The sequence below is a fragment of the Leptonotus elevatus genome, chromosome 9 (assembly GCF_054856555.1).
Source record: "Leptonotus elevatus isolate MCC_2025b chromosome 9, RoL_Lele_1.0, whole genome shotgun sequence".
NCBI lineage: Eukaryota > Metazoa > Chordata > Actinopteri > Syngnathiformes > Syngnathidae > Leptonotus > Leptonotus elevatus.
This window is the reverse complement of record NC_141247.1, coordinates 12,597,715-12,657,307: the sequence shown is the minus strand read 5'-3', so window position 1 is coordinate 12,657,307 and position 59,593 is coordinate 12,597,715. Positions and strand designations below refer to the sequence as shown.

At 39.0% G+C, this 59,593-nt stretch overlaps 4 protein-coding genes across 5 annotated transcripts; 3 read left to right on the top strand and 1 right to left on the bottom strand.

The window, feature by feature from the left end:
- The first annotated feature begins 2,143 nt into the window (after positions 1-2,143).
- LOC147168393 (neuronal acetylcholine receptor subunit alpha-7-like) lies at positions 2,144-31,554 on the top strand. The gene is made up of 9 exons (XM_086084258.1): positions 2,144-2,291; positions 12,907-13,046; positions 15,663-15,707; positions 16,719-16,828; positions 22,815-23,062; positions 25,493-25,687; positions 26,964-27,050; positions 28,435-28,544; positions 29,797-31,554. Exons 1-9 carry the CDS (start codon positions 2,222-2,224, stop codon positions 30,403-30,405), a joined length of 1,614 nt encoding a protein of 537 aa, XP_085940384.1. The 5' UTR covers positions 2,144-2,221; the 3' UTR covers positions 30,406-31,554.
- Positions 31,555-38,995: 7,441 nt separating this feature from the next.
- Positions 38,996-41,913, bottom strand: LOC147168392 (uncharacterized). 2 transcript variants are annotated; one of them, XM_086085631.1, is made up of 6 exons: positions 41,687-41,913; positions 41,430-41,454; positions 41,183-41,353; positions 40,980-41,079; positions 39,921-40,051; positions 38,996-39,548 (listed from the first exon to the last, which is right to left on the bottom strand). In XM_086085631.1, the coding sequence occupies exons 1-6, from the start codon at positions 41,737-41,739 to the stop codon at positions 39,258-39,260; spliced, it is 771 nt and encodes a 256-aa protein (XP_085941757.1). In that variant the 5' UTR covers positions 41,740-41,913; the 3' UTR covers positions 38,996-39,257. The 2 variants fall into 2 exon arrangements, with proteins under 2 accessions (XP_085941757.1, XP_085941758.1); XM_086085632.1 differs by having other exon boundaries at positions 41,430-41,904.
- A 72-nt stretch (positions 41,914-41,985) lies between these two features.
- On the top strand, positions 41,986-46,148 carry polr2g (RNA polymerase II subunit G). Its single transcript, XM_086085633.1, has 8 exons — positions 41,986-42,338; positions 42,556-42,665; positions 44,244-44,403; positions 44,842-44,892; positions 44,977-45,042; positions 45,395-45,466; positions 45,562-45,595; positions 45,728-46,148. Exons 1-8 carry the CDS (start codon positions 42,327-42,329, stop codon positions 45,739-45,741), a joined length of 519 nt encoding a protein of 172 aa, XP_085941759.1. The 5' UTR covers positions 41,986-42,326; the 3' UTR covers positions 45,742-46,148.
- Positions 46,149-46,827: 679 nt separating this feature from the next.
- On the top strand, positions 46,828-54,367 carry eef1g (eukaryotic translation elongation factor 1 gamma). The gene is made up of 10 exons (XM_086084986.1): positions 46,828-46,922; positions 47,676-47,834; positions 47,972-48,035; positions 48,709-48,851; positions 49,345-49,488; positions 49,621-49,750; positions 51,508-51,709; positions 52,462-52,634; positions 53,126-53,250; positions 54,037-54,367. Exons 1-10 carry the CDS (start codon positions 46,911-46,913, stop codon positions 54,193-54,195), a joined length of 1,311 nt encoding a protein of 436 aa, XP_085941112.1. The 5' UTR covers positions 46,828-46,910; the 3' UTR covers positions 54,196-54,367.
- Positions 54,368-59,593: the final 5,226 nt, after the last annotated feature.

The window sequence follows — 59,593 nt, the reverse complement described above, 5'->3', positions numbered from 1 at the left end:
GGAGTAAACCTAACTGTCATCGATAGACCAGTTGGTGTGTACTTTTCTTGTATTTCTTTTTAAAACCAAGTTGTAAGTTTGACCCAGTTTGTCAACTCTGCTTCCTTCCAGGCAGCAAATCAGATCATCAGCTCACCAGCTCTTCTACAGCCCTAGTGTGCCACCCAACTCTCATTAAAAGTGAAAAAAAAAAACCACAACTTGCAGTCACCGATTGCTTATCAATAAACTCATCCACCTACGACATGCTCAGTCACTTTAAACCAACAATAAGAAAATCATTCAAGAAGCCTTACAGCAAATAAAATCTAATAACATGATTGTCTTTCAAAAGAGTGCATCGATATGTAAACGTGTCAGCAGCACTGCTTTTTGAATGAACCAAAACAGGGAAAAGAGTGAGTCAGTCAGTAAGAACATTTGCGAAGAACGAGTTTTTCCACCTCATTTCCTCTCGGATTCTATTTCTGCCGGGAATTATCTGTGGAGCTCATCTGCTTCTGAGCCACACTGACCTAGAATAATGAGAAAAACAACAAACACTGCGAGTGCTGGAAATGCTGGAAGTGTAAACGTAACAAAATAACAATTTACTGCAACGACAATTCAATGCACCTTCAAAATATACTCGTACAATTTTCACACTACTATACCCACAGGTGGGTAGCGTAGCAAATTTTTTTAAAAAAAGTATGTGTAGTGTTATTTTATAATAATATAACTCAAGTGGAAAATAGATGGATGGATAAAAGTAATAAGTAGTCCAAATAATTACTTGAGTAAGAGAAAAAAATACTCAGAGAAAAAATTACTCAGTGAAAAAATACTGGTGAGTATATGGTGAGTAACTTCTGGTTATTTATTTATTTATTCTAAAAATAACAAAATAAAATATGAATCTGCAAATTCAGATGCTGCTGAACAATATCACTTAATATACTGTAAAACAATAATAAATACAATCTTTAACAAATAAAATAAAATAAATAAAATAAAAAATTCAGCTAGTATAAGAAATGATCTTATACTATTTTGTTTCCACTTGTTGAAGAGCATAATATATGGCTATAAAAAGTCTACACACCCCTGTTCAAATGTACAATTTATCCAAAACAGTTACATGAGTAACTTTAAAGGAATAACTATCCACATCTGCAAACTGAAACCACAATCTTAACATACCGCTCTGAAAGTGAAAATTAAAACTGAGCATTATTAGCCTTGGAAAAGGGAGAATTTCTGATATAAATTCAATTAATCAACAAGTCTGCAGTGTTGAGGAAATGAGCCTGTGTGTGCGGCTGCGTGTGCTTGGCATATTTGACTATAATTGACTTTTGAAATAACCATGAGCTGACAAATGAAGATTCTGCACCCAACCCTAGAGCGTCCAATCACTTCAGAAAGAGAGGAAAGCCGCAGGAAACAAAACAACAAAGTGGGAACATCTGCAAACCCGACTTTACTTTTGGGAATAGGCTTGTGGACTTGTGATCTGCAACTATTGTGACTGTGTCTCATCATATAGGCTTTTATGTTTCCCCTCATATGTGTATTTTATTTTACATGTAATACAGAGTAAAGATGAATTAGTGAAAATGAATGTACAATATCAATTCATATATACTCACTACGCAGCATTCATTCAGCGCTGATTAAAAGCTTTGTCATGTCATTTGGACGATTTCAAATATCGTATTTTTCGCACTATAAGGCGCACTTAAAAAAAAAAGGAAAAAAATGGCCTATTTAAAAACGTTTTCCATAAATAAGGCGCACCGCATTATAAGGAGCACAGAATAGAAGCTACTTTAGTGGCTGGGGTTGCGTTAAGCGTCCACGAGATGAAGCTTACTTAACCAATATTGATCCACATATAAGGCGCATAGAATTATAAGGTGCACTGTCTGTTTTTCAGAAAATTAAAGGTTTTTAGGTGCGCCTTATAGTGCGGAAAATACGGTATACATTTTCTGGCTAAACAAGTTTCAATCGTACCTCGAGCACTACAAGTGTGCGCCAGCGTGCAGTCTGGTGAACGCGCTTATCTCCACTTGTTCTGGATTGTCAATAGTGGGCACGTTGCCCCCTCCCTCCCCTTTCCTCCCTCGCTGCCTCTCCTCCTCTCTTCTCTTTCCCCCGCCTCTCTCCTGCCTCTTGTTCGCGCCACCCTCCAAAGACGAAGAGCATCAGCAGCAGAGAGCCCGCAGCCAGGGCCAGGATGCGGTGCCACAAGTTTTGGGCCGCATGTTCGGTTGGATTTTACGTGTGGACAGCCTTCCTTTTCAAAGGTATGTAATAGGAACACATTATTTACAGTACATTCTCAAGGTCTGTTCAGTAAGGGCATAGGTTGGAGCAAATAAGGGGGGTGGGTGTGCTGATTATTTGTGGATTGTTCTAAGTTGTGTTAAAAGTTGAAAAACAACTGCACTTGCAGTACAACCAATACAATGAATTTTTTTTTAGAGATACTTTTCACCTCAAATCATTTTAGAAAATATTTATAATAATTTGACACTTTAGATTACCTTTCAGGCTGTTCATTATTCACTTGCATTACACCTCTCCACTGTGAGATAAACAATTACGGATACTGTGATATTATGTTATACATATTAGATATAAATTATGCATATTGACATACACTGTTTATTGTCTTTCAATATGCAATATTTTGCATACATATGCATTAAGTTTCATACACTTTACATACAGCATTATATCACTTTCAATAATATTATACTTACTACTACTACTACTACTAAATACTAAATTTGTCTATAGATGTTAATTTGAGTGTGAATGGTCATCCCTCTACATGGGCCCTGAGATTGTTTGGCGACCAGTCCAGGGTTTGCCTTGCCAAAGTGAGTTGAGATAGGCTCCGGCTCACCCACAACCCTAATGATGCAGTACAGACAATGGACAGAAGATGCATACCGGTGAATCATTTCATAAAGTGCCCCTCTCGTCATCATATTGAACGTGTCAATGCAGACGATTACATGTGACCTGCACATCTGTGTGCATATGTGCATAAATGCGCACTATAAATAACATATGCACAACATCCATCCCATCATATGAGTATCTTGTTTAGCATCTAGGTAAATTAAAAGTGTGCTTTTTATGTTTTTTTTTTCAAAATATATATATATTTTTTTTAACTTTCACTCACTAAATCCTGCAGAAGCATGGTGACCTAATGGTTTGCTTGGTCTGAGGTTCGGGGTTAAAATCTTGGATCAGGTGATTCTGTGTGGAGTTTACAGTGTTTGTGTAGGTTACTCTCTGAGTACAAAAACATGCATGTAAGTTAATTAAAGACACCATTTTTGACTAGTGTGAATTTGAGTTTGAATATTTTTTATCTACAAGTACCCAACAATTTGTTGGCAACCAGTTCTGTGTGTACCAAAAGTAAGATAGATTTGATAGGCTGCATCTTACACTCTAAAAACAGTTGGGTCAATAGTAACCCAATTATGGATCAAAAATGGACCGTTCCACTTTCTGGGTGAATTTGACCCTACTTTCTGCATTGTTTTATACAAAATGATCACATTTTTTGACCCAAGTAAAGGATCTTACCAATATTTATGAGTTGTTTTACGCTAACCCATTTCTTGACTCATAGTTGGGTCAAATTGACCAAAGTAGAAGATCAGTCCATTTTTGACCCATAGTTATGTTTTAGAGTGACCCTAAAAATGACCTGTGACCCTAAAGAGGATATGCGGAATAGACAGTTGATTGTTTTGACTGTTAGAATTACATGAAATGAAAATCAAATTGCTCTGATATTTTCTCCATTTATTGATAAAACAGATTTTATGTAGAACAGCTATTAGATGGATAAAACGTAAATATAAATAGCATGTGGAAAAACAACATTTGAAATATTTGGTCGTACAATCAGTTTTCACGGAATGTGCAATGCTGTGAACATTTTAATGTAGTGTAATGTACAATGCTATTGTTTACATCAATGCTCCTCTCACGGTTCCATAAACAAATGTTTGCGGACGATGTCAGCCTTCTTTCATGAAATGACCAACGAAACACAACAGTTGCCTCATTAGCATGTGCTCACTCTCCAGGCATGACCAATCAACCCGCGCCTAATCACACTGCTACATTAGCGTTACAGTTGAATTGATCACAAATTGATTGGTCATTCATGGAGAGTGTGGCACAAATATGACACATCATCACACATCAATATTACAATATAAACTGTAGCGTTATATCGTACAGTAAATGACACTCTAATTCCCAGAGTGCATTAAATGGCTGTGTTTAATCAAATTAAAGCTTTGCAAGTGTAGCCTCGGTTATGGTATCATCTTTTCACATAAAATATAGGCAAACTTTAGAATGCTTCTGCCTCCACACCATGATGTAAAAGTTTAGTAACAGAATACACTTTTATCCTGCGACACCTTCACTCAACTGCCACGTAAATGAAATCGACAAGATGAATCAACAGACGAGCAAACAAACCCTCAAAGAAAGCTACTTTTCGATTCTTATCCCCATTCACCGCTGAGTTTTTGCTAACTTTGAAGACAACCTGTACAGAAAAGTCAAAGTAACTTTCAAAGTCACATGCATCAAAACAACATTCATACTCTGTCTGGGTGGGAATATGATTCAAACGACCGCTAGCCTGGTGTTGTGTATCAAGCTTACTCACATTGTCCAACTTATTGGAATGATCTTTTATTTTTGACCCTCACAAAGGTTCAAACGCTCGTAAACCCGAGTGTGCCCGGCCCAGATGATGCAATATTAACTGCATCATTTCCATTCAACGCTTCATCTCTCTCTTGGTGTCTTTCCCTGTTTTTTATTCTGTACTGCAGACTTTAATACTTCCCCCCCAGTCAGCAATAAGTGACTCTTCCCGTCACTTTGCTCTTTAATCATGACCTATCTGTAGATTAGACTATTTAATGACTTGTTCCGAGTGTTACCCATGGCATAAGGTGGTTTATGTGGCAAGCTTCAGTCACTGATGACACCCCAAAGCAATGAAAAAAAATCTTGTGACCTTCATCTTTCAGTGTCAAACATGTCAAACATCTCAATAGTGAAGTTGATGCTCCACTGGTTTTATTGCCGTGGCAACACTAAGTCACCTACTTTAATGAACTGTAATACTGCTGGACTGGGTTGGCAACTATCATGTTGGGTTAGTGCTAGCGTCGGTTTTGACATAGGAGTTCAGTACTCGTACAAACTTTGCTAACTCACATAATCACACACGTGTTAAACTTCACAATAGTAAACAAAACACTTATTGTTGCTTTGTCTTTTTTGTACAGTTTCAGCTTTAGAAGGATTTGCGCTGGTCAAGAAAGGGTTCAATGAGCATGAAAGTTGTAGACACATTGGAGGTCTTTGCTCACGGATTAGGATTAAACATCAAGTGGTTTTAGGGCTGTGATCGCTTACCATAGATTATAAAACTCTCCTATATGATTCAGTCCAGCCAGAGAGCCATTAAGACACTTGTCCATATGTTCTGCTCGTCACGTCACTCTTTTGAAAGCAGGAAGTTCTCAGTGATTTAAAAGTCCTTAAATAATAATAGAACGCTACAATAAATCGGGGAGACCGGGGCTAGTTGTATCACGGGTAAGTTGTCACATTGCAATTTTCTTTTTCAATGAAAAAGTGGAATACTAGTTTTCTTCGTATAAATGGTCAGGGGTTGTGTACTGTCTGAGAAGAGAATAGCACATTGTGAGCTGATATGAGTGCCAGTTATCTGTTTTGCACAGCCCAAAGTAAAAATGTTCAACTTCATATATTTTGAAACAGGCGTCGTACATTCTAAATTCTAGCAGCAGAAAATCATGTGGACTCGTTAGAGGAGAGATCTTGTCATCAGATCGGATCTTGCATCTTGTCATGCCTGAGTCACTGCTCTGTTTTAAGCTAACTTTAAACTAGCAAGTATTAGCCAACATGGTAGTTTGGGGCAACTTTTCTAAGTGATTTGGGGGTTTGTTGTCACATATACAAAGACTGGGGCAATGAAAAATGCACCTCTGTTTACGTATGCCAGATTGTTCTTCAGATGATGAGTCTGAAGAGTGAGGAAATTAGTTTGCCAGGTTTTGTTTCATTGTTTAAAATTGACTTTCCAGTTGTTGGAACTGCAGTATGCCCACATTTAAGGACTGGTTTAAGTTTCTTGATGAACCATTCTTCCATTAACCAAAATGTTTTGTTTTGTTTTAAATTCAATTTAAACTCAAATTTCCAGTTTAAGGGAAGCAAAACAGGCATTTTAGGCTGAGAGCTATGACCTATATGCCAGGAGTTCCTCAGGACTTTATTCTATTTTATGTTAAAGCTTGCTCAATGACTATGGTCAATTTTCAAGACCAATGATAAACAATTTCTCTGGCTGTAAAAATAAACAAACAAACAAAACAAAAACAGGAGAACAAGGATAATTTTACCATTGTTTTATAAGTTGAAAAATCCAATGTGACATCTTACCCCATATAGTGTGACAACCTACCCAGTGGTGGGGCAACATGTCACGTTGGATTTTGCAACAAATAAAACAATGGCAAAATTATCCTTGTTCTGGCTTATAAGTGCACTGACACAAAGTATGAAAACGACATGAATAAAAAAATATATATACCTAAGACTTTGGTCTTTCATCTGGTATTCATTTTGTTTATATATGATGTATTGATTCCAAGACATATATAAAAGTATAAAAAGTGATACAACTAGCCCCGGTCTCCCCTACCTTAAAATTCCAAATGTTATGATTGTAGTTAATAATCACATGTGTAATTATGATTTAGTAGGCAGCATCATCATTTAGCAGGAATCTGAAGCTTTTGATTTGGCGACATCTTCACAGAATGTTGCTTTCCAGTGTGCTGATACGCTGCCTATTGCTCAACTTTGACTTCTTTTGAAATTATTTTCCAATGAACTTGTGCCCAGCTCACCTCCGCTCGCAGATTATTTAATAGGATGATTTCCTGGGTTTTAGATCGCAGCTTCTGAACACCTGGGAGCTTCACCGCAGAACTCCCCTGATCTTCTTTTGTTGACCTCATTTTTGCGTAATTGTTGCTAATAAAGGGTCCAGTGAGTGTATTTTACCTCAATTGATCGAGAGTCAGATGTATTTTAGTTTCCTTTCTCTTTCTGAAACAAAAGTGTGTCACTATTATTTATTAAACAACAAAGGCTGCTTTGGGAGTTTATTTTTCAGCCGGTTTTCACACGGGGTTTCATTATTTGCATTACTTTTATACACACGTATACACAAGCCAACACATATTCGCACCAAAATAGCTGGAGATGTGCAGAGTTGTCATTTGGTTGACTCACCACAGCCCCTGAGGGAGAGGTGGGCTGTCAGAACATTTGCTGTGCAGAACTCGTCCCCCCTTGCCAGGTCTAGATTACTGCCCCAAAACACTGAGGGATCAAAGCTCCATTTTAATTCTCAAATGTGACATCATGTTTTGTGTTGATCCGATCAAGTCTGTTTCCTGTCTGTGTCCCATTTGTTAGAATTTGTGTCCTAAGAATGGTCCCCTTTAAATGTCTTTAATCAAAATTGATTTAATCTAATGCAACTAATTAGATAACCTTTTTTGGTCTTTTTCTTGCGGATCGTTTGGCATTTTGTTTATCCTCATGATTCATATAACCATTGTGACGCTCATGACGCTATTCTGTGGCAAAGCCTGAATTGACCATGTGGGCATACAAAGACTAGTTGTAATTAGTAGATAGAGGCAAAGACTTATATTTTTGTGACGGCATAATACCTTTGCACGTTGGATCAGTAATGCTACTTTTAGAACGTAATTCGGAGTATTTTTTTTCCGCACAATGTTGCATTTAATTCCTGAACAATACGCTTAAATTGCTGTCTCGGATCATTTAGATCAGCTCATTTACAATCAGCAAATAAATGTGTGCGTCAGATGCTGCAGCCTGAGCGGGTTTAGCGCGACTAAGCGCAGACACAAAAACATCAGACATTGCTGTGCGTTTGAGTGTATGCTCATGAGTGTGTGAGAGCCTGTGAAAGGGAGAATGGGTCCCTGTGGCAGTCTGTTTTTGGATAGACCGCCTCTGATGAGTGTGTCTCAAAGTCAGGCGCGACGTTATCGCCGGGCTGTTTGACAGCAGCAGAGAACAATAGACTGATTAACCCCAAACAAATGCATTTACATTCAAGAAGGCACACGGCCCACATGAAGAGAGATCCGACGAAATTCCTTCCTTCCATTTTTAGGTGACACCAACTAATTGGAAACGGTGCCAATCATGTTTTTCTTGGCTTGTTTATTTCAATCCAAAACCCAATTGGCTGTGGAATGTGTTCATTTATTGCACACACAAAAAGCAAGTGGATTCAGGACAGCCAAAAGACTGTGAGAGAAGAGAAGGAGATCAAAAGAGAGGATGCTCATACAAAATATACTAAAAATGAGGTTGCATAAATTAGAGCTTGATGCGCAACACTGATGGTGCATAAAGCATCGAGTAGGGAGAAAAACAGATGGAGAGATTAAGGAAGATAAGAACAAGTTTCAGATTTTTTCCAATTTAAATTTGCATGTGACATTTAAAACCCTTACAATTCCAATGATTTTTATCATAGGCAATATGGGTGGTCTGTCACCTGCTGCATTCAAGAAAACTGGGAAGCACAACGGAATGATATTTAAAGTCATAGTGCACTAAAACACTGTCTTCATTTATCACTTATTCTATTAATGAGTACACATGGGGTCATGTCATTCAGCATCGAGCTTCTCAAACTTCTACATCCATGACCATTCAGGTTCTCATTGTGAATGAATTGGTTATTTTGAGTCCATATGCAGCCAAAATGCATCCTGGGTTCAACCAAAATTGACCAACAAATTGAATGGAGTTACAGACACGAGTAGCGTATCATGATTTTTATCTTCCATAACGATTAGTTGATTATTGTGTCTTGTGTGTCACAGTGTGGACTCACTGAAAGTAATATGCAAAGCATGGTTTCATCACTGTAATCCACACATTTTCATTTTCTCCATATCTCCATAGTCATAAAAAAAGTCCAATATTCTTTCCAGACGAAATCCATGTAGAGAAGATTGCATTAAAGGAGCAAGAAAAGCGTGTTAGTTTTTGTGCTGTGCTACAAAAATAAAAGTCCCACGCCTCACAGCCCCCCTGTGGTGCTGACACCCTTGGGCTTGCTTTAGTACCCAGAGGTGTTCTGGCTCTGCTTATTAAGTCAGAACTAATTCTATGTGCAGACATGCAAAGTTTTGTGCCATTTCCAGTACACACTTCTTGACCTTTATGTAGCATATTCTGCACATTCGACCCACATTTCTCCATGAGAATAATTGCGGTATCATTCCCATTAAGTTCAAAGTTTACACATCTACACTGCTCGTTTAGTGTGTTGTCTCCTTTGCTGTTTTGAATAGAGTATATCATGTAGGGTAGCTGATCCAAAACGGCAGTGGTACATGTTCTTTTTAATTTATTTGTTACATCGCCTTTTAACAACACTCAATAAGTGTTTGTTCTTGCTTGATGTACAACTTCAGTTGCTTAAAGGAACAGTAACGTGAAAAATCAACTTTTTGGAGCATTTAGCCATGCTAAAATGCTAATTCCTCGCCAAATACATCACCAAAGTGGAGTTTTCTTCCATTGGGTGCGCATTCTGTCCAAATGAATTCAAAGCAATCAATTATATTATTTTTATTTATTTTTTATTTATTTTTTATTTTTCTTTTTTATTTTTCTTTTTCTTTTTATTTTTTTTTCTTTAAGAGCTCAGTATTGTTCATTCGGAAATTGTTCATTCGGAAATGTCATCGTCATTGCTCCAATCAATTATATTATATTCACATGATACATTATGCATACATTATATTCATATTATATTCACATTTGCAATGCCAATTGTCCGTTTTAAATCCCCCGTTCCTTGGCTGACACTTGCGAAACTATAAGTACAATTTCTGTGCTGTTGAACCTAACTGAATGAATGGTGTAGTGGTTGACATGCTCACCCTGTAAGGATAAGGACCTGGGATCATGTCCCATGCAGGATTTTTTTTTGCAGGATTTTTTCTCTCTCTCTCTGGTTTTGGGCCCTGCCATTTATCCAGATTCTCTGAATCTTTTGATGGACTTCAGATGATGAAATCCCTAAATTCCTTGCAATTATACGTTGAGTAATGTTCTTCTCAAACGGTTGGGCTTTTTGCTCATGGAGTTGTGAACTTCGCCCCATCCTTGCTTGTGAACAACTGAGAGAGTTTCAAGGATGCTCGTTTTATACCCAATTATAACACTCGCCTGTTTCCAATTAACCTGTTCACCTGCGGAATGTACCAACCATGTGTTTTTTTAGCATTCCTCAACTTTCCCAGTTTTTTCTTGCCCCTAGCCCAGCTTTTTTGGAATACAATTCCTAATTAGAGAATACTTGCAAAACACAATATCATTTGAACTTTTGCATCCATTTGAACATTAAATATCTTGCCTTTGTTGTGCATTTGATTGAATATACGTTGAAAAGGATTTGCAAATCATTGTTTTATTTACATAATGCACCAACTTCATTGGTATTGGGTTTGTACGTCAATTTGAGAAAAAAAGCCTTATAAGAGATAGACTGTGGTGACTCAACGTGCATGGTGAGAAAACGAAAAGGAAACAGAATGAAGGATCAAATAATTACAAATATCTATGCTTCCTTCTGCTACCGGAATTTCTGTATTACTCCTCTCTCTGGGATGCCTCTCTTCATGCCTGGTGGGAGCCACACATGGTTTGTTTGTGCATTGAAGACAGTCATTATTTTTTTCCCTGTGAGCACAATTTCATGAGACAGGCAGCAGCAGAGGCACCAACCCCCCTCACTACTGACTGTATTATTTTGTTCATGTTTGTGAAACGACGGTTGTGGTTGCTAATGTGTCTGAATACACTGTGCAAAAGCAAAAAACTTTTTATGCACTGCTTGTTTCTTCAGAGTCTTTCTGCAGCCATTAAATAACCTGTGGTTTATATTGTCTTTCATCAACAATGTAACATGATGACAGACATGGTTGGTGCAAATAAGTGTTCGCAACTTATGAGCTGTTTCTCAGGAGGATCCTGGACACAAAAGCAGAATGTCAGGTGGGTGTTATTGTTTGCTGTGAGGATTAGTTGCCTTGTTGTTTGGCAACAGATGTGATAATCTGAGATGCGATGATTGGCATGACAAATTGATTGATCTTTTTTTTTTTGACAATTAAGAATTTTGACATCTAGAATTTAGGCAGTATAGGAGAGTTGACGTCTGCATCTCAGCCAAGAGATTATAGGTTTGAATCTTGGCACAGGTCTGTGGTTTGCATGTTTTCCTCCTGCTTTCACCCATCTAGTTCACTGTCCAAGCAGACTGGTGTAGAAATGTAAATGGCAAGTAAACCTGTACAAAGTTGAGTTTGGCGCGGACCCTTATTGAGGGGGAAAAAATCTAATTGTAAATGCTGAAATACTGTGTATAAATACTGCTCAGATTGGCAGAAAGTGAAGGCTAATTTCACCAAGCTGTTAGTTAGTTAGTTGGCTCCAGCTATTATGATCTTTGGAGGAGGTGTTTTTATCATGAGGCTGTCATGCTCCTATATTTTGAAATTCCTTTATTATTTTTATTTTATTTTATTTAGTTATTCCATTTATTAACTCTGAATCCAGCTCTTTTCACAGTTCCACTTTTATTCTTTGAGAATAATGCCTAATTGTTAACAATTGGGTTGTATGAACATTTCTTCCTGAAGTCAGATTTAAATCTCCTTTTTAATCATTTCTGCCACCCAAAAATGTATATTCAAACACATTTTTCCTTGATCAGTGTAAGAAAACGATCCTTATGTTTTCCACGTGTTCGTAAAATCAGACTGGAGGTCGGTGAAACGGGTCCTTCGAAGGATTTATTTTACAGAAATTTTTGGACACAGACAAGTTACAGTCAAATCACTGACGTTCCTCCCACTTGTAGTCGTTCTTATAGTTTCCGCATAGCAGCCCCCAAAAAAACCTCCCCTTCCTCTTCCTCTTTTGTTGCCCTTAAGCCCCGCCCCTCTCCAGTGCCGCTCCTAAGTCCCAAGACAGACAGTACTCAATACACATGGACAGATGGCCGATTGATGTGGAAATATAGTAGGTTCAGACAACCTGGCACCCCGACAGATGACCAACCGGGCGGAAACACAGTAGGCCAGACAACCTGGCACCTTTGTAGTAAATACAACTTTACAAAAGAATAGATTATAACACATTTTCTCCCCCCGAAATAGATGGCTAATTACGTGGGAAAAGGAAGGAAGAATCTTCAAACGTTCCGTCACATTATTACACTCATCAAGCTTTACTGAGGAAATTAAAACAGTTATGACTAAATCTAAACAGTTGTAACTAAAATCAAAACAGTTATAATTAAATTGAAACAGTAAAATGTCAACATCAGTAATATAAAACGTTTTCTGAAATGCCAATCTCCATTATGGTGCACCTTATAGCTTGCTTTGCTTTGTCTGACCTCAAACGCTAACCTGCCATAACGCTCCCCATTTTGGCATTAATGGGCCGATCAACACCCTGCCAGGCTGAAGGCACGCTTCTTTACTCTTCGCAAAGCTGGGATTGACTTGATCTCATTGTGATCCAGCTGTGGATAAGTGCCATGTGGATGACGGCTGGATGGAAGAATTGATGGATGGCCTACCTGAACTGGACCGTGCTGCTGTCTAAATGTTGCTATAAAAAAAAAGAAGGCTTTACTGTATGATGGAAATTAGCCACTTCGCGTAACTTTCCTCTTGCTATGTTGGTCCCCAGGATCTCTGCAAGGAGAGCACCAGAGGAGACTTTACAAGGAGCTGCTTGCTAACTACAACCGACTGGAAAGACCGGTGGTCAACGACTCAGCTGCCATCCTGGTGGAGCTGGGATTCACGCTTCTGCAGATAATAGATGTGGTGAGCAGCATGTACCGTATTTAGTATAAGTATTTGGTATTGAAAGATGTGCCGTTGAATGGTAAACTGTTGTTGACAAGTTTTTTTAGGGCGGTCATTTCCTAATTCTCATTTAAAGTCTTTAAAAAAAAATGCAATTAATTGACTCCATCCTCATATACACATGATGTCAAAGAGAAAATAAACAAATGTACCGTAGATGATCATAAAGCAGCAACAACATTGTCCTGTTCATAAAATGGCTACAAGTGCATCTTGAGTGTTAGCTCCTTATTTGTTTTTCCTTGAACTGAATTGAAGCGGTGGCTCATCTAAAGCTTGTACCAATAATCCAAAATTTGGAAAACTCAGAAGTTGAGGTAGCCTACCTGTAAATTAAAGTTCCACTGTAATCCATATCTTAAAGATTTGTTCTTTATTAGGAAGGACTTTATCTTCTGTGGCCGTTTTTTAGTCTAATGTGGTAAATGACTGTACTGTTAAACACTGGCGGAAGTAATGCACTTCGACTGTTCAACTTGCTGATGTATGTTCATACATATGTTCTTGAAAGTAGTTAGCTAGATTGAATCGGACAGCCACAACAGTGACCAGATGCCCTGGAATACTTTGTAAGGTTAATTTTCGATTTGCCATTGGGAGCTCCTCACAAAAGAACAGCAGTTCTGTTTGTTCTTGTTGGTTAAAATAGACAGAAACTGTCAGTTTATCCACAAAAAGTGCAGTGCTTGTGCTTTTGTGACCTTCCAAACCTTCCACAAGACATTTATTTCACTATAATGAAATTGCATTGGTGTCACACCATTATTTTGAACAATGTGAAAATTAGGGCAATATAGCGCGTTATTACAGTACGCAATTCTCAAATCAATTCAATATGCGGCCAAATTTATGTTTAAACATCAATTTTTGATGGAAATATTCAACAAGTATATTATTGGAACATTAAGCCTTCATATTCTTATTTATTTGCTGTTCAAACATGAAACAGACTGCAACCAATTTGTTAAATACAGTGGCTCAGTTATAAGCATGACGTTTCAGATAAAAACATTTTCATACAAATCTTACAGTGAACATGTACAAATTTACTGATTGGTATTTTCTGAATTTGAGTTAAAAAAAAATCCCAAAAATCTATGTATAGATTGGTATCGGAATTAATCGGCATCGAATCGAATCGTGACCTATGAATCGTGATACGGATTGAATCGCCAGTTACTAGGCAATTCACACCCCTAGTGGATACCCCCCCCCCCCCATTAGTTCATTAGTTAGAAAAAAACTATAAATTGACAGCTATATGCTGCTTTCCCACTGCACACGTGCTTAAGTCTACTCTGCTTGCCTTTGTTAGGAGTGCTCAGCTTTTTATTAGTCACTAGGAGAATTGTGAGAGCCAGACTAAGAAACAACAACATCTGACAAAAAGGAGATAGCTGCTATTACTGAAGAGTCACTACAAGTTAGGCTACTGCTAAGCAGAGATGTCAATTCCAGGTCTGGAAAGTAAAAACCCTGGCACAGTTTGCCTTTAGCCACCGGTGCTTCTACTCAACTGCCACCAGGGAGCTCGTTTAGCTGCTGGTTTAGTAGAGCCATATGTAGCTAAAACCAAACTAGGGTAGAGTTTTCACTTTCTGGACGTGGATTTGACCCCTCTGCTGCTAATTATGAGGCTGTTGGACATTTCCTTATGGGATGAGACTTCGGGCAGAAAGAAAATGGAATGCTGCAGTAGGCTAAAGTGGAAACTCTGGAGTGTAACAGCATAGCTAGCATGCAAGTGTGTTTATTTTTGTGTTATTTTCTTTATTTTGTGTGTGTTTATTACTTCTTCTTCTTCTTCTTCTTCTTTTGGAAGTGTGTCATCAAGGACCAAATACATCAGAAACCCCAAAAAGACCATCTAAGATAGCATTAGCATTTACACTATGTAGCATAAATGCTCATCTCATGAAGGATGATACTGGATAAGAGAAGACGAAGAAGAAGCCTACTTAACCTTCCCAGTAGTGCAAATCCTTTGGCCGAGAAGTTATACGCAAACAAGCACATACCACAGGGGAATTTTATCCCAGAAGAGACTGACATTAATATGTGCACTAACATCTGTATCATCTGCTGTCTGACATCATGGAGATGTCGATGTGGTGGATAAACAGAACATGAACAAACTAATTTGCTACAAAAAAAACAACAACAACATATAACTGCATCACTAGGACAGCAAGATTGCGTAGTGATCTCAACTCAAGGCTTTGTGTGGAGTCCTCCCATGTTTGAGTTTTTTCCTGGTAGGCCAACACTGAAATTGAGTCTCAAAATTGTCCTTAGATGTATCATTAAAATATATACAAATGAAGGCATTTCTCACAAAGAATATAGCAAAAATCCAAATGTTTTGTCCCACCCATGTAATCTAATATAAAACGAGTCATATACAAAACTGGTTTATTACTATAAAATTTAATTGGTCATTAGGTTGTGCTCATTTCTCTATATCGAATGAAACAATGTACAATAAACACCATTTTGAAATCACTAATTTCACAAAATGATGCATCATTTTTGTTTAAACATTTTTTTTTCTTTACGATCTCTCTCTGGTGTCAGGATGAGAAGAACCAAGTATTGATGACCAACGCCTGGCTGCAGCTGGTGAGTCACTGGCAAGATTTGATGTTGGCATCTGTCTGTGGGATGTATTTCGTCCATTCAACCAGAAAAACATCACAAATACTCCAGTTTGCCCAAATGGTGTAACATCACACATTTGCAAGGGTATTGACTGTTCATGGTGAACAGTATATTGTAAATGGGCCTTAGGTAGATGCTGGCTAAAATTCAAACACAATCTGCTTCTTCCTCTGGTGGTTGAATCGGTGGAGGCTGGTGTCTGTGAATCTCACTCTGCTTCATCCATCCTTCCTTCCTTTCCTCAGTCTTTCCTTTGGTCTCTTGAGGTCTCCCTAATTGGTTGGAATGTTAATATTTCTGGGGTTGGTGAAAGATTCTGGGTGGTAACCCGGTGGGTAGTAGGCGATTTCTGGTCGGTGCTGGATTTCCCTTTTCCTTTTTTCTTTGATCCTTCCTCGGGTCTCCTGACAACTTCACGACTCTAGCGGGGTTTTGAAATATTCGGTTTAGGTGAACGATATGGGATTTTTAATAGGTTTTAAGTGAAATAATGAGCACGCACGCATGCACGCACATATGCACACACGCACATACTCTTGCACATACATTTTTTTTTTTTTAAAGAGAGAGAGTAATGATGATGACATGTCGAATCGGTAAGATTACCGAATGAACAATACTGAAAAAAAAATGAAAAAAAAAGTAAATGGGCCTTAGGGAGTCACACAGTTCTCACCCCTTATTATAGTTTGTCCAGTCAAAAGCCTGCAATACAGAAATATACAGTAGCAGGCTATAAAATAAAGGCTACAGAGCATAAAATCACAGCTGTAAGAAAAGCATGTGTGCATGAAAAATTTGGGATTTTTATAAGCCCTCACAAGATGTGCACGTCAGCATCTTTTCCATGAATGAAAGATCATGAAAACACTCCTTTAGAAAGATATGAGCCTTCTCATTTGCCTATGTAAGCATTACTAAAACAGTGCAAATAAATGTCATATATTATTAGAATATCTCTCTGCCTCTCAGTACTGGACTGATATCTACTTGAGCTGGAACCCGGAAAGCTACCCTGGTGTCCAGAACCTTCGATTCCCTTCGGACCAGATCTGGACTCCTGACATCCTTCTGTACAACAGGTCAGAGCTCGTCCCTCCCCATCATGCATGCGGGAAGGCAAAAGTTTCTTCGTGAAAGCAGGTTTATTTATTGCTATGCTGCGCTGCATTGTTTCTTGTCATGGGTGTCATGTGGAAATATTGCAAACACCAGTGATTATAAAGCATGCAGTAAATAGAGGAAAAAAGTCGTACAGTACCATAGTTGTAGATCCCGACCCCCCGCGTTGGTACATAAAATGCAACGTGAGTAGTACGATGTAAATACTGATGAATCAAGAGTGATAAAATGGCCTTTTTTGGTCAATGATGACTCGAGCAGCTGTCAAATCTTCGCTTAGACGCAAGCAGGGTACTGAAGATTAATGTGTGGACATGTTTGTCCAAATCCCTCTGAGACATTCATTAAGTCCTTTAATCCTGAATGGATTTGTCAGGCGATAATAGGCTGACTTTGTAATTATCCTAATGTGTCAAATTCTCTTCAATTGTCCTTCCTTGTTCTCCCACACAGCAGCTTTATCTCGTTTAAAATCGAGGGGAGTGGAACAAAACAAATAGCTCATGCAAATTGTTATCTTTTTTTGTTTTTTTCCCCAATTTGATTTGAATGTGAACATCTTGTGTTTTATTTGTCATAAAAAGGTGTATTTAAACATGCCCCCCCCCCCTCCCCAATTGCAGTCTAATCCTTCTTGTCCAGACACATTTTACTAGGTGCTATACTTAATCCCTACATAGAAATAGAAATATCTGCAAAGTAATTTCACTTATTAAGAGCTTGTATATTATTTGGCTCATTCCGTATTAGGATAGTAATAAAGATATTTCATTTATCATTGGAGAGAAAACAGAGAAAAGTGTTGTTTTTCTAATCATCCCCATTGTGTGGGAAAACACATTTGCACAGTAAACGAGGTGAATGATTAACTTTTGACCTCAGCCACCTCAAATGCATGGTAAATTGATATTATTAAAACATCTTAACCATTGTGGCTTTAGCATTAAATAATGACCCTCAAATGCCATTTTTTTCCACACACAATAAAAAAAAAGTATCTTCAAGGCTGAAATCAGTCATTTTACTTCAACAACACTGTTACTACTGTGTATTTATTAAATACTAGATTTATTTCACACTTGCATGTCAAAAGGGAGCATGAGGACAAAACAAAGGTTTGGGTGTATTAACCCAAATATTCAAAGCTGAGCTTTTAGACCTGCCGGATTACCCAGCGTAATCCTACTGCTCTCTTTCCCCATCTCCTGCCTCATTTTCTCTATTATCCATCCTACCTCACTACTTCTTCTTGCATTCGCCATTTCTCTTTCATAACTCACCTTCTCGCCATCACTCTATTCAATTTTCTTCCGTATTTTCTCTTCCGAGCTCTCCTGGGTATTGTTTATAAATCATGCCCTCCACAGAACCTGATTTTGTCAAGCAGTCAGTACTCTTTTAGTACTCTTTAGTATATCAATAGTAGTTGTTAACCTTAGTTAAGATACAGTAGGTGTATTCAAATAACTAATTTTACAGTACACTAAGGAGAATATGATTTTATTGTTTTTATTATTATTATTATTATTATTTGGCAATTAACCAGCAACCATGACTTCAGGGAGACGTGTATGTAGTCTGTGCTTGTATGTTTAATTTTTCTTGAAATGAAAAAATACAGGCTTTAACACTAATATGTAATGCAAATGCAAACATCTTCTCCAGTGCTGTAATGGGTGTTATGGTCATACTCGGTATGCCTTCAGGGAGCTTCCAGTAACACTGCAATCTCACTCTTCTGAATAGTGGATGCGCTTATTGGCAAGCCGTTCGGATGGGAGAACGTTCAGCTCATTTGTTTTTATGTGACCTGTAGGAGCTATGAGGTCAGATGGCATCATTATCTGAAATATATTTCATCTCGAAGTGTTCCTGATGAGTCATCCACCTCCTGTCGTTGGCGTTTGATACTTTTTCAGATCAATAAGTCAAAGTCATAAATCAGCTGCTTTTCAAGGACATAAACAAATGAAGAGTATTATTTATTTATCTGACACTTTGATGGCTTTGGATTGTGTCCTGGCTATTTTTCAAATATTTTATTGGTTCATTTTCAGGAATTTTGAATAACCACCACATCGAGACTTTTATTGACTTTTCAAAATGTCTTAATGATGAATTTTCTTGAAAAATTAAAGAACTGGAATTCTGGGAATACTGACTCATGGTAAGGTTTCATATAAGAATCCAAGTGATGAGTTATGAATTCTACCATCCACTGAAGCCTCTTTAGTTTTAAACTGCTTATACCAGGATTGAATTGTGAAATCAAATACTTTTATAGTATGTTTTCCAACAACGAACCCCAATTAACAATATGTCATTTGGATTAAAGTTAAAACTTTTGTGTTGCGTCTCTCTGGTGTGTTTTGCCCTTTTTGTCAGTTTCCCTGTGCTGCACTTGGTTGCCTCTCAGGGGCCACCTGGGAGGAGTTTAGAACAGCCATGCACATCTGTAATCAACTACATACTGGATTATTCCTTTTGTTCCTGTTTGGCTGTGTGAATTCTGTCATGCACCAATTCGGATACCTTCTGACCTCTTTGTTTCTGGGTGTAAATTGTTGTTTTATTTTGTTTTTCAAGTAATAATCTCTGGCTTGCTTCTTTCTTGTTAGGCATGATTTATTTGTACTTTGTAACTTGCAATGTTCATTATTCTGTTCTACTCATCTCTTTTGATTTGTCCTTTAGTTTGATACTTTTCCCTACCCATTTGGTAGCACTTTTTGTTCCCCAATTTTTGCTTTTTAACAACTAAGAGGAAGGTCAAGACCTGATTCAGGAAGGTGGGCACCCCTGCCATGCATAGCCCTGTATGGGCAGCAGATATAGCTCATCGCTGTCTTCCCTGTATGGCAGTATACTGTAAGAGTGAAGCACTTAATTGTTCACTCTACAGAATCCATTGTATTTGTGAAATTATCATTCAAAATAAACCCAATAGTTAAACAATCAGAACACTATTGTATTTTTGCCTATTACCTCCAATGGCGTTGAACCATACAATAGAACTGTACCCTCCCGCGACGTGGCCATTAATTGATCATGAACGGACTCCTTAGTTCGGGCTCATGACCCATAACTGATTTTTCGGTGCCTCTCATTTGCCCTTCTTGCTTTTGCCAGACAAAATGGCCCATGTGGGAGTTTACATAAATACTCAGATGAAAAAACATACAACTGGAAATTGGAAAAGCATTAATTTCACACAGTTTCAGTCACATAACTATATAATAAATGTTAACGTCATCTAATCAATACATTGCCCAAATGTATATTTATACTTTACAGGTGAAAATGCAGTTTCTAAAATTGTTTACTCTGACAAATCATATAATTTTCTATGATCCAACTATTAATTCACACATGAACGCACAGATTGAATTATTTCATTATCATTTGGCATATTCCCACAAGATAAACATGCTGCAACGGTTATGTAATGCAAAATTATTTCAGTAACATGATCTAACACTGTAGCCCACATTTCTTACACTTGATGACTCGAGGAAGATGCTTGAAATAATTTATTTAGCGCACTTCATTTGTCGTATATGCTCTCCGCCTACAATAAATATGTCACACTTGAAACTAGATGATCACTCTACTGTACTATTGTCCAGTGGGCTTCTTGGGCCATCTCATTAACCACTGAGCCCAGACACAATGCCTGATGTTTGGATCTCCTGACTGACTACTTTATTCCTGAACTGTGCATTCTGACATTTCATTTCATTCATAAAGTCCGCTGCGGCGAGTTTTTGCCTAAATACGCCTATAGTTTAGAGCGTAAAGTCACAAACATGGCATGTCCTTTTGACAATGACCCTATTGATGAAGGTGCCGCATTATTGCGAAGGGAAATAAATATTCGTCGTGAGATTGTTATCAGACCGCACATAGATATGCTGGTATTACCGGACAGTTATCTTTTTGAGCGGTATCGTTTCACATCACAGTCCATCACCTACATAACTTAATCCGTCCTTACATTTGCAACATTACCAGCTGTAGTCATGCGCTCACATCACAGCATATATTGTGTGTTTTCTTATAACCGTTTGAATAATGTTGATATATTTCATCTTAAGTCAAGTGCAGGATTGAAATGAATTAATGAGTTACCATTCAACAGGTTTCCCCTGTAATATTATTGTGATTGCAAAGGACTACATTTAAATTTACGCATTGACCCGAGCAGCAACGTTCTCTCAGGGAGGCGCTGCGGTGTTGCACTTTTTTTCTAAAGACATGTTCAAATTCGCCATGTGACTGGTGACATGGTGACTCGACGAATCGCGGCTCCATTGATGTGGACTTTTTAGGCCCCGTCCACATGAAAGCCAGTTTCAATGTATCCTCACAAGTTTCTTTCCGTTTAGGCCGTTTGTCCACACGATGGCACGGTTTCGGAGCTTGAAACCGATCACTTTTGAAACCGGGCTCCGAAGTGGAAATATTTTCAAAACGCGCCCTGTAGGCGTCCGTCTGGACACCATATGCAGGATACTCCTCCAGTAATGACGTAATGGTCGCAGATTGATGACGTTTGCGTCAATTCTCGCCTGGCTGCGCGCGAACCGTCAGTCTGTCAACAACAATGGCGGATAGCCGTGTCGTAGTCGTTTTGCTCAGCCTCCTTAGCTTGCTTATGCTTTTGCAGCAAAATATTTTGTTTCTTTCTTCCCACGTTCAACAAGCGGTGTCGTACTTGAATCACACGCCATTATCACCTCTCTCGTGGTTGTCTTTTTCATGTTGTTTTGATACATGCAAAGCCATGTTTGTTCTGTAGAAAAAAAAGAAAAAAGTGTTAGTCTTCTTCGCTGATTCTTCTTCTACGCCTTCCGTTAACTGCCTGTGGCTGCGCTACAGCGCCACTCCAGACTTGGCATAAACATTACAGCCGTTAAACGTCCTCCGCGTCTTCTTTTGAACACACGCAAGTCTTGAAATGCTTCTGTGTGTACGAGATTTGTTTGAGGAACAAAGCCGGCTTTGCTTCCGTCTCGCGGCAACGCCAGGTAAAACTACTCTGCGTTGATATAACTACCTCAAATCAGCTGTCCTGGAACCGAAAACGCCGAGTTTCCTATCTCAGGGCATATCAACTCGCTGTTCAGAGTTAGTCTCAGTGTTTGTTGAACATGCCTTGTGAAATGGACCCCAGGGTTGCTAACCAAGAGAAAGAAAACTTCACCCATGCACACAGTTATGAAAATAGGGCCCCTTGTCTTAAAATTTCTCCTCTGAGGTCATAGCAAAACCTCAAGTAATTTACCGTTTTCTATAACGTGTACTATCTAAATGAATTCATAGCTGCTATTTTTAGGTTTAAGACAACATAAATCTTTAAAGTTGTCGGTACTGTATGCACACATCATATTGCCTGGATTACAAGAGTGTGAACACCTTCAGTTTAAATACGTCTTCGAGTAATAAAAGCTTGAATAATTCATGATGTGGCTTTGCCTCTGCCACCCCCACTGGAACCTGGGGCCACAGCTGATAGTGGCACATACAAAGAAGGATAAGTCACAACACGTTTATATGACTCATTTTGACTAAAGGCAGCATCAAATAAAAGGGAATCAATCCAGATATTTTCCCCGTAATTTCTTTTGTCGGTGCTTTGATTGAAACTCAAGCCGGGTCCGCACTCGTTTGGGATTAGATTGTCAGTGTGTGTATGGCTGGATTGTGTGTGCTTTCATACTTTATACTTGTGCATTAACGACTGACAGTGGGCTTTTTTTTTTAACACTTGAGTTTACTATGCTACTGCATTTCAATGTTGATCAATATGGTGGTACTTAAAGAGCTAAATATTTTTTAGAAACATTATGGAACCGCTGGTCTACGTCATAGCAAATTAAAAGAAGCGCCGAATTTGAGGCATCCATGCCATGGAGTCTATAACTCTCTCTCTTACTCTCCTCACAGTGCGGATGATCGTTTCGATGCCACCTTCCACACCAACGTTCTGGTGAATGCGTCGGGTTACTGCCAGTACATCCCGCCCGGCATCTTAAAGAGCACTTGCTACATTGACGTGCGTTGGTTCCCCTTCGACGTCCAGAAGTGCGACTTGAAGTTTGGCTCCTGGACACACAATGGCTGGCTGCTGGACCTCCAGATGCTGGATGTTGACACGTCCACCTACATACCCAATGGCGAGTGGGATCTTGTAGGTAAGTTGTTTTGCATTTCGCTGGAGGATTAGGATAAATGGATCATGATAAATAAATGTAATCAATCATTTGAGATCCACGGCAGCATTTGGGAAAGTTGTAAAAGTGGTGAAGACTGACGTATTTAAGAGAAGTTCGTGATTTAGGTACCACTGATGATTTACTTTACACCATAGATTGTTTTGAGAAATGTACGTTTAAAGCAAATTGAAATCTAAAGTGATGGAATTGGAAGTGTTAGTGGAAGAGGCAAGCAAACATTTCTGAGGTACACAAAATAAATAGATGTCAACAAGAATTTTATGGAAGGCAATGACCACTTTGTTTGCACTCAGGTGCTTGGCAATTGGATGTAAAGGTACTATTTTCTATGCCCATCCTTTATAACAGTGCTTATAAAACTTGGAACAGCATACCAGGAAAACTGCTCTGGAGGCCAGCATCAATTGCATTGCAAAATAGGCAATATGTTGTGACCACTTTTGCTGCCATTGTTTAGCACTTACCATTTAGACATGCTATTTAAAGAAGCAAAATCAGCCGGCGCATTCTTCGGCTTGACAAATCATATTGCATGTGCTAAATTGATGTGTGCAATTTTGCACATGTAGTTGACACATCAGCTCCCACATTTGTTTGTGGGCTCAATCAAGTTGGTGCCAACTGGTGGAGATGACTCAACATCTGCATCTACAAGTTTATAGTAAAAGTTTATATTGTGTGATTCGGTATTTAGATAATAATAATGTTTCTACGCAGGGTTATTATAGTTTTTAAATTTTCATTTTAGTTATTTTTTATTTAGTTTTGAGTTTTGTTTTTTAAACTTAGTTCATTTTAATACATTTTCGGAGTGGTTCTGTTAGTTTTTAGTTATTTAAAAAAAAAAAGCTTAGTTTTAGTTAGTTTCAGTATTACTTGTAGTTTTTTTTTGTGTATTACTTTTGTGAAATATTTAATAAACACCATAGTAAAATGAAAAAAGTATTGCATTTCTTACCTAGTATTGCATTTCGGCTGAGTTAAATGAAAAAGCAAGCGGGCCGAGCCAGGAAAAAGTCAGGCACGCGAAATTGTCGCCTGGAAGTGACATCATGTGAAGGTGCTTTTCTATTGGCTGCTGATAGATGACGTCACTTCTGTGTGACACAATGTCCTTATTCCGGTTAATATCGAAATAAATACACTTAAAATCACATCTAAAATCATTTCCAAAGTCCATCCATCCATCCATTTTCTTAAGCGCTTGTCTCCACAAGGGCCGAGGGCATTTCCAAAGTCTCATGCATTCAATTAATAACGGTACCAAAGACTAAAACAAAGGACATCTTGATATAATTACAGGTAGTTTTAATTACAGGTAGTTTTGTAAACCTAAAATGTAGTTTCAGTTAATTTTCGATTTTTAAAAAGCATTTTCGTTTCTATTTTATTTCGTTAACAAAATTGTTTTTTGAATTCTAGTCTTAGTTTTTTGCTAGTTTTCATCAACTAAAATAACCTTGTTTCTACGGGAACTGTTTAGACAGCAAATTGTTGGTCTGAATTGTTAAAATAGAGCAATACATTTATCATTTATTTTTGTTATTTAAATGTTAGTTTATTATTCTTAGGTGGGGTCTTTGATAAGCCCGTAATGTTTTTCTACTTTGCCTTCACATGTGTTGTATTTATTTAAATTTTTTGATGCCATATTTGTATTTTTTTTAAGGTTGTGTAAATCAACAAACACACAATTATGCCCATTCCTAAAGATGTCGGTGTGCTAGCAATAAGACATCCAGACAATCATAAAATGCAACAAAGATAAACCTTATAGAAGCATTTTTCCACATTTATCCAAATAACTCCCTTCTACTTGACTTCTTAAACCATTAACTTGTATACTGATGACATACAGTAGGCAAACTGGTAACCTAGTAAGCCTGCATGGGGGATGAACCATATTCATATTTTGGATCTTAAATTGAAAATGTTTAGGGAAAACCCTGTCTCAAACAGAAGCAAAGAAAAAAACAACCATTAGGTGCATTAGTTTTGGAACACCACCCAAGCGGAGTCTTCCAGCTGGGAGAGTGGCTTCCAATGTTTGAGCCCTGAGGAGGTGTTGGCTGACTGGAGCTGAGGGTCGGACGGAACAGGCATCATGGCGTGCAGCTTTTTGACACATTGACAGTCATGTTGAATGTGAGAGCAGACAGAAACATTTCTTCAAGATTAATAGCTCTACACAATGTGTTTCACTTTATTCCAGTGTTTCACTAGTCTAGCCATGACACAATACCACAGCTGTTGTCGTATATTTCCTAAATTGTGTGACCCATCTCTCCAGTCATCCTTCTTCTGCCCATATGGCTGTTTACGCAGACAGATGGGATGATTGTGTTCACGTTTTTTTTTTTTTTCCTTTTGTCTGGCTGTGTCCCTCAGGTGTCCCAGTCAAGCGCAATGAGCTGTACTATGACTGTTGCAAGGAGCCCTACCCTGACGTGACCTTCACAGTCACCATGCGCCGCAGAACGCTTTATTACGGCCTCAATTTGCTCATTCCCTGTGTGCTGATTTCTGGCTTGGCTCTGTTGGTCTTCCTGCTGCCTGCTGACTCGGGAGAAAAGATCTCTCTTGGTGAGATAATGCACAGATGAAAACAATTAAGAAATGTGGATTTAGCCATGCCTTTGTAGATGTAACCTTGTCTGTGATGGAATTTTTGTCCATATTTGTGAAATGGGAGTGACATAGATGTTGCATCGGTGAGGGTCTTCGACGGGGTAGAGGACACTGATAGTCAGGTGTCAAATGTTTATAAATTTTACTTTGATCAACTTCTCAAGGGCAGTTTCCAAAAACTGAGCATTTTTCCTTATATACCCAGTCATGACACTCACCTGTTTCCAATTAACCTGTTCACCTGTATAATGTTGTAAATACCGGTGGGTGTTTGATATATATATATATATATATATATATCACTTTATAGGGTGTTCATCTGAATCTTGGTTGAAAATGATTAGAAAATGATTGCATTCAGTTTTTATTTACATTTTGGAATTTGCACCAATAAAACGAGGACAATTTTGATCATTCATAAAGCTATAGCTTATGAACTAAGAGTGTGACACCCCTGGTTTAGACAATAGTAAGATTGGGGGGAAAAAAAGAATGAAAGAAAAAAGCTGGCACTAGATCACAAGGACAAAAAGTTCACTCGCATATGATTATGGAGTCAAATTTATAAACTTTATCAGCCTGAGTTAAGAATCAACGTTAATCAAGTTGTCTTTATTGTCGGTGTATTTTGGTGGTGAAGTCAAATTTAAGTAATGTAATGAAGCAAAACTTTACATTCTGGGGTATCTTCCCAAAATGTTTTGTAACAGTAGAACAACTCTTATTTCATAGGAGCTCACTTAGAACATTGAAATTAGCTTTTAGTTCATTTTTGCACTAGACCGTTAGTGGCTAGTGGGTCTACTTTTTCCCCCTTTTTTTTAAAAGAAGGAATGCTGACTGCATTGGATATTTCCAACATAGCTTTTACCGTGTAGTGTGCAATACTGTGTGCATATGTGCATGCAAACATTCTCATAAATCATGTAGCAAGCCATGAATACATGCATGTAAAACCGCTTGGAATAATTGAATTTTTGAGTGGAGTTCTATCAGCCCCTTGGTTTTTGATGGATAGCCACGTGTGGATGAGCAGTCACCAGTTAACATGAGTTTGACAGATTTCTGGAGGGCTAAGCTTCCTTGAACGTTCCACATGACAAATTACCGTGATTTTGAGATGATAACTGATTACATCCATAATTAATTACATGAATAATTTCACACACCTGTGATCCCACTCGCACTAATCATTTTCCTTCTTTTCTGCCTTGTCTCTGTTTTTGCTAAGGAATCACCGTGTTGCTTTCGCTAACTGTGTTCATGCTTCTGGTGGCTGAGATCATGCCGGCCACCTCCGACTCGGTTCCCCTTATCGGTGGGTTCTATTTATGCTTGCCTCTATGTGTAATATATCTACACAGAATCACCCACAGGAAAAAAAACCTGACACATCCTAAAGTGGAATTATGCTGCTGAGCTATTTATATGAGTGTGCACGCTGTTGCGATATGGCTCTGGCCATCAAAGCAAAGTGACTGTAATATTGATTCTGTCAGTAAACGCACCAACATTAACGACCACATCACCGTATCATCTTGGCTGTCCCTTGTAGTGTTTCTGCCAGCACTACACACCCGCATTATGATACTTGTGTTATTCAATGCTGCCTGAACTTGAGATATGATCACGACCTCGAGATATGATCACCTGGAGAATAACTAATTCCAAGGGCGATTCATTTGGCATATCCTGCGGGTGTCCAAACATAATTCCCAACCCAAAAAAAGTGTGGCCCCGTTGGAAGCTTTCAGAACCACCAAGACAAGAAACTCTTAAAATGGTAGGCTGGGAAAATAAAGAAATGATGAAGGGAAGATGAAAAAGAAGAGGGAGGAAATTAAGTATCTTGGGTGTTGAGGTTTGTGTTAACGGAACTACATCACATGCTATAATTAGTGAATTCTGAAAAAAATGTAAATAAACACAAATATATTTGATTTCAGGCTAGTCTGTTACCTGGAAGGTGTCAAAATCACATTGGGAAAAATATTTGTTTCTCGATTGTGACTGTGCGGTATTAAGTTAAAATATACTTATATAGATAAATGTCTACCCACACGAAAATAACATTTATTTTAAGTGACGAGAGGACAAGCCCAACTGTCCTCTTAATTAAAATGATTCATCTTTACCACATTGTGACTGAATGTGGCTGTTAATTACTTTCAAAACCACTGCCTGAAATAGACTTTTATCATTAGCACAGAATCACCAGAAAATGCATTCTTTTCACTCACATTTATGTTCTCGTGAGAGGGAACCACTGCCCTATCACGCAATTACTTTCCTAATGTATTGACCTCTGGGCAGTTTATCTTCAATTATCAAACAAACGTATTTTTGGAATGTTGGAGAAACCCCCACACAGTCACAAGAAGAACGTACAAACTCCACGAAGGAAGTCCAAAGCTGAGATTTGAACCCTGGACCTGTGAGACAGTACTATCCACTAGTCCAGTGGTTCTCAACCGCGGTCCTCAAGTACCCCTACCCAGCCTGTTTTCCATGTCTCCCACAAGCAACACAGGTGTTTCAAATGTTCAGCAAGCTCTGCATAAAGCCTGATAACGATCCTCAGCTGTGTTGACTGGGGAGACATGGAAATAGGTTGGATAAGGGGTACTCAAGGACCGGGGTTGAGAACCAAAGCACTAGTCCACTGTGCTATCCCTTTATCACATTTGCTGTCTGTCTTGCAGCTCAATACTTCGCCAGCACCATGATGATAGTAGGAATGTCGGTGGTGGTGACGGTGATCGTCCTGCAGTTTCATCATCATGACCCTCAGGGAGGCAAGATGCCCAAGTGGGTACGTGAAGGAAATTACTTTTTTGTTTGTAGGACCATGGTCCCTGTGATCTCTCTGCATTCGGGAGAGGGGAATCTTTAGAGCAATTGACAACGTCCTTGCTTTGAGGTAAGAATAGCGCTAAATTGGGAAATAATTGTTTGTACATAAAAAGGTGTATAGCTATTCAATTCAATTTTATTTATAAAGCACCAAATTGCAGCAGCAGTTGTGTCAGGGCATTTTAAAGATGGAGCAGGTCAAAGACCACACTCCACAAATGTTAAAAGACTAAATGAGCCTCAACTGGATCCTTACTGAACCCCCACAGAACCACTAGGTGATGGAGGCAATGAAAAACTCGTTACTGGGATGAAATCTTAAGAGAGGGAAAGACGGAAATAGAGTGAGAGCACATGTGCGCGATAGAGCTGACCATCAATTCATATCATGTTTTGAAATGAAGTGGACTTGTCGAGGCCAAGTGTAAATTAAATCATGGCGTCTTAAAATGTTTTTGCAACCCAAATTTGGGTTGTTTTGTTATTGAAACAACCCCCAAAAATCTGCCATTTGCTCTAATGATACTACATATAAAATTAATTAATACATTTTTATTTTGCTACACATCCTTAAAACTATCCATCCATTGTCTTAACTGCTTGTCCTCACAAGGGTTGCGGGGGGGGGGGGGGGGGTGCTGGACCCTATCCCAGCTGGCAGGGTACACCCTGAACTGGTAGCCAGCCAATCGCAGGGCACACAGAGACAAACGACCATCTGCACTCACAATCACACCTATGGACAACTTGGAGTGTTCAATTAACCTGCCATGCATGTCTTTGGAATGTGGGAGGAAACCAGAGTACCCGGAGAAAACCCACGCAAGCACGGGGAGAACATGCAAACTCCACCCAGGAAGGCCGAAGCCCGGACTCGATCTCACGTTCTCTGTACTGGGAGGCGGACGTGCTAACCAGTCATCCACCGTGCCGCCCCTCTTAAAACTACCGGGTCTGAAATAACCCAATCTTAGACAAAAGTTGGACCAACCAGCAACTTCAGTCAATTTGACCTGACTTCCATTCCAATACTGCTCAGTGACAATTTACTTTTGTTGCTAGGTTTTCTAAACGTTACTACTCTTTAGTCATTATAGTAAGTTAAAGGTAATCAATTGTTGTGTGAACAAAGTGAATGAGTTCAACACTGATCACTGAAAATGTAAACTCAATTATCCATGAGTGTCTTATACTGTACTGTACATGTTCAGGTTCGGGTGGTCCTGTTGAATTGGTGCGCTTGGTTTCTGCGCATGAAGCAACCCGGCGATGAGCGGCGACGGCCCGGCTACAAGCACCGCCATACTACCCAGCACCACTCCAGCACCAACTCTATCGAGATGGCCGCCATTCCAAGCCTCTCCATCCCTCTTTCCCAAACTTCCTGCCCACCGTGCACCTCAGGCACCTCCAATGGTTCAATGAGCCTCTACTTTGGCGGCTACCACCCAATGGAGACTCCACACTGCCCGCCTTCCAGTGACTCTGGCGTAGCACTGGGGGGTCGTGCTCACTGCTCCCCCGGTGAAGAGTCTGAGCCCCCCGGTGTTTGTAGTAATGTTTTGGGAATGGGTGCTGGTATGGGAGTCGGGATCCCGCCACCAGAGATTCAGCGTATCTTGGAGGAGGTGACCTACATTGCCCAGCGCTTTCGGGATCAGGATGAGGCTGAGGCCATTAGCAGTGAGTGGAAGTTTGCAGCCGCGGTGGTGGACCGTCTGTGCCTGGTGGCCTTCTCGCTCTTCTCAATCATTTGCACCTTCACCATCCTCATGTCAGCGCCCAACTTCATCGAGGCTGTCTCCAAGGACTTCACATAGCTGGATGCGGGGAAAAATACAAATAAATCATTTAGCGCTCTTGGAGGGCCATTAATGAGTATTTTTCCTATGTAAATATATATATTTTATGTCTCAATTGTTGCTCGTTTTTACAAACACGTTGTCCATCTGAGCTCACATGCCAAACACACACCCTTGTTCAAAAGGCAAGTTTTTGTGAGATTAAAAAAAATGGGAGGATGGGGAGGTTTGTTTGTTTTCATTTAGATGGGAAGAATAACTAAATAACTGAAATGATGTGTTTGTACAAGTGTGCACACCCTCTTGGCTTATGTAATTATGTTAACTTTGAAACAGAATACTGCTACAAAAAAAAAACACATTTCACATTCGAGTCTCTTTATTTTGAGTGATCACATGTGTACTGTATTCAAATCTTTTGTGAGCATTTAGTGTATTGTGCAAACATGCTTTGTGCTGACTGGTTGGAGTGGACCAATAACACAGATGCAAAGGTGTCAATCAAATGTAGGTTAGTGTAGTTTATGTTTAACATCCTCAAACACTTGCTAATTAAGGTAAGCTACTCTAAAAAAATATATTCAAAGATGCTTGTAATAAAATGACTTATGTGACTTGTGACACTGGATAGTTTGCTAATACACATTTTTTTACAGAAAATATTTTGAGGGATTTAATTTACCCAAAGGCTAACTTCACATTACCAAACTCACTTGTGCGATTGACAGCAAGTGGCAAAATGGCCGCCCCCCGAGATGGATAAAAATGGGTGGATTTTGCTGCTTAATTTATGTTTTACAAATGCAAGATTCATCAAAATGTTGTGTTTAGACTCACTGGGGCACATACAACATATTAATGTAAATAAATATTTTGGGTTGGCTTCCTTGTTATAAAAATTCCAGTACAATTCTCATGACGGACCTACAAAAGGCTTGAGAATGTGAGAAAAATACAAAATTAGATCACACCACTACAAAATATTTCATGTTTATCGGAGCCATGTGTCAATATAGGTTTTGTGTGTGTTTACGGAAGAGTCGAGTTACAAATGTACATAATAGATTTCTTTAGTTTTCATTCTTGTTGTGCTAATCGTTGTTTTCCTCTGTGTCCTTTCAAGTGTCAATTTTCACATTTGGCCATAATAAAAGTATATTTATTCTCTGTATAATTGTCTCTTTTTAGATTCTTGAGATGATAATCAATGAATGTTGAACACAGTAAATCTCCATATAGTGTAGAATGACAGACCATGTTAAAGCTTCTTAGATTCAGGAATCAAATACGCAAGAAGCATGTTTCAGTACATGAAAATGACAAACGACATTAGCTTCAGTGAGCAAGGCTGTTTAAAACATGCCAGGAAAAAGCACTTCTCCACAAATTTAACATGCCACTTTATATAGGAAAACGTGATGTGACAATTCATTTCGCACAGTTTGCTTCTATTAGATGGTGTTAAAACTGTCTCTAATCTGAATTTGTGTGAGATTAGATGAGACCAAAACGAGAATAGTAGAGGAAATAAAACTGGCCACAAATAATGTGTAGCACACATTTCTGTAATGTGAACTCCAAAATAAGATGGGATTTCTAAATGTATCTCAACTTTTGTATTCTTATCAATATAAGATACTACTGCCCGAAGCCAGCTGGGATCGGCTCCAGCACCCCCCGCGACCCTTCTGAGGACAAGCGGTTTAAAAAATGGATGGATTATTGCTCATTTTTGTCTTCTGCATAGGGTCACTATCCCAAAAAAATTAACAGCCTTCTTTAAATTGGACACATGCTTAGTATGAGGTTTTAAACAAAATGTGCAATAAATGCAACAGAATATGAATAAACAACACATTTAAATGATAGATTATAAAGCAATGATAATATTCAACATGACATAATAAATCAAATGAGAAAACGGTTGGATTGAATGATCAACCATTAGGCGGAACTTGGAAGTTTATCAGATAACAGAGAATACCAGGGAAGCAGTAAGTAACTGAAACTGTATTGGTCGGGATGTCACTTTTAGTCACGATAAATGAACGCTGATGTGAATGGACCCAACGAATCACATCCCACATAAACACAGCTCAACTGCTTGTAATGTTTCATAATATACTTTGTCATTGACTTCACCATAAACTGTTTTTTTCCTTAGGTCACCTAATTGACCACTAACTGTGTTAACCCCTCCTCCAACATAGATACAACACTGGAACTGGGGCGTAGATTTGCACTGATAGCTCGGAAACATAAGCAGAGTAGATGGAATTCCTACTTGATTCAATGTCCCTCTGTTTTTATGCACAGATGTGGAATATAAGAAGAGGAATTACATGTACTCATTGTGCAGTCCTGCTCTGTAACACTGTGAGTTCAAGCCTGTACTGTAACCTATATGGAAAAAGTGTCATATAACCAATTGGGTATTTAAGGCTTTGTTCCTGGTAAATCTAATTTCTCATCTTTTCATGCTCCCAATTTGCGTGGAAAAAGACAAAGACAACAAAACATGAAAACATGTTGAAATGCTTTGGTGTGCGATAAACTGGAAGAGTGTGAACCATTCAAATTCGTGACCTCTGACCTCACACGTTTTCTTCTGGAGAATTTGACAAACATTCACACAGGCACACACCAAACTCTTTTGGAAAGTTGAAGAGTGGAAGCTCCCAAACTACAAAAGTTAGTCTCCACCAATTCCAGCAACTTCTTCAAAAGTTACTAATACACTGCAGGGGGTGGACTGGGATTCTGGAATACTATTAATTTTCTGCGAATAAATATCTCTTTAATATTGGCCTACTGGCCCTTGGGGAGGACTGCCCTCTCTTTGATTCTAATCTGGGTTTATTTTAAATTGGGAAGACAGACTTTCTCCTGAAATAATTATTTCTTTAGATAAAGCTTTTCATTTGGGCTAGCTCAACATCAATAATATGCATTAATATGTCATTTTCAGTACAATATGCCTCCCTATCGGAAATATATTTGAAGTAGCCTAGTATATGTCAATTGAATGTACGTTATATAAAACACAGTCAAAGGCTGGTCTGTCCCAATTATTACCTCAATTATAATTATATACTATAATACATCAATGACGTGTCTAAAATATTTTTCGACCAGATTACAGTTGCATGGACAGATTGACTTCAGAATTAGATTTTTACAAGTCTTGTGATATCGATGTTTGTTCTTGTTGCCCCAACAACTTGTGTATCATTTTGAATAAATAAATAAAGATTTGAAGATTTGACTGAAACCAAAGTACATAGAATAGGCCTTATTTTGCAATGGTGGGAAATGATGTATACATTATGCAGTATATAAAATATTCATTAAACTTAGTATGTAGTGCTTTTGAACATGTGCAAATGCATCATTATCTCTCCTTGTAGCATAAACTGCTGATTTCCCCTTTACAATAATTTGGGCGGTTGTTGGGCCATTAGATATTGGCACCATGCACCATGCACACCATTAGCTTTGTGCTATATTAACAAAACACAAGCAAATGCTAGAAGTGAGGCAGTATCATTTGGGAAGATCAATCATTCCGGAAATTGTAAAAAAAAAAAAATGCACAAGCAAACCCCAACCTGAAATCAAGAGCAAACTATCACACACACTCAGACACATAGGTGAGTACTTTCTGATAATCTGCAGTTTAATCATTTATTACTGTCAAGCTGAACACATTTGACATGAGAAAAATGGCCTTTCATCACAGTGTAATTACTCAAAAGACGTATTACATGTGACATGATTATAAATCGGCACTGAGAAAATTGGGGAGGTATCCAGTAAACAAAAAAAGTGAACTCATGGATGCAGCTCGGAAACAGCGTAAACACCTCTTGGAAGTTTTTGTGGCAACTTTTCCCTCCTGCGGGCTTGCATTATTTGACAGTAAGATGATGGTCATAAGGGAACAATCATAACAGATGGGTCTCCCTCAATATCAACATTGCAACTCCCTGTGAGGACGCGTTTTCTCTGCTGCTCTTACACCTTCAAGTGACTGACGTGTCTGATGACAACATATGTTGTTGACTTCCGTACCTGTTTGTTTTGAGTGAAACAGGGCGTTTGCGTGTGGTGTGACAGCAAGGTAGGGCGTAAAGGGAGGAAGGGAGGCTGCAGCCTTGAGACGCTCCCTCGTAAACACAGTTTCTGCGGATATAAACACAGTCGTGCAGACTGTGCGCAGCGGGGTGTGCGTGAGAGCAGATTGTGTGTTCACGTTGTGTCAAATGGTCAGACTGCTGAGCTCAGTGTGAGGCTGATGTCAACTACATGGGGTAAAAACTTACAAAATAAAGTACTTTTAGGAGGCAATTGAGAATCATTCATATTTGTTGAGCATCAAAAATACAATAGCCAATAATAGATTGACTCACCACACGCACACAATTAGGTAGGATCCTTTTGTGTAAACAGCAAAAGCACAAGTGACCACAGGGCAATGGCGGAATTTTGAACCTAAAGTGGAAGTAAATAAAAGAAAACTATTATATATGTGCAAAAAGAAGTCAACCACTGTAAAATGTAAGAACAAATGACCTATACCTTAAATTGTATAGCAAGTGATGATGACGCTGGCGTCTTGCTGCTTTGAATGCGAGTTCACTTCCTAAACTTCTGATAATGAAAATCTGCAAGAAATATGCCCCCAAAAGGATTACTTTATTGTCTACAGATGCCACAAAAGGGTGGCACAGCACTTTGGTCAAAATGAGGCTCCTCAACTGATTTCAACACAGTTCCTTATTATAAAGATGGCATTAAAATACTACTTTTTTCATAATGAACCCTGAAAGTTGTTTAAATGTTTAAATTCGCCATATGACCGCATTAAGATTTTCAGTTGAGGGGGACACGGAATCAGAGGTCGGCGCCACGCTCTGCGCTTCCCCGTTGCCATGGTGACTTGACGAATCGGGGATCCATTGATATGGACTTTTTAGTGTAGTGGCAATGCCAGGTGAAACTACTCTGCGTTGATATAACTACCTCAAATCAGCTGTTCTGGAACCGAAAGCGCAGAGTTTCCTCTCTCTGTGTATGTCAACTCGCTGTTCAGGGTTAGTCTCGGTGTTTGTTGAACATGCTTTGTGAAATGGGCCCCTGGTGACTGATACCTGTGCCTGTGTGAGCTCTCCTCGCCCTACATGTTGCCAGGACACCTGCCAGGTCCTCAAAGTCAAACAGTCTCTCACCCTCACACTTATGCTATGTTGCTCATATCCCTGGCCCATTTTATTTTAAGGGTGGGTCTGTTATTTCGTTTACTAAACTTTGGATTCAGTTGGTTGCATTTGTTGTGTCATCATCCATAATTCTGAGATTTCCAGACTTTGTTGCAATGAGGTTCAGGCTTTCATGGATATGCTTGACTGGGATACACAAATGGGAAGTCATTAGATTTAGCGCTATCATATGTCATGCACCCCTCTTAAAGAACAGTATGGGCTTTGTAGAGCCATTAACTTGAATTATAGATAAGTACATAATAGCCTCGTAATGAGGAATCCCTCACATTTTGCACTGCATTTGTGCCGCATATACAAACTTTTTGATGCATTCACTGTGTCGTTTCAGAGGCCAAATCAGTCCTTATTTTATTTATGATCATGTCTATACTGATTGCATTATCATATTTACACTTTAATTGATGATTTTACTAAACAAAGCAAGAGCACTGTTGAATGGAGGCAGTTTGGTTCACCAGGTTTTTACAGTGATTTGGGTGTGTTAAGAAAAACACTCATTTTAGACCCCAATGTTGTAAATTGAAACTTTTACCTTCTAGGGCCACTGTCAGTCCTGAGTTCCTTCAAATCATCATCAGTTGCACTACACCTCACTCTACTTGAATTGCCCTCCGTTTAAGGACACATTTGTAAACAAACTATTTTAGAAGTATATGAGCTTTCCCGTGTCCTACATCCCAATAATTCATTGAGCTGTTAATTGATTAATTCACCCATGGCATATTTATTGTTGTCATAAGATATGCTTTCTCTCAGTATAAAATGACATCTTGAATGCTAATATGATGCATCACCAAATGAAAGAACACTAGTGAGGCTTGCTGGCCTTATGCCGCTTTTTCACTACACAGCATTGCCTTGGCTCAATGACTTTTAGCTCTACTTGCATTGGTTTTACGCTTAGAATTAGTAGAGCAGTACACTGCTAAAATCACACACTGAATGCTTCAGTCAAACCGAGACCTGATAACGAACAACTGCCTGCAAAGTGGAGACTGTGAAGTTTAGGGTACAGAGCACAGCAACAGGGTCATGAATTCCAGCATGTATGTTTTGTTTGTTTTAGCTGTTTCCAGTTGTGTAACTCAAAAGTTTCAATGAAAAGTGAATCTCATAGATCAATAATTGACCAGCAGTGCTTTACGTCACATGCACAACACATTGGAACACTGACTAAAAAAATACCACAAAGAATAGTCTGTTAAGTGCCTGCCTGACAGTATCCACTTCTGCCAGTAGGAAAGCATCGAAACAGAGTGCAGCCATGTCAAGCTGAGTCAATACCATACAGGGGAAAAAGGCCGATTGATTCCCAACATCCACCAGTATCATGATCCGTCATCAGTTTGCTCAGATCTATGCTGGACATAAACAAATATTTTCAGAGACACGAGGCAGCAGGAGGGAGTGAAATGATATTCATATTCATGGCACACACAAGCAAAATGAGCAAAACAACCGAGTCTGCCAAAAAATGGTCTCGCCAGTCTTCAAGGACAAAGAAACTTCTAAAATTGTTTTGAGTCATCCACTCAATCTTCACATCAAACTAATGTGCTGTGAATGTGTCGCAGTGATGCCAAATCTTAAGCAATATCGCGGTGTAAAAACAACTGCCCTTGTCTAATATCAATGCCATCAGACCCAGTGAGCTCAGAGACACTGCAAAATTAGGCCACAGTTTACCATAGAGGGACAAACAAAAAACATACAAAGCCAGACACAAATAGAACACGTCCATGGACACACAAGCAAAAATAGTAAAAGCTTAAATCGTTCTCTTTGAGCAAAAATATCAGAAGGCACATGACCCGTAATCCACAGGGATGAAGTAATCTGAGTGAATGTGCATTTGGATTATCAATCTGGGACCCTCTAATCTGAAACGAGAGTTCGTGGAAGAGCCTCTAGAGATCCAGCAGCAGTAATCCATAAACGGCCATGATTATGAATTGTCAAAATGGTGGTGTGGTTGTGGACCCAAGTGCGGGAAGCATAACAGCAAGGCAGGTATGCAGTCAAAAAAGAAGGCTTTAATTAAACAAAAGGCAAACAAGGTACTACTACAAAAACAAAATCAACGATGTCCAAAAATATAAATCAAAGCAACAACTAAAACAGGAACATGACGAGGCAAGAACATGGACAGGACATGTCAAGGGTGTGACGAAGACAATGAAGCGACAAGGACTGAAAGAAAGCAGGGAACTAAATACACATACTAACGAGACAACGAGAGACACCTGGACAAGACACACATGGTTGAGGGAGCTGTTTGGATGACAAGCACAGGGGAACACATTACGACAAGAGATACAGGACACAAGGAAAACATGTCAAAACCCAAACCAAAAATCCCTAAAACAAAAAATTATTTTTGTAGTTTTTCCCAATCTTTGAATCCAAGATTATCAAGTGCAATGTAGTGGACACTAAAATGTATCTTTTTTTCTCCTTTGAAAAAAATCATAATGAGAAAAATACTTGACCTAATAGTGCATTTAAAATTCACGGTACAAGAATGCAGAATATGACTGCTCATAATTACTTAATACTTTAAGTAAAATATTTGTGATAGCATTTTTTCATTTAATTATGTACTTGTGACCTTACACCTACATTATATTAACCATGTTGCAACCTAAAATAACAGAATTCATGAATGTGTATTTGTTCACTCATCTTTCAACTACCCCCTCAACAGTCCCTTTGACTTCTTTATCAAGTACTAAATTGGACTTGTTTTGAAGACATATTTAATAAGTCTAAGGAGAATTAACAGACACGTACTTGTGCAAAATTCCATTATAGTTTAAAGCAACAATGAAAGTTGGATTGATCAATCAGTCAATCAGTGTACAGGGCTACAGAAGAAATGGATGAATGCTTCTATCTGAAAGATGCTCATCTTGTCTTTGTGTGATCAATCTCCAGCAGATGCATGCAGTGTGGAGTCAAATGAGTTTCTACTGCAACTTCACATGTCCAAAAATGTTCCAGATGTATTAAGTGTACTATTAGCAAATACCAATAAACATGGTTTGGTGTTTTAAATAATTTATTTTTCATACACAGGAAATGTGTTTGTCCCAAAGGTGGGGGGAAAAATGATTTAATTTCATGTATATTAATATACTTTTTTTTTTAATGTCATTTTTTTTTAAAGAAAACAACAGTAAGAGTTGTTATCGTGCAGATTTTTGTAAAAATACAATCTCTTGGAATAGTTTTTACGCTAATTTAAACCACTCCTAGAATGTGATGTTCTGGTGCCACCTAGTGTTGCCAACAAAAAAAGAAAAGAAAAAAAGCTCAATACTCCACAGTACAGTGACAGACACATCTTTATGAGGAGCACAGTTCGCTGGTAAATGCTTTCTGCTTTTTTTAATGTTTTTTTTAGGCAGAGTGCACAACGTTCATATCAGTCAGACACTTAATCCCAAACCAAGAAAGAGAACTAAATATATATATAATAATAAACAAAAAATATTATTTTTTTAATCCTAAACAATGGTAGCCAAAAGTGATAATTTCACCATTCTATAAATCCCAATATCTTCCCCTAAATTAAACTGGTCTGGCAAGTCACTTGCTGTCTTTGCCCTCCTTTTCTTTGCTCTTGTCCCTTGGTATGCGGCCCAGGTTATAAAACTCCTTGTTTGGTCGCATGTCAGTGAGGTGGGCTAGCCGGTTAGACATGGCGAAGAAGGCAGCGATGGCGGCGATGTCCCAGGCGTCCTCTCTGTCAAAGCCCACCTCCTCTAAGGACTTAAAATGCTGCTCCGTGATGGTGTCTGCACGGCACACGGCCATTGCAAAGTCCAACATGGTACGCTCTCGTGGTGGCAGGTCTGCATTCTCATAGTTGACTACCACCTGAGGGAGAAGTTAGAGGCAGCGCTTGAGGATATTCATTAACATGTGAGCTGTCATTAGCAGAAAATTGAGTTTTCGGTGAAACATGCTATACAATAAATGGCATAAAATGGGAGTGATGAGTTTAATATGTACATCAATGACAATGAAACAGACGCTTATATTTCCCCTTCTAACTCGCCCTAAGAGAAACAATTTGGATATAGCTTCAATAGAAGTATGTACTACCTCTGACTTTGCTGCTTCCATAATACAGCATATCTATATGTCTGGGTGTTTTTGTACACCATAACATACAAATGGATGTGACTTAACAAATTAAACCATGAGCATAATCAATAGAGAATAGTCGGTTTATGTTACTTGTGCTACCTGGTCTGAAAGAGTCGGGTTCTTGGAGTAGATGCGATGTAGTGCACTGTGGGAAACCACACAGTAAAGACACTTATTATAGATGCTGGTGGCCACCACAATTAACTCACGATCTGCCTTGGTTAGTCCACCTGGAAACCAAAAGAATCTCGGTATAATATTGATCTATTTTAATTGGAATCATCAGAATGCAATTCAAAGATATACTGAAGAATGGCAATGTGTTGTTGGTTTTTTGCTTCCTGATTTTGTAGATTGTAATTAGTTTTGGGGTATAAAAAAAAAAAAAGGTATGGAGCCTACACAGACTACATTTTTCTTTTTATTTGGAAAATGACAAACATTATTATTAATTTTTTTTATAATTAAAAAATGCAGATTTGTGTTTTTCTGGACAGTAACAATTGAAATCCAACTATGTGACACTACAGGATGATTTTATGTACAAATTAATATTTTGAATGGACCTTTTAAGGACACATGTTGTTTATTGACATTATAGTGCAGTCATCATCAAATGGCGGCTTGTGGTCCCGGTGCGGGTCAATTGCTGTTAAATAAATAAATACAAAGTATTGTTTTGTTTTTTTCTCTCCCACTACTGTGTATACAGCAATATGGAAGTTATTGTGATCACGTGACCATAATGAGCCAATCAAACAGTTTGTACAAAGGCTTTTACAAAGCTCAGAAAGTTAACCAAAAAAAAGCCTTAGAAAAAATGTGCAAAACCGTTGTCTTATTGGTTGAGAGACTGTGGCAATCATACAAAGTGGAACTAGGGCTTTCAAATGAAACATAAATCCTTTGACTAAACATAACCACATAACTCAGAGGCCCCAGAACAATGGATTTTGGGACAAAGTAAGCAACCTTTTCAGTTATAAATGAAATGACTCAATGCGACCGCTGAAACATTTATCTTGTACACCATTTGTATGCAGGACAAACAACATTTTAAATATGTTCACTTTAAACAATGCATGCCATACTAGATACTACCATATACTGTATATTGAGTATCCTGTATGCTTAATAAAGAAAGACAAGTAAACATACCTGTCTCCTTGTTCATAAGTTCATTGTAGTAAGAGAAGAAGGCTCGAAACTCTGCAGGTCTGTGAGAGAGGACTTTGAAGACATTTGGTAGGAATCCTCCCTATAAACAAACACGTTACAGTCACAATAATGCAGTTATTGTATATCAAGCCCCCCAAGCCCCCCCCCGCCCCCCCCCCCCCCCGTGTGAGCCCCCACCCTACCTTGGACTCCACTTCCTCCATAACTTCAACTATGTCATAAGGCAAGTCTTTCTTATAAGGAATAGGATAGCGGCTGATTCTTTCAGGAGGATCACTGGAGAAAGGTCTCGCCCCGGCGGCGGTCTCCTCCGTTCGCTTGGTCAGACGCAGACAGCCCGATCGTGGATTTTTCTGGACGTAAAACAAGCACGGTTACTCGAGATACAGAGATATAAAGGTAGAACGAATTATTTGATTGACAACTTACAAAGTGAGTTGACGCCAGAAAGAACCTCCGGACGAAAATAGTCGCCATTAGATTATGTTTTTATTTATAACGAGCAAATAGAAGGAGGCAGCTATATTTTCCTGAGCAACTTTTTTCAACTCCGTCGCTAGCATACACTTTATATACTATATACATATATTCAGTATATATATTAGTGCTGGTCGAGCCAATGTCCCTTTCAGATAACTTTCAAAGTTTCACTTGTTTTCAAGAGTGAACCTATCCAATCGCAGTACCGTATTTTGGGTACGCCTGTTGTCGTGGTCTTCACTTCCTTTTCAGTTGTCATACACGGGGGCGGTCTCGCGGTGCGTCCACTGATTTACACGAAAAACCTATTACATATTCATAAAGAGACACATAAGACGACATGCATATTTATGTGCGTGGGTGCGTCACTTTCCGCTGGATTTACGTATTCCTCTGTTGTTTTACGGTAGCATTGGGCAGCCCATTGCGACAGGCAACTCCAAAATACGTTAGCATTAGATTTTTTTTTTCTCCAGGTTACGCATCACTCCTCCGACCGCTAGGGGTCGGTCATATATGTACTTTGCAATACTGTTGAGCAAAAATATAATCTTTAGCGTCCTAAAAGCACTTGATAAAATGTCACATTCTAGTTTCAGTTAGATATATAATCGATGGGTGTGTTTTTTTTTTGCATGTTATAGTAAAATAATTTATTCGGAGTCATTCCGAAACCTGGAAGGCAGAATGCAGGGGAAAAGAAGCGATGCAACAGCATGGATGGCGACAGTTAAAAGATAGGAAGCAGTAGTGCATAATTGTCCAAGTGTTACGATAAACCATTTTAGGTCATTTATGTAAGCGAAATATTTCCATCGAGAAGAGATTGAACACAAAAGAGGAGAAATGTTTTATCATGTAAGTGTGGGTCTTATGCGCTTCCCATCTCGGCAGTTTTAATGAATCCTATAATGGGTGATCTCTTTGTGCTCCATGGCTCGCTCGCCCGCCAGTTTTGAATGAATACTAAACATCATGTATATGATCCGCATTATGTTCAGACTCAGTGGCAAAATGTTCTACAGCAAGCCAGTCAAATTAAACTCATATATGTGCTGTCATTTTGTTTTCGCAGATATCTTTGGAACATGAAATTTTACTTCACCCCAGGTACTTTGGTCCTAACCTCTTAAATACCGTGAAGCAGAAGCTTTTTACTGAAGTGGAGGGCACTTGTACTGGAAAGTGAGTATTAATACTGCATTCACTAGACGAATATGTGACGGGTCGCCCGCGTTGCCTTAAACATTCCGACATTTATATTTTTCCGTGACCGGTAACTCTCCGGCGAGCGTTATTTTGCCGTGAATCGCGCGAGAACATGTGGGGACAGGCACACGTCTAGCCGCTGGGGTTCAATGTGGGCCCCGCGGATTAGAAATGACTAAATAGATACTTTTGCCGTGTCTATCAGATCCTCTGCTACGGCCATTTTGCAGTGAATCGCGCGAGAACTACAACTACAAGTTGCATGCCAGTGAATGTGTACCAGCTCATCCAGCCAGCCACGTTTTAGCACATGCAACGCAATCCTTCAGTAGATCACGTGCAACTAGTGATGGGCAGATGAAGCTTTTTGAACACTCGAAGCTTCTCATCAAATTGGTTCACAAAAAGGTTCTGCTCGTGAGGCTTCATGTGCACACAAAAATCCCTGGTGGCCGAAATTAAAACTGTAATTTGAACCACTTTGCCTTTTTGCTGCCTTGCGACAGTGTTGGTTTAGGAACAATTACACATGCTTTAGTTGCCAATTTGTTTTTTGAATTTTCTGTAATTTTAATATTTGATTTGGGTATTGTTTATATTATTTTTTTAACATGCTGAAGTTGCTGAACGTACATTTGTGTTTTACACTCATGCAGTTAATCAGTTTGTTGAAATTGTGTGGGGTAATGTGATGTTATGAAAATTAGCAATACTGTAGGAATTATAATAGCAATTGATGATGCATTGATTGCATGAAAACTGAGGTAATGGGAACTGTGCTTATGGATACTGAAGTGATGAGGATTGTGCTTATGATCACTGATGGTTGTGATAGATGAATGGTTAACAAATCTGATTGCTGGTATGTACGCCATTAGCGCCAAACAAGCAATTCAACTAAATGCAAATGACGTGAATTTTCAATGTAACAATCCATATTAGTGTTGCCAAACTGGGGACAACCTTCTTATTTATTTGTTTTTATTTTTAGCAGTCTCCATGACCAAAAAAAAAAGTGTGTTATGGGCAAATTTGCGACGCTCAAAACACCCACTGACACGCAACTTAGAAGCATTGCGCTGTGTGAAACTCTGGAAAAGTCGAACCACTTCTTGAACCCATAAAGTGTCAAACGTCATCTGTGACGTAATTTGTCCGGAATGAATCACGCCTCGACACGCGCTTCAGAAATGTCTTCCTGGATCACTCAACACACTCTCCGAAGCCTCGGCACATTACGTCCCATCACTACGTGTAACACATCCAGCAAAAGCATGCTGATTTGCACACTCTGTTAGCACCAACACACAATTTAGCTCCTTCTTTTTGAAACCTTAGTAAACTGATGTCATGTTGGTGTTCACTCTTATCTTCCATTCATTGCTTCAAGACGGCATCAATCAACAATCAATGCTTAGCACAACGTTCTTGGCCATACCAATCCCCAGTCACTTGCAGGACAATTGTAAATGGGACATTGAGTGTAAATTAGTCCAGCTACATAATAGTCCCACTACACTACCAAAATACCCTTTTCTTGTGTTTCTCTTTTAGGTATGGTTTTGTCATCGCAGTCACTACCATTGACAACATCGGGGCAGGAGTGATCCAGCCAGGCAGAGGATTTGTTTTGTATCCAGTCAAGTACAAGGCAATTGTGTTCCGGCCGTTTAAAGGGGAGGTTGTGGACGCTGTAGTGACTCAGGTTAACAAGGTGAGATTCAAGAGGTTTGTTATGTGCACAGTATTAACTCAATGGTAACACTGAGCAAAAAAAAAAGAAGCTTAATTTGTTACTCTCCCTAAAGTTATACAAATAATATAAAAACAAAAAGCAGTGTATGCAAGTTTGTTAGCAGTAGTTTTGTTGGCAAAAATGCCCTCTAAAGCTGCTACCCCGTGACCACTGACAAGGTGGAAGAAAACAAGGATGGATGTTTTCAGCACATTGCCCTCAGGTGCTAACCTTGTTTCATGCTCATTATATGAAGCTGGGTTTATAGGGTGAGGGTTTTCATTTGGTGTGTTGAAGTGTTAAAAAAAAAAAAGTGATGTTGAAAGTGCATGATGTTTAGTGTTTGTACACATCACATGCTCAAGTTTAGTTTCTCTGTCATGTGTGCCATGTGTTTGTTTTATTCTGGTTCTGCAGGTCGGTTTGTTCACAGAAATTGGACCCATGTCGTGTTTCATCTCCCGTCACGTGAGTCAGCTTTCACTTTTACTTACCGCCTTTTGCACACCAAACATTGGCCCGTCCGCTTTTAACAGATGTTTCTTTTTGCAGTCCATCCCCTCAGAAATGGAGTTTGATCCCAACTCTAATCCACCATGTTATAAGACAGTGGATGAGGTAAAATATATATACCTGTGTATATACTGTATTGTTTTGTGATTAAGTTAGAATATATGGGCAAACTTTGTTCTCACTCCCAGGTGTGATTGGGAAACACTGCTTAGGGGTATTTACATAAAAATGGCCAACTTGTCACATTCAAACTCATGCTAAATGGGAATCAGCATGAGTTTGCGCCCCTGCCGCAAAACATACCTTTTGGATTTATGGCCAAAAAGTTCTATCTTGTTTTATTAGACCATAACCCATTTTTCCACATGTATTTTGAGATATATTATTTGTTACAGTGTAAGTAGCCTTTAACACCAAGGGATTCAAAGTTATATCCATTTTCTTGTTTGTTTTCCAGGACATTGTGATCCAGCAAGAGGATGAGATCAGGTTGAAGATTGTAGGAACACGAGTCGACAAAAATGACATTGTATGTATATTTTTCCCCCCCAAAATTGCTATGTATACTACCCTGCATTATTTGCAAGTTTGTACAAAATCAGTAAGAAAATGTGTGTTTTTCAGTTTGCTATTGGATCCCTCATGGATGACTACCTAGGTGAGTGTTGCTCCACAATGTCACTTTGGTGTCAGCTTTTAATTGAATCCATGAATTACAGTGCATATAAAGTACACATATTTGTATTGTTCTACAGTAGTAATAATGACATGTTTCGCTGGTTTCTTTTAGGTCTTGTGAGCTGATCTGCATTGGAGGAGGCAAAGTTAGTTATTAGTGTAGTCTCTGTTCTTTAAGGGGCAATTGAGCCTTATCCAAAACATTTTTTTTTTGTATTTATTTAATAGCTCTGCTTTAGTTGTGTTATTGGCAATCCACTTCTACTCCCGTCATGACTGTGAGTCATTTTATTCCTATTAGTTTTTTTTCTATTAATAGTTTTTGTTAAGAGGCAATTTGACCCACACATTTACATTTTGTTTTGTTTTGTTGATTTGACGTAATAGGTAAGGTTTACTCATGTTATTGGCAACCTACGATTTCTGTCATCACTGTGATATGTCAATTTATTTTTAGTTTTCGGGTATATCTGTTGTTCATGAGTATTGATTTGTTGACCCATTGCCCATAATAAAAATAATTTTATGTTTGAGTCTTGTTTTAATTTTTATGCCCTGGCAATATTCACATTTGTACTGAACTGTGTGAATGTGATACATAAATGATTCTGTGTTGTACTGTTTTTGTATTTTGTTTTTAAATATACAGTATATTTGCTTGGCCAGTTTGACTGAGTAACACTAGACAGTACTGCACACATTTATTTAAAAAAAAAACTGATTTGCAAACCTCATTTTCAGCATACACTTTCTAGACAAAGATATTTGCGCTCCCTTGTGATCGCTGCATATGTGATTGTGAGACCAGAGGACATGGATGTTGGACCTGAGAGTGTGCCCGGTGGCTCATCTTTGTCATAGTTTGCCCAAAAGGTGCTTGATATGTCCGCCGTTGAGTTCTGTCTGAGTGTTTCATTACCAAAATCATCTAAATTCGTCTGTGAACTGTGGCTTAAGCATAGTGGAAGATAAAACGCCCATCCCTAGGCATAATAGTTGAACATGTCTTCAAATGGGAACATTAAGAATGTCTATTTAGGCTACAATATACACATATGTATGCTAAAACACAAATTATTCAAGCAAAGCGGGAAATGGGAAGAATCACAATCAGAACTACATCCTTAAAAATAGGAGCCTATATGGAAATCGTTTGAAATAACTAAATTGTTTTTTTTTTCTTTGTTAAATCGTAGCTCTCGAAAGTGAAACGTCTGGTTGTTACGCGCATGTCTCTTGCAGCGTAAATACGTCATCAGGTTGCGCCGTCGTTCTTTCTTTCTCTCGTCCTGAAGATGGCGGCAGGGGTGAGTAAAATGGAGAGTGGCTCTCAAAATTAAATTCATGTGGACTTTATCATCTCAATCCACCCTAAATCTTACCAATCGTTGTTTTTACATGGGACCATTGAATCTCAGCTCAGTTCTCTATCATTTACGATTTGATACCAAAGTGTATTTCATACGGAAAATTAATTTAGGGGCCATTGTAACGAATGTTAGCCAAGCGCTACACTGACGTTGCAGTCAGTCATTGACGCCCATCTCCCGGACCAGGCTTGTGCCACGTTAGCTGATTATATGTCGTGAAAATAGAAGTTTTCCCAATTTGTTAAACTCGTGTTGCTTGTTTGAAATCCACACTCTTAACGCCCGCCAACATTTGAGCCTTGTGTTAATTTTGGCAATACGTTTTCGTATGTTGATTGTTAGCTAGTACCGATCGCACGGGAATACACGTGAATGCCCGGTTGTATATAAGCGTTTTGGTTGGGTTTTCATTTTAAATATGTATTAAAATACCTCATTGGGTAACCGCCCTTACCTGGCCGGTTAAATAATTTAGCGTCAGTAATGGCACGCCTTGATGTTGTGGGTGAATTAATGTGGAAGCTCCCCTCACAACGTTACAATGATTAATTCAGACGGATTGCAGAGAAAATACAAATATGTTCACAGACGTAGGTCAGTTAACAAATGAAACTACTGTTTACTTACTTTCAAGATTTAATACCGGCAAGATCTATAATGATGCCTATTTCTTGCGCTCAATCTTCGCAGACCCTGTACACGTATCCAGAGAACTGGAGGGCCTTCAAGGCTCAGATTGCTGCCCGGTACAGCGGGGCTTCCCTCAAAGTGGCCAGCAGTGCCCCTGCCTTTACCTTCGGGCAGACGAACCGCACCCCTGCCTTCCTCAACAACTTCCCCCAGGGCAAGGTTGGTTATGATGATCGGATCCTCTGAGATTGGTGCAGTGTAGGTCGAAAACTAGTTTGATGAATTGCCTGGGCCATTTGCATGTAAGCAACCTGGTCATACTTTGTAAATACTTATTGTTAACCATTTGCTTGTAGGTACCTGCCTACCAGGGAGATGACGGTTTCTGTCTGTTTGAGAGTAACGCCATTGCTCATTACTGTGAGTATCTTGATCTGTTATTTCTTTGAGCTAAAATGGCTCTTCTTCACCTCACACACTCTTAAAAACGACATAAAATAGAATGGACTAACACCACTTCAAAAGTAAGCATACATTCTAAGATTTATGCAAAATTTTAATGAAAGGAAATTTTACATTAAAATATGTTATGAAATGTTATGTAGACATTCCCAGGTCTTTGTTTTGAAGTAGTGTCTTTGTAGCCCTTGATTATGTTGTTTTTAAAACGCCTTCAACAAATGCCGTACTGTTAACATGCATATTTATATTCATACACATACACGCCACATTCATAGACTCATGGCACAACTTTAGTTTGCTTTACTGGTGCTCAATTGTACACATACATAGATCTGCAGTACTGTTACATATGAGCTATTTATTGTTGGCATTTCAAGTGTCATCCCCTGTCTTTGAGCAAGGCAGTGCTTAGCTATGGCACGAGGTCTTAATCTGACAGGGGAAGAGCAAACGATCATATTCATCCCAGTCATCTCTGGTCAGTGAGTTAAAAAGGCTGGTTCATGCTGTGGTCACATTTCAGCCCAAATATTGGATGAAGAATAGAAAAATAATTGGTAGTAGAGAAATCACTTATGCGGGATAATGTTTTTGTTCAACATCTCACCATAACTTTTCCTCCTATATATAGTGGGCAATGATGTCCTGCGTGGTGCCACACCCCAAGCTTCAGCTCAGGTTCTCCAGTGGGTAAGCTTTGCTGACTCAGAGATTGTCCCTCCAGCCAGCACATGGGTGTTCCCTACTCTGGGAATCATGCAGTTCAACAAACAGGTGGGTAGCATGTTCAAATAATACAATTAAATAGTCTTCCTTGACTTTTTCAGGTTTTCTTGAAATGTTCTGTGTGTATACTTGCAGAATGGTTCCTGCACTTTTCTCCATTGGCAAAATAACCTATTTTAGCTAATCAATTAGTAAAATTGATAACCTCCAAGTTAAAACACTGTCAGCATATATTCTTTATGGTGGCTGGTGGGATTCCCCATTTTAGGCAGTCCCCTGTCATTGGGCAAAGACGGTGTCCTTTCCGTGGTACAAAGTCTTAATCTGACGGGGGAAGATCATTGTTTTGTCCATATTCATCCCAGTCATCTCTTGATTCAGTGAGTTAAAGGCTGGTTCATGCTGTGGTCACAACTGACTTGGTTCTTAATGTTCTTAAAGACGACCTCCATCACTGATTGCTCGACCCTCTTATTTGATGTATTTATTTGTTAAAGTGTAATTGTCCTTCATAATCATCCTTCCTTCTGGGTGTGCCCAGGCCACAGAGCAAGCAAAGGAGGATGTGAAGAAGGTGCTCGGAGTACTCAACCAACACCTGAATACTCGTACCTTCCTGGTTGGGGAGAGGGTCAGCCTTGCTGATATCACTGTGGCCTGCTCCATGCTGTGGCTGTACAAGCAGGTTAGCTATTTAAAGAATAGTTTGCAAACAACGTTTTGTATGGCAAAAACCTACATTAATCAAATGTTCCCCTTAATATGCCCCCCCCCCCTTTCATTCAGATGATCTTATAGTTCCCTTCTCCCTGTGTAGGTCTTTGAACCATCTTTCCGTCAGCCTTATCCCAACGTGACCCGTTGGTTTGTCACTTGTGTTAACCAGCCCCAGTTCAAGACTGTCCTCGGGGAGGTTAAGCTGTGTGAAAAAATGGCTCAATTTGATGGTGCGTCACTTCCTCGCCGGTACCTCATCTATATGTTCATTTCAGAAGGAATCAGTAAAATGAGTCAACTGTTTAAATTAGTGCGAACTGGTGAAGAAATTCAAGGCTTTGCTACTTTAGGTTAATGTATTGCTAGTTGTCCTTTATGGACTTCAATTATGCTAAGATGCCTTCCACTATATTTGGAAATGAAGGCAAACATCGTTGCATAAAAATTAGTGATGCACCGAATATTCGGCCACCAAACATTTTCGCCCGTAAATACCAAAAATTTGCATTTTTGGCATTTGGCCGAAATAAAATTAAAGCCAAAGGAATATGGCTGAAAGAGGATCTTCTGGCGATGCAAAAAAAAAAAAATTGCTGCAAGCAAGTGTCTGTTCAAATTAAAAACACATACACTGGAGTGAGTGTCCGCCTTGCCGCTGGCTGGTGTTTGTAAGTACCGGTAGCGTCATTGTGCACTTCGGAGAAGGAGAGGGTCGCTTGGTAAACTGTCAAAAAAGAGCGCTGCAGAGTACTGCACTACAGGTGAGACACTCTTTCTCCTGCAGCGCCTTCCTTTTTTTTCTTTGAGCCCCTTGAACGCTTCCACTTTTTCACTTGGTCGTGCTAAATACTTTAGCAAATGTTAGCACTATTGCTATCAACAGTTTTAAATATATATATATATATATATATATATATATATATATATATATATATATATATATCAATTAGTAAAATTGATAACCTCCAAGTTAAAACACTGTCAGCATATATTCTTTATGGTGGCTGGTGGGATTCCCCATTTTAGGCAGTCCCCTGTCATTGTGCAAGACTGTGTCCTTTCCGTGGTACAAAGTCTTAATCTGACGGGGGAAGATCATTGTTTTGTCCATATTCATCCCAGTCATCTCTTGATTCAGTGAGTTAAAGGCTGGTTCATGCTGTGGTCACAACTGACTTGGTTCTTAATGTTCTTAAAGACGACCTCCATCACTGATTGCTCGACCCTCTTATTTGATGTATTTATTTGTTAGTGTAATTGTAATTTCTGGGAAAACTTTGACCCAGAAGGGTACTCAATCTGGTTTACACACACACATATATGTTTACTGGTTTAAAACTGTTTATAGCAATAGTGCTAACATTTGCTAAAGTATTTAGCATGACCACCAAGTGAAAAAGTGGAAGCGTTCAAGGGGCTCAAAGAAAAAAAGAAAGAAAGAAAATATATATATATATAGTGTGTGACTTTGCAATATATATATATATATGTGTATGTATGTATGTATGTATGACGGCGTGTGTGACTTTGCAGTCTGTTCCCAAAGCCGATTGGCTGGTGCGAAGAAATTTATTTATTTTTAAACGTTGGTGACTATGTCCCGCTCCAAATAGCACAATGAAGCTGCCGGTACTCACAAACTTCAGCGAGAGCAGCAAGGTGGACACTCACCCCCGTGTTTAATTGAAACCGATGCTTGCAGCGTTATTTTTGTTTTTTGCTTGTGTCACCCCACCATCCTCTTTCGGCCATATTCTTTCTGCTTGAATTTTATATATTTTATTAATTTTATATATAAAATTTTCGTTGGCCGGATATTCGGTGCATCACTAATTTGTATTGTTATAATTTAAGGTTGGCTTTAATTTGTATTGTTCTAAGTTAACATAATCATGGCCTGGCAATTAAGACAATGAGTTACATTATTAAAGTCCAATGATGTCTGGTGAAACAGAAAACATCTGAGCTGTTATGTTTTTTACTGTAGCTAAAAAGTTTGCTGAGATGCAGCCAAAGAAAGATGCACCTCCCAAGAAAGAGAAGGCTGGAAAAGAGGCAGCCAAGCCTCAGGAGAAGAGGGAGAAGAAAAAGGAGGAAAAGAAGCCTGAACCAGAAGAAATGGATGACTGTGACGCTGCTTTGGCTGCAGAGCCCAAAACCAAGGACCCCTTTGCAGATCTACCCAAGAGGTATAGAGAAGTAAAAGATTGATCTTTACTTAAAGATATTCTTGTCTCATTTAGCCATTTTCAGCAGTAAAAAGTTAATATTATGTCTAGAATAAATTTGATAAAGTCATTATTTTTCATGTGCAATTAATACCTTTTAAAAACACATTTTGGCACTTGCTGTCGATTGGGGAAAATTACATCACAAGTGCTCAGAGCTCAGGTAATGACCAATCACGACTCACCTGTCCTCTGCGTTAAATCATGTAACGTTAGTAAACTGAGCCATGATTGGTTGTTACCTGTTTCCTGATTACACGTGATGTCATCTTCAGTTGACTGAAAGTGGATTTTTTGTGTGTGTTAATTGTGCATGAAAAATAATGAAGTCATCAAATTAGACAAAATATCTTCTACTTCTACTGCTGAAAAGGGCTAAATGAGTCTTGTAAGTCACACTTGCGTATTTTAATGGTGCTATAGTGTGTTTATAGTTGGAAAAATGGCTGTCCCCCATCAATGGGCAAGGTGGTGTCTGATTGTGACACAAAATCTTAATCTGATGGGGGAAGAGAAAACGTTAGTTCATATTCATCCCAGTCATCTCTGGTTAAGTGAGTTAAAGGCTGGTTCATGCTGTGAACACATTTGAAATCCCAACTTAAAGAGGCACACTAGTCATGCAGAACACTTGTTTAAAGAAAAAAAGGGGGTGGGGCAGTTTTTAATGGTCTTAATTTACACATTATTAACCGGTCTCATTTTTGTTCCAGCACGTTTGTCATGGACGAGTTCAAGAGAAAGTACTCCAATGAGGACACCTTAACAGTAGCCATTCCCCATTTCTGGGAAAACTTTGACCCTGAAGGGTACTCAATCTGGTTTTCAGAGTACAAATATCAGCAAGAGCTTACAGAGGTCTTCAAAAGCTGCAACCTTATCTCAGGTAAGCTGAAATGGACTACATGTGAAAGTTTTCTTTTTCTGCTCTTAGGTGACTTGCAGTTCAGGTTGTATTTTTGTGTGAGCTAACAAATTGTTTTGGATTTACAGCACTTTTTTCTATCAGCAAAAATAGTATTCCTTATTTAGAAATAATTGAGCTTAGTTCAAATCCTCAATTAATGCCCTAATATGTAGTGTATATAATTAGTTTAAAACGTACTTTTACAATAATCAAACAAACTCTAAATTGGCTCCTTCCTGTTGTGGCTGTCCACTAACATTTGGCAAGGCGGTGTGGCCTTTCACAGCACAAAGTTCTAATATGAAACTGATTGGAGAAGACATTAAAAAAATATATATATATTCGATACCACCTCTGATTCAGTGAGTTTAAGGCTGGCTTATGCTTGGGTTACAGTTTAAAACCGGTTTCCACATGACAACTTGCACTTGGTTTTACATATTTTATTTGTTCGCCTTTGTCCTTCTCAGGGATGTTCCAGCGCCTTGACAAACTCCGAAAGAATGCCTTTGCTAGTGTTCTTTTGTTTGGTACCAGCAACAACAGCTGCGTCTCTGGAATCTGGGTCTTCAGAGGCCAAAACCTGGCTTTCACTGTGAGTACTCTTAGAACTGCAGTATCTATCACTTGTCATAGTACTGTTATGTTTTTGTTATTGTGAAAAGCTTTAACTACAACCCGACTGTACAGAAGGTTTGAAAATGTCATCAAACCTGCAGAACAACATAGCATAAACTTTGAATTGCATATACTTTTAAATTGAGTGAAATAAACTATATATACAAAAAAAACATCTTCCAATAAAAACACTAACATTACAATAACTAAATCCAATATATACAATTCAGTCAAATGACATAAAATGTCCACATTCATAAACTCTTAGCACGACTTGGTATGTGAGATTTGTTGGCACTCAGCAAGTGCCATCCCCTGTCTTTGGGCAAGGCAGTGCCCAGCCATGGCACGTGTTCTTAATCTGACGGGGGAAGAGCAAATTGAGATCATATTCATCCCAGTCATCTCTGGTCAGTGAGTTTAAAAGGCTGGTTCATGCTGTGGTCACATTTGAACACAAAGATTAAAGTGGAACAAATAGTGGTGGTTGAGAACGCACTGCGAATGTTCAATGCTCAAATGAGTAGCTTGAGACGAGGTGAGGCTTAATTGACGTTTTCAGATACTTCATGCAGCAGGTTTGGGTTTTTGTTTGTGTTGGCATCTTGAAAGGGTTATTGACTGCATGTAAACAGTCACTGTGAAGTTATTCTGATGAACCAACCAGCTCATCTGACACAGTGGTACAAAACAAGCTTTGCAATCCCCGAGGCTATATCACGAATATTCAAAAGCTCACTTTGTTTTTCTTTCCACTCCCCAGCAATCTCCAGACTGGCAAATCGACTACGAGTCATATGACTGGCGCAAGCTGGATCCGAATAGCGAGGAGTGCAAGACCATGGTGAAGGAATACTTCTTATGGGAGGGCGAATTTAAGCATGTGGGCAAAGCCGTCAACCAGGGCAAAATCTTTAAATGAGTGGACATGGGACAGTTTGAACGAAAGCACTTTGCGCTTCTGCTTGCGACGCTTCCAACCGTACAGACTTCAAAGCCGCCAGATTCTAACACAACTGAAACTGTGTTTTGGATTTGTCCGAGGCCCCAAACTTTTGTTGTCACATACAAAATAAAAGTGTTTTCCACAATTATATTGCCGTTTTTGTGGTCTGACTCTAAACATCCAGGCATCATCCAGGAAAGTGCTGTCCGACCGAGACCATTTTCTTGAACTAATGAAACCTGCTTGGATGACAGGTGAAACCTTTTCCAAGACAATCCAGTTGCAATTGATGCAAAGGTCCTGAGATTTAAAGCCATTAAATCTCCTCAGTGGTCATGGGCATATTGCAGAGATTTCAATATCGAGTTTCCAATTTCTCTACTTAATCTACACCCAACAAGTGTTGTGCTATATGTAAAGTATCTCACAAAAGTGAGTACACCGCTCACGTCTACAGATGGGTAACGGAAACGATGAAAAATGGTCATTGTTTACTTGCATAGGTCTCAAATTCGGGTCACGAGGGCTACAGTCCCAACATGTTTTAGAGGTTTGCCTCCAATTCACCTGAATTGACAGGATTGTTATCAGACTAATGCAGAGCTTGTTGATCTGATCTTATAGCCCTTTTGTTTGTTTCTTAGCAATGTTCAATGTGACCCGTAAGTTCTACATTGTCTACTTTCTTTGTGACAAAGGATCATTTCTTCAATGTTGTCCTATGAAAATATATTAATTCTGCAGAAATGTGAGGTGTGTACTCTTGCGAGATCCTTTTTGTGCTCGACGTGTACTTGCATCCCCCACTTCTTCCTGTAGGGGGCAACTAATACTAACTTTTGAAAAGCTGTATGGCTGGCTGTGATCAGACAAAACAAGTTTTGTAATTTGCATAGAACAATGGAATTGTTTCCCCCTGCAGTCTTGCTTTGGCGTTTCACACATGAACAATATTAAAACTGAGTGCCAAAGGTTTATATTGCTGCCTTTTGTCCATAGCGAAGTATGTGCCACAGCTCCCTGCATTTAATTTCAAAGAGCTAAGGTTTTCAATCCTAAACTCTAATTAGTAGTAAAACATTTGGTCAAACAGTACAGTAACATGATCTATTGACAGGAATAAACCTGAGCTTATATTTGAACCACACCCATTTGTTAAGTCTTGTGAGACTGTGGACAACTTTAAAAGGGAGAATACACACACTTTCCCAATGCAGAGGACTAACTCATGATTAAAACAAACTTTTTTTTAATGTGACCAATGAATTCCGTCCGATTGAGTCCCCACCCTCCACACATGCATACACGCACTCTCATCTCTCACAAACAAGACAAGATACATTCCAACTCTCACAACCCAAATGACAGATGTATGAAAACGCATCCCACTATGACTCGGATGTCATTTTTTCCAACCAGCTAAAAGCAAATCCACTCCAGTGTTGAACCAGGGAGGCCATTTTAGTTTGCTCTGCGCGCTCATGGAAATAGAGAAAATGGAAATGTTCCCACAGCAGTGAACACATGACTCACCCATCCTGTGGATCACAGTGGATGAGAGGAGGGCCGCTGTAACTTGAGCAAATAACTTCGCCCACAGCATTGTAGTGGCTACAACAATACTGGTGGCAAATGGGCGTTGTTACAAGCGCCTTCCCGTTGTGCAAGGGAAGCGTGAAATCAACACATGCATGCCATTTTTATGGTTTTTGGCAGGTTTGCTACACAATAACAACAGATAGCTCCACACAATATCCTGGTTCCCATGTTTAGTCACTTCAGACTTTACTAAAGAGTCACGAACAAACTGTTGTCTTGGGCCAGTAGCAACATTTTCTCTTCTATCTTTGCCAGCCTTTCCCTCTTACTCTTTATGGCTGCTGGGTTTTTCTCCTTCCTCTCTGCACATTTTTGTCCGCACGAGTGACTTATGGCATGGGGTGTGTTTTCCTCCCTAAAACCAGTTGCAGTGTGGGGCTCCTGGGGAAGGAGGCGCAGAGACGCTGCCTGAGTTGTCTCACAACTTCAGGTCCTTACATGGCTGTCGCCCCCTCCCCCGTGAGAACTTCAGAAATGGTCATGTGCCGAGCATCTGCCTTTACCGCGTATACCAGGTCCAGTCTGAGACACTGACCATCCTCTGATTTTAAAATTGTATTAGTAGAGCACCTAATGAGACCAGTACAAAGTTCATACATGCGTCAGGAAAGTATTCACAGCTCTTATTATTATTATTATTATTATTATTATTATTATTTGTGATAGGTTACTGCCTTATTCATAAATGGAATGTATTTTTTATTCACCACAACTTGAAACCACTGAAAGACATGAAAACAAATCTAAATTAGTTAAAGCTAAAAATTGGGAAGTTCTGACAAATAAATGATTGAATCCATTTTAGAATACGGTTATTTATCAAAGAGGTCACCGCACTTGAATGTGAAAGTGACAGCTACTGTACTCAATTGGGCATTAATCAATGTGAAGGGCAACCAGATTGGTACACACTGAAAAACAAATTTTCTCAAATTACTTTTAAACATTATTAATCATATCCACCTATGTGCAATCACTGACCATATTCATATATTTTCTCACAATTATCAACTATGATTGATCAAGTTAGGGAACATAAATATTAATATGCAGCACGTTATTTCCATAAATCTAATTTCAGTCATAACTTCTGCAATATTCCTAGAAAATCACAATTAACTCATCATTGGTGAGCCGTTTTAAGAAAATCCCTATGGGCTATTTAGATCAGGGCATTATGTAGGTGACATGTTGTAAGATGTGAATACTTATACTTAAATATATTCGAACTGCGCACTTTGCACCGGCGATTTTTATCTCACATTTGAATATGAATATCTCAGTGGTCGTATACTGTAAAAGTTGAAACAAAACGCTCATTAACTGTAAATTATGAGGCCGTATAAAGCGTCAGATTTTCCTCTCACATATATTGTAGGTGGCGATTACACTTCAAAATAAAGTAAGAACTACAGGGGGTCCTCGTCTTCCTCAGCACTATCAAACTATCGTAAGCAGTTGAATCTATCGTCTCGCCAACCTCTTATCAGTGAGAGATGTCAAATATGTTTTCGTTGCAGTCTACATCATCGTTATGGTTTTCCTCGGGCCATTTAAATTGGTGAAAACAAAATACCAAAAATGTTTGTTTAGTACGTACCTGGTAAAGCCACAGTTTGTTTTTCATTCAGTACAGTAAGGGAGCAAAAATCAAAACAAACTGCTTATCTTTAGTGTAAATAGGAACAGATTTATTGACTTTTAAGATGAAAAATTTACCTGAAATCTTGACAACCAACAACTAAAATGTATTAACTGTGTATTAAAGACATTCATATTCTCAGTAAGTGCCAAAATATATATATATTAAAAAAATCTGCAAATATAATAGTCACCAAGTAGCTTGCCATAAAAAGACACAAATCGATATGAAGTAAGCAACCACTAGCCTGCAAAAGCAATCAGCAACCCATCTCCAACTATTGGCATTAATCAAATTAGTTTGTGCATCTCACTAAAACATTTTAATAAACTAACTAACTAACTTTAATGTACCAACTAAGTTTTCAAGCTCCCTTTTCATCTGCATATTTGGACATGACATTATTAAGGCAATGAGAATGCTGTGATACATAGTTTTTTTTTTCTTCTGCAGGAGCGTTACAAAGTTTTGTACTGCATACGAGGGTTAGAAGTGATGTGATTTTGATGGCATATAACTAGTTTTGAACGGAAGGCAACAACAATTTTTGGGCAGGCCACGTAAAGTGGAGGGCGGGAGTAAGCCTTGAGCTTACCTGTGCTCTATATTTTCACAATGTTCAGTCGTACCCTTGTCTCTAATGGTCATCTGCTGCCTCATCGTCCCATCATTTTTAATCGGTTTGGAGCTGTATTATGCTCCATTAGCACAAACTGTAAACTCCATTTACGACAATTTTCGATTAACACTTAGAAAGTGGGGAGGGGTGAAAAAATGAACAATGTTAAGAACGACAGAAAGATGGCCTACTCGTTAGCGCGTATTCCTCACAGTGCTTCGTTTCGGGGCCCGAATCGCTGCTCAAAATAGGAACCAGTGGGGTAAAATCAAAACCAGCTTCAGAATGTCAGTCCATTGCAGATGCCGTGAGCATTGGATCGCTTTTTTCATCTTATGATCAGAGATGAGAGACTTATAATTAGACGAGGAATGTGCAACTTTTTCTTCTTTTAAAAAGCTGAAGCCATGGCTGCTGCCCTAAAATAGACACGGCCTTCCCCCTTTTGACATGTTTAAGGGCGCTGCCGTAGCCTTTATGGCCCATAGAAGTCAGTTGGCGTAGGAATGTCTCCAAGTGGACAAAAACAGCTCTTAGGCCGCCACACATGCACAGAGCCACCCTCTGAGTTTTATAGACGCTTCCTTACACTGGAGTTTGGGGTTGGGCTTAAAAATCCCACTAAGCACACAAACACACTCAACTTCAGGGGCAATTAGGGCAGGAAAATGGATCCTTACTCAGCATTTGAGAGCTTTACCCCTTGACGTGGAGCCACAGATATGTCAATGGTTAAGCAATGGCAACTAAGGACTTGAACAAAAAAGAGTTCAGGAATGCATATGTAGGGGTTGTGTAACTGTATCCTAGGCAAGAAAGTGACCTCTAGATTGTTTAGGGGGGTCTTTCTCATCCTTTGTGTGCTCAAAGCTAAACATTTCTCCATGGCACTCAAATGCAGCGTAGCAATTCATTACCGCAATGCAATGAGGGAGGCCAAGGATGATTCTGCCAAGGGTCGAAAAAAAAAAAGAAGCCCAAAGAGAGCAGCGAAATACAAAATGACACAGTATCGTTACCAAAGCAGACAGAGTTACGTAACAAAACGAGGTGTTTATTTCTCGGGTAGTATGTGTTGCCTTGCAGCGTGAGAGTGCGTGATGGGAGGGAGGAGAGGCAGAGGTACAGTGGAGGGAAAACAGGCAGCCCCTGATTTTTGGGATGTGAAACCCCAGAGTCGCCTCCAGCTCATATTACTCGAATCTGAAGGTGGAGCATGATGACTTCCACTGTCACAGGAAAGTAAAACGAAGGCGATCTGTAACGACCACAATATTAACTTATTCACTGCCATTGACGGCTATAGACGTCAACATTTCATTTGAACTATTTCTATTAGTTAAAAAACAAAAAATATTTTGCTAACAAGAGAATGAAAACCTATTTTTTTTAAATTGTAAATTTAGAACAGATATCAAATTTGTGATTAATCGTTAGTTAACTAGTGAAGTCATGTAATTAATTAACATTTTTTAAAAATTAATCGGCTGACAGGCCTAATTTAAAAAAAAAAT

Coding starts and splice junctions, on each gene's coding strand:
- LOC147168392 (XM_086085631.1), bottom strand. CDS start 41,739: ATGACAACTGAAAAGGAAGTGAAGACCACGACAACAGGCGTACCCAAA. Junction 41,354..41,429: donor TTCTGGCGTCAACTCACTTT/GTAAGTTGTCAA, acceptor TTTTACGTCCAG/AAAAATCCACGATCGGGCTG. Junction 41,080..41,182: donor TGGAGGAAGTGGAGTCCAAG/GTAGGGTGGGGG, acceptor GTTTGTTTATAG/GGAGGATTCCTACCAAATGT.
- eef1g (XM_086084986.1), top strand. Junction 51,710..52,461: donor TTTGCAGATCTACCCAAGAG/GTATAGAGAAGT, acceptor TTTTTGTTCCAG/CACGTTTGTCATGGACGAGT. Junction 52,635..53,125: donor AAGCTGCAACCTTATCTCAG/GTAAGCTGAAAT, acceptor TGTCCTTCTCAG/GGATGTTCCAGCGCCTTGAC.
- polr2g (XM_086085633.1), top strand. Junction 44,404..44,841: donor TAGTGACTCAGGTTAACAAG/GTGAGATTCAAG, acceptor CTGGTTCTGCAG/GTCGGTTTGTTCACAGAAAT. Junction 44,893..44,976: donor CGTGTTTCATCTCCCGTCAC/GTGAGTCAGCTT, acceptor TTCTTTTTGCAG/TCCATCCCCTCAGAAATGGA.
- LOC147168393 (XM_086084258.1), top strand. CDS start 2,222: ATGCGGTGCCACAAGTTTTGGGCCGCATGTTCGGTTGGATTTTACGTG. Junction 25,688..26,963: donor GGGAGAAAAGATCTCTCTTG/GTGAGATAATGC, acceptor GTTTTTGCTAAG/GAATCACCGTGTTGCTTTCG. Junction 28,545..29,796: donor GAGGCAAGATGCCCAAGTGG/GTACGTGAAGGA, acceptor GTACATGTTCAG/GTTCGGGTGGTCCTGTTGAA.